General features: G+C 32.5%; 5 protein-coding genes, 1 non-coding gene and 2 pseudogenes across 11 annotated transcripts; 5 read left to right on the forward strand and 3 right to left on the reverse strand.

Moving 5' to 3' along the window:
• Positions 1-16,338: 16,338 nt before the first annotated feature.
• On the forward strand, positions 16,339-18,370 carry LOC124830721 (dof zinc finger protein DOF2.5 pseudogene; annotated as a pseudogene). 3 transcript variants are annotated; one of them, XR_015786504.1, is made up of 2 exons: positions 16,339-16,481; positions 17,112-18,370. The product of XR_015786504.1 is annotated as a dof zinc finger protein DOF2.5 pseudogene, transcript variant X1 (transcript). The 3 variants fall into 3 exon arrangements; XR_015786506.1 differs by lacking the exon at positions 16,339-16,481 and adding an exon at positions 16,482-16,575; XR_015786505.1 differs by lacking the exon at positions 16,339-16,481 and adding an exon at positions 16,488-16,802.
• A 6,637-nt stretch (positions 18,371-25,007) lies between these two features.
• Positions 25,008-28,424, reverse strand: LOC124830720 (NC domain-containing protein-like protein). Its single transcript, XM_047304516.2, has 2 exons — positions 27,908-28,424; positions 25,008-25,976 (listed from the first exon to the last, which is right to left on the reverse strand). Exons 1-2 carry the CDS (start codon positions 27,999-28,001, stop codon positions 25,294-25,296), a joined length of 777 nt encoding a protein of 258 aa, XP_047160472.1. The 5' UTR covers positions 28,002-28,424; the 3' UTR covers positions 25,008-25,293.
• A 2,318-nt stretch (positions 28,425-30,742) lies between these two features.
• Positions 30,743-36,810, reverse strand: FKGP (L-fucokinase/GDP-L-fucose pyrophosphorylase). Its single transcript, XM_047304514.2, has 6 exons — positions 36,144-36,810; positions 35,529-35,893; positions 34,302-34,428; positions 33,219-34,232; positions 31,682-32,415; positions 30,743-31,318 (listed from the first exon to the last, which is right to left on the reverse strand). Exons 1-6 carry the CDS (start codon positions 36,703-36,705, stop codon positions 30,926-30,928), a joined length of 3,195 nt encoding a protein of 1,064 aa, XP_047160470.1. The 5' UTR covers positions 36,706-36,810; the 3' UTR covers positions 30,743-30,925.
• Positions 36,811-41,865: 5,055 nt separating this feature from the next.
• On the forward strand, positions 41,866-42,553 carry LOC124830719 (calcium-binding protein KIC pseudogene; annotated as a pseudogene).
• Positions 42,554-44,635: 2,082 nt separating this feature from the next.
• On the forward strand, positions 44,636-44,708 carry TRNAE-CUC (transfer RNA glutamic acid (anticodon CUC)). Its single transcript has one exon. It is a non-coding gene; the product is annotated as a tRNA-Glu (tRNA).
• A 234-nt stretch (positions 44,709-44,942) lies between these two features.
• On the reverse strand, positions 44,943-45,765 carry LOC124830717 (ATPase, F1 complex, OSCP/delta subunit protein). The gene has a single exon (XM_047304513.2). It carries the CDS (start codon positions 45,713-45,715, stop codon positions 45,062-45,064), a length of 654 nt encoding a protein of 217 aa, XP_047160469.1. The 5' UTR covers positions 45,716-45,765; the 3' UTR covers positions 44,943-45,061.
• A 3,563-nt stretch (positions 45,766-49,328) lies between these two features.
• On the forward strand, positions 49,329-58,304 carry LOC148198780 (uncharacterized). Its single transcript, XM_088115913.1, has 8 exons — positions 49,329-50,724; positions 50,821-51,359; positions 51,732-52,301; positions 52,419-52,868; positions 53,151-53,297; positions 53,715-54,293; positions 54,453-54,752; positions 58,122-58,304. Exons 1-8 carry the CDS (start codon positions 49,329-49,331, stop codon positions 58,302-58,304), a joined length of 4,164 nt encoding a protein of 1,387 aa, XP_087972039.1.
• Positions 58,305-66,081: 7,777 nt separating this feature from the next.
• On the forward strand, positions 66,082-70,832 carry LOC124826271 (Ubiquitin carboxyl-terminal hydrolase family protein). Of its 3 annotated transcripts, none has more exons than XR_015786526.1 (3): positions 66,082-66,846; positions 68,029-69,215; positions 70,527-70,832. XR_015786526.1 is itself a non-coding variant. In XM_047299057.2 (2 exons), exons 1-2 carry the CDS (start codon positions 66,239-66,241, stop codon positions 68,573-68,575), a joined length of 1,155 nt encoding a protein of 384 aa, XP_047155013.1. In that variant the 5' UTR covers positions 66,082-66,238; the 3' UTR covers positions 68,576-69,372. The 3 variants fall into 3 exon arrangements, 1 of the variants encoding a protein (XP_047155013.1); XR_015786527.1 differs by having other exon boundaries at positions 70,532-70,832; XM_047299057.2 differs by lacking the exon at positions 70,527-70,832 and having other exon boundaries at positions 68,029-69,372.
• Positions 70,833-72,089: the final 1,257 nt, after the last annotated feature.

Below are 72,089 nucleotides of genomic sequence, written 5' to 3' on the forward strand. Positions count from 1 at the left end.
TTATCATTTATTTCTATATAGACTTTAGTTCATGGAAAACAATTTCAATCCTAGCCTTAGTCCAACATTTAAACTAGAGTGAAGATAACTTTCTAAACAACATAGAAATAAATACCATAAAATGTGTGCATAAATACAAAATCAAGTTATATTAGATAACTAATAAAAACTATCAGAGTTTTCATTTTTAATGGAGAGAATTAAAAAAAAAACGTAACCAAGTTACTTATATATATTCAGAGGGTTATAATTAGCCTATGAAAATTTAATAAAAGATAAGAAAAGAGTATGAATGAAGTTATGCAAATGCTTGCGTTCACACTCTTTAAGTATTTCAAAAGCAAATACTTCTCGGTCATATATATTAAAAGTAAAAGTACGAATTCATTTACTCTACACAAAAATATATAATAAATTTTCATCATTTGTAGACTTATCAAATATCTTGAAAGTATGAGAATCCGATATTCTTCTTCCTATTATTACTAATTTTAATAACATAGGTGCCATTTATTATTGTTGTGGTTATAATTACTAAATTGTTGTTGTTATTAATGTAATAGCTAAATTGGTTAGAGAAATTTGAGTTGTATTGTTTTGTAATCTTGAATTTTTGTTTAAATGTACTATCATTATTATTTGAAAAAAATATATATATTTAAGTTGTTACAATTGGACCATTTCAAATTTAAGTACCCAAATTAAATACCTTGTTTTAAATCATACGATTCTGTTTTCTTCATTGAACAAGTAAAATAAGGACCACCTCATTGAGTTTAAAATAAATTTGTCAAAATTATTTTACTCGTCGGTTCTTAATATATAAGACACATTTCAGAAAAAATCATTGATTCTTTGCCAAGTATATTTTATTTTATAATTTTTGTCGTTAATGTTTTTTCCTTGTTGATATTTATTAAATATTATGAATATTTCTATTCAAATCAGTACAAATTGAGAAGAAAATTTTAGAAGCCACTATTATTAATACATATTATATAAACTTGATATAATAATAATTTTTTAATAAAAATAAATTAATTATTTCTATTAAATTACGTAGTTAAATTAGAAGTTGTCTAGATTAACCACTAAAGACTCTGCTTTGTATTAAATTTTAATTTGGTTTTGTTAACAAAAATTTAATTCGGTTATTGTTTTTCCTAAAACTGTTTGATGTGATATAATCTAAATATGAATAATTAAATTAAACAGAGCCCAGCCAAACAAAACAGCTGAACCATTTTAGATAAAATAAAACGATTCACTTTATAAGTTTGAATGATCACAGAATTTTTTTATAAAGTGTTCTGTTCGATTTGGCTAAATTTAAGAAAAAAAATTCAAATCGTGAATACTTCCAGGCAGTTCCATGTTATTTAAATTTTCTTTATCCTACTTTTTATTTATTTTATCTGCTATTTCAAAATGATTTTTCTTCGTCTTAAGTTAAGCTGCACTATTTAGACAGTAACTTACTTAATATCTTAATATTGAATATTCTCTTAAAGTGTCATTTCAAACAAAAGATTTATAAATATTTATTTATGTATCTTTGGCATTGTTTTATTTCTGTGTAGTGGGCTTTTTGATGAACCTGATGTATGTCAGTCTGGTTGCTCTATTTTTTGGACCACATGACAAAAAAAAGTTCAAATAATCAAAACGGGAGCCAAGGAAAGCCCAAGCTTTCTCGGGCCACGAATAATCAATCCACGCAAACTTTCTAAATCCTTACTTAATTAAGGGTATTGCTCCTCCACCACCACACCTTTCTCCCTTCACCTTCCATTTATTATTTTGTCTCTAAGTAAAATTTTATTTTTAGGGTTATTTTTTAATTTTACTCACAACCTATTCCACTAATAACCTATTCTAGTGTCTCGTACATGAGTAAAATACTTTTCTTTCATTTTAACATTTTATTTCTTTCTCTCTTTCGTCGCTGTGAGATACTACAAGTTGCAAAAGTTGGTGGTGGTGGAAAGAATTATCAAGCAGTCTCCCTCTCGTGGTGCAGTGTCGCTCTCCTGGTGCAGTGTGTGGAGTGGTGCAGTGCGTGTGTTGCTTCCTCAAGGTACGTATTCGAATAAACCTTCAAATAAAACTCTAAAATAAAAAACGTAACCTTTAAACGGATGTCAAAATTCTTCAACGGATGTCAACATCCTTCAACGGATGTTGACATCCGTTGAAGGATATCACCTCTGTTTAAAAGGTTATGGTTTTTATTTTAGGGTTTGTTTTATTAGTTTATTCTTTATTTTGGAAATATTTTAATAATTTAATTTAAATGTTTTGATTTATTATTTTTGAATATATTTTGAATGCATTTTAATAATGTAAGGAGAATGAAGAAGAAAGAAATGGAAGAGGAGAAGTGAAACGGAGAAGACAAATGAGGTTGCAAAGTAGAACGGAAGACAAATTATTAAACGAAAATGAGAGATGGAAAGATTGAGTGGAGAAAGTAAAGTAAGAGAACTAGGTTTGAAATAAATTAAAATAATAAAAGTAAAAAAATTTAATTTGAGGATATAATTGGAATTAAAAATAATTGGAGAGCTGGAGAGAGAAAGATGTGGTGATGGAAGGAGCAACACCCCTAATTAATCCATTAACATCAAAACTTTGCGATGGAATAAAATTTGGAATTAATAAATAAAATAATTAAAAACTTATGTGGCTCATTTAAATGAAATAAACACACAGCAAGCAACTAAGTACTAAAGATAACGGTTTACGGTCAAAGGGGTACTATGAACCGTTCAATGTCCACAACAAAATTATCAAAATATAGAAAATTATAAATATATATATTAAACTACTTTCATTTTAAATCATTTAGTTTTTAAAAATGTTTTATTTAGATAAGACATTTCAAATTTAACTTTCTTGTTTTGATAAATTATTCCAATTACTAGGAACTATAATTATACAAACTTCAATTAAAATAACGTGGTTAATATTTATCAAAATAATAGTCTAATAAAAAATTATTTTAACCATCACAACAATGTTAGTTAAAAGATTATCTATCAACACCAACTAAACAATCTATACCTACGGTTAAACAAAAACTAGTATCATCGTCAATGATAAAACAATGAGTATAAAATCAATAAAAAAATAGTTCAGATGAGGTTAGTCGGGAAATTTTTAGTTAATGTTGATAAAAATAATAATCTTAAAATATGTTTTTTAAATTAGTGTCAGTAGACAATTTATTCTAATTAGCAAAATTTAAAACATATTTAGTTTTAGTTTATATTAATAAGAGAAAAATATTGTTTAACAGATATCCTTACCTTACAAAATCAATTGAATTAAATATATTTTTGTCTCTTAATTTTCACTAAAAATAAATATTAATTTCATTTAAAAAATTTAATCTAATTTAATTTTCTAATTTTATAAATGAGTAAATTTAGTTCAAGAAATATAAATTTATTGTCTAAATGTGTTCCACAAATGTTTAATCACATCATTATAACACAGGTATCAATTAAATTTACTTTTTAATGAATTAGATTGATTTTTTTTTTCAAAATTATTCTTCTATCCTCTATGCCTTAACACCACAATTTCCCTCCTCTATTGCCATTGATCATACTTTTATCATCATCTAGGTACAACCATCACAACTCCACATATTTACACAATATTATATGATCTTGTTCCATTATTCACTACACCGTCCACACCTTCCATTTCAACAACTTTTATAGAGGAAATTCATTTTTCAATAAAAAAAGAAATAGAAAGAAGAAAATTATTTTTACCGACCAAATAATTATACTAAAGAACAAACTCCAACCAGACTCATTAAGTCTCTTATTAAAGAGTAGCCTAAAGTTACGCCTATTGAGATATTATCCACATATCATAACTAATCTAGACAATTTGGTATTATGATTATTATTTATGAAGAGATATTATTATGTTATTATTAACTACTATGTTAAGTAAATATTATTCCAATAGAAACATAGGTCAACAATTTGTATGTTGATTTTATAAATACAACTAGTATTTGTCAATGAATATTTACTGAGTAATTACTCATAGTTACTACTGTTAAGTACAAACAAAGTTCCATATCAAATAAAACAAGGGATAGACATGAGTTTATATACAGATAAAATATCCCTCCATTAGTAAGAGATCGTTTGGAGTGGTACCAAAAGTAAATCCGTGAGGGCAATCATCAAGAACACTCGAGCTACTACTAGAATTTTGCCATGCATTTGTATGTTCACACTAAAGATTTCGGTAAAATCAGAAAAGATGATTTAGAGACGATAAGAAAAACTTTAAAAAAGAGGGACTAATTCCACCACTGTCACCTTAGCTCAGTCACATTCTCATATCTTTGCCTCCATGTACCTTGATTCACCTAATCAAACAACATTACAACAAAACCCAATTGGAAATATTATAGTTATAAGTAAAGAGAAAGTGTTAAAAGTATATCACGTGAATGAAAATAGAAATATTTATTATTTACGAACATTTATTTTCTTTTTATCATGCTATATATTTTAAATTTTATTTTATGTCATTTTAGATTATTTGTAATGGAGATTTGTAGAAAGATATATTAAAATTAAAGAAAAAACATTACTTAATAAATTTTATTATTGAAATAAATAGCATGGCATTTGGTTGCATAAATTAATAAAACAATATTTCAAAAAATATTAATATTAAATCAGTTATAAAGAAAAATTCATTAATATTTATTTGAAACTATCATTTTATATAAAATATTTATATATTTACGATAACATAATATATATATATATATATATATATATATATATATATATATATATATATATATATATATAATTTTATGTGAAGGTTGAAATCGATTTTGTCTCACTTGAATCGATTATTTTCACACAAAACAAACATCGTTTATCTCACAATTCTGTTCTTCCTAATACACATGAATATTCACGCAAAAGAATACAGTATTAATCAACATGAATTATTAATGGTATTAAGTATTACAAATTTCTTAGATATCGTAAACTTTTTCCCTTTAAAAAAAATAATAATCACTTCATTCTCTTTCTTCTTCTTTTTTTTCTTTTCTTTCACGTTTGTCTCTGAATCACACAGAACTAAAGCAGCTTTATTATATTGTCAACATCTATAATTTTTCTTTCTTTTTTTGTCGTTTACTGTCTCAAATTACCAACAGAAACTTATAAACTATATTTAAAGATCAAGTTTGTTTAGAAAAACCTTTTCGCAAGTTCGTTTTCAGAGCAAAATAAATTAAAACAAAAGAAATGAAAGTTTTATAAATTAAAAATATAAATAAATAATTTTATAAAAAAATTCTCATTTACCTTGCATAAATGATTATTTTCTAAGGACTTATAAAGAAGGTGTGTATAATATTTTGAAAGTGAAGGTGAAGCGCACCGAGAAATGGAAATGCGAAGAGTGAGATTCGGTGATTGTTAGGGAAATTTGAAAGCAATTGGTGTTGCTATCACAACAAAAAGTAGTGGAAGAAAGTGACACACACCTTCCACCCATCCTAACTTTACACTAATAATACATATTTTATCACCGTTTTATTACATAAACTTATTATTATCTATTAAATATTAAATACTAAATATTAAATAAATCCATCGGAGGACCCACTCTTTCTTCTTTTTGTCGCCTCTTGTCGGCTGTTGGAAACTTCTCTCATCTTTCTTTCTTTTCTTTTGGAATTACAGTGTTGCAATCATGCCTCGTAAACCAACCTTGTAGCTCATTTTAGGATGCATAATTGTAATTATTACTTTTCTTCACCAACATCCACTAACACGTCACAAAGATTAGTATCTATCTTAACTTTTAATCACTTTTAATATACATTTTATTCTTTATTTCTTAACTAATTAGCTTTCAATAATTATTAATTAACTTGCAAAATTGATATATGAAAACATAAGGACTACTCAGAAGATTAAATCTACATTTCTTCCGTCATTATTTCAATATTTGAATGTTAAAGATCAAATTTTTATTAAAAATTTAAACATCGTTTAAGAACTATTGATAAAAAATAATTTTTTTAGGTTTTTTTTCTATAAGATAATTTGAGAAAAAGTGAATTCATGAATTTAAGTTAACAGAGAACGAAAATTAAAAAAAATGAAACGTAAGAACATAGAAGAAAATAAATAATTAGAAGTGATATTGCATTTTATATAATAAAATTTGTTTATTTTAATATTAAAAATTTAGGTGTATAAATAAAATTTTAAATAACAAGTTTCATTATCTAAAAAATACTATTTCTAAAATCTTTCTTCTAAAACCTCTTTATCTTTTCTTTATCCTTTCTAAAATATTTCTTCTAAAAGCTCTTATCTTTTCTTTATCCTTTCTAAATTTGTAGTTCATCTATTTAAAGATCAGAAAATGTTTAAGTGATCACTGTGGTGAGATTTTGAAGTTTATTTTATTAGTTCTTGCAGAAGAATATGTTAATTTATGTTATTTTCTCTAGTTGTGCTTTTTTCCATGCATGTGAACATTTCTTTATCGTATGTGTCATTTGAGTCTTTTATAATATTTTTTGTTGATTAGTGATCACAATGACGTAACTTGATCATGTTTTTGTGGTTTGTAAGAGCAGATATAATTCCTTGAGTTGAGGAAGTCGTTCTAGGTTTCTTAGATTTGAGCTTCTAAAAGATAAGGGAAGCTAACTACCACCTTTTGATGTTGTTATACTTTGATACACTATGATGCATGTTTGATCAAGTCTAAAATTGATGTTTTGGTATGTGAAGTTGTTGTTTTGATTGTTGATTGAATGTATTTGTGTTTTAATTATTTTGATGTTAAGTTAATGGATTGAGAATCTAACCATTTGAGTAAATTGTTTGACATCTAAACTTGTTTTTGACCCATGTACTGAGTCAAAAATATCAAATTAATCATTTGAATAGGTCCCTAGTTTCTAAAATCACAAAATTGAAAAGTGTAGTTTTCTGGTATGGCGTTGAGTGGCCTAAATGCGAATGGTTTGACATTAAGTGGTCAGAGAACATCGTTGAGCACCAGGTAACACTACAAGTCTGGAAATTAATTCATGTTAAATTCACTAAGTGAGAGGTTGGTTGCATTGAGCGAGAGAAAATGCGAGAGCTTTGGTGTTGAGTGTCAGACCTCACATTAAGCGTTCCCTGTTGCGAAGCCAGTGCATTTTTTTATGATTTTCTTATTCTTGCTCTTTTGAAGTTGTTTATATGAATTCAATGCATGATTATTTGGAGTTGTTGATGCTTCATAGATTGTAAACATAATTGTGAGTATGTATGGTATGTAGGAATGACAACAGGTCGGGTCGGGCACGGATAGTGCTGATCCGCAACCCGACCTGACAAGAAAAAATCTACCCGTTACTCGCTTAAAAAATATCCGCAGGTATTTTAAAACTCCCGAATACTCGTAGATACTCGCAGATACCCGCAGATATTTAAAAAAATATATTTTTATAAATTATTAAAATAAATTTAAATAAAATTACAAAAAATATATAAAATATAATATAAATTAAATTAAATATAAATTAAATTTTAATTTTAATTAAATTTAACCTTATAAAATATAAATTAATGTTAATTTTAATTAAATTTAACTTAATAAAATATAAATTAAATTTTTATTTTCATTTTTTTCAGGTAACGGATATCCGCGGGTAGAGATAGTATAATACCCGCACCCGACCCGTTTATAAGCGGGTATTAAAATACTCTCTACCCGCAACCCACGGATAGTAAATATCCGCGAATAGTAACTATCCATTGCGGGTTTTATCCTCGGATATCCATGGGCAGAAATTTTTTTGTCATCCCTAATGGTATGTGATGTGTACAGAATTTCAAGAAGTTCTTGTAATGGTTCTATTTATTGTATGTATTGATGTAGGGATTTTCTTTTGGGCGTTATCTTGACACTCTAATAATCATTTAATCTCAAGTAGAGAAGAGTGAGATATGTCACGAGGAGTAGTAGGAAATCTTAGTCTATAGGTTTTTCCTTGGTCATAGATGATTAATGAACTAACCTTTTGTGTGGTAACTTGGGTAGGCATGTTGTTCCACCACCACCACAAGTGTAGAGCCTTTAGAGTTTGACATCAATACATGTGTCTAGATGGTGACGTCTACAATGAATGATTGTATAAATTAGGATTTGTTGATATAAATTATATATGTGTTAATATCATTGTTTCTGTTGTACGACCATTCTTGTTGAGCGAGACAATATACTTGTTGAACGAGTTTATTTTTCTTTGTTGAGCAAATGGATTATGGTTGAGAGAGAGGGTCCCGATAGCAAACTCCAAAACTCTTCAAATCTTCATTTTCCTACACAATACAAAGGATAAAATAACATTTAACTTAGACTATGAGAAAAATATTACATCTTCTCTTAAGAAAAACATCAATTACATGAATAAATACAAACTTAAGAATAAGAAATAAGTATGAATAATAAATATTAATCACATTCATTGTTTACTTAACCATTGAAGAGTCTTTACAAATAAATTTTTCTCTCATGATGATTCAAAATTTTGTCACACATCAAAAATCAAATTAATCCACTTGTTCGACCAAATTAGATAAAAACATATATAAATTTAACTTCAAAATATTAACTTGACGATAAAATAACTTTGCAAATACAAGTCTCAAAATCAAGACGGAAGAATCAAAGAAACAACACCAAAGACAAATAATTCAAAAACCAGAAATGCATATCAATGATATGGTAGAATCAACTTCTATCACCAATTGTCACTTATAAAACATGATGCTTATATTTTTTTTAATGCTCAAATTTTGTAAACACATACATAAATTACAAAGATGTTTTTGGAATCATTTTATGTCTGAAACTAAAATTTCATTTAACATAATAATATTCACTACCAATTTGTTAGAATCAATTAAAAACGGGCATAATTGTTTTGTACTCTACAAAGAAGAATAGTAAAATTATTGTATTCATTATTTGTTTAGTAATTTATGTTTACATTTAACTTTTCTTGCAAACTTGTAATTACCGCACTATTTAAACAACATACTAAGTATGTATAGGCCTGTTTTATACACCAACATATATATATATATATATATATATATATATATATATATATATATATATATATATATATATATATATATATATATATATATATATATGAGTTTTGTTAACTATTTAGTTCGTATATTTTAGTAATATGTATCGGGTTTTAGTAGACAAAAATACATTCATATATTATAAATTTTAAGTTCTAAGGTTAAAGATATTCGAATAATTTTCATCCTCAAAACTAAAAAAACAAACAAGAAACTCTCAAACTTTTACTCACCTCCCTCATTCCTCTCAACCTTTCATTTTTCATCTCTCTCACTCCAATTTTTTATCTGACAGTCCTACTGTAATCTCATCTGAAAAAAATCAGAAACACTCGTCTAACCTTAATCTACCTTACTCACTTATCCAATTTGTTTCTCTCTCATCTTCATACTCTCTCACCTATACACACAATAATTCGCGACACCACAATTTATTGCTTTTGCTCTGTTCGCTTATTTGTTTTCCACTTTAATAACAAAATAATTAATGATGTTGATGTTGATTTTTTATTGAAGAACTGTGTTATATCTTTTTCGTTCTTTTTCGTTCTCATTTTATTAAATTTTATTTTAAAACTTTAGAATCAGTAGTTTATCTTCTTTCTTATACATTTAAACACCTTACTTAGTGTTTGAATATTTTCCATTTTAAAATTTGCAAAAGCCAAAAACGATAATCACAAAAGCAAAACAAAACAAAAAAAATTGACAATGACCCTTTAGCAAGGAGCCTGGCAAAGAATAAATGCACTTGCGATGGAAAGAGATGATGGAAAAACTGGTTTGAGATGTCGCCGGTGGTGGTGGCAGATTAATAAAAGAATGAGTTGCAACAATGGCGGCAACACGCTCAAATCTCAAGTAAGAACATAGTGACTTTTTCACGAAACTTTACTTAACTTTGCTCAACTTTATATGGTTTCATTTATAATTTATTTTAAATTGAAGTTGGTTATTCAACACAGTAAATAACTGAATCTGTCGCCACTAAATTAATCACAAAACATTCTTGTATCATTCAATTGAGTTTCCAAAAACAAGAAAAAAAAATATACATTATATTTCAGTGCCTAAATGTCTGATCATCTATCATTCCATTCCTTATTTTAATGATTTCAGAACACCAAGAACTTGAAATTATACAATCTCAAAGAAAAAGTCGATATGGCACGCTAAATATTTTCACCAAGCAAAGACAGTGACCAATTCTTTCATAGTGTATCTCTCAATTAAGGTTTTTTTTCTCAGCATGAAAAACCTGATGGTGAGAAGAACGAGAGAGATGAATAAAAATTTGAAAATTTCTTATTTTTTTTTAGTTTTAAAAATAAAAATTATTCAAATATTTTTTATTTTAAAATTTAAAATTCATAATATATAAAATAATTTTGTCTATTACAACCTAATATACACGTACCAACTGAAAAAAAAAAAATACTCAAATTAACAATGACGATGAATCTTACTCTATTTAGGGAAACTTCCTCTCGAAATTCAAGAATATTTTTAGGTGTTTTGATGTGTAATAAATGAGGATGTTTTGACGGTATTTTTCCTTTCCGCTAATTGACAATGTGCATTTCTTTTGATATAATAAAAAAGAAGCAGAATCTCGTGATATGTACAATGATCTAACAAAAGCAAAAAGGAGTCACGTCAGTAAAAGGGAATATGTCCTTCTTTTGATCCGGGAAGAGTAATTAAGAGAATAAAGGTGAAAAAAATTAAATAAAACGAGAAAAAGAAGTAAGAAATTAATTAAATATTAATCGTTTAGTACAGGATAAATGGGAAAATATAAAGAAAATACTTTTAAATTATGTAATTTATTTGATTTAAAAAAGTTACGCATAAGATATAGTACAACAGTGTTAATCCTTGTTTTTAGTTCTTCAAGAAAAAAAAATAGTTATATTGATTTTCTCTTCTACTCCTCTTTCATCCTACCGATTAATGGTAGTAGAAGAAATATGATGAAAAAAAAAATATTATAAAAGTTTATCATTATAATAGAAAGGTGAAAAATAGAAATAACAAAAAATATAAATAAAATAGAAAATTAATCATTTACGTCATAAGTAGTTTTTTATTATATTTTTAAACAAATAAAAGGAGAACAATTTACCGGAAACATTTTAGATTATTTTTAAAAGTTGAAAAACACACAAAAAGGACGATTTTCCCATATAGTTGAAAAATATCATTTTTTAACCATCAAAACTTGCTAGAAAATGTTAAAACTAGTTATATCAAGAAGTTTTCAACGATTTAAATTATCACATCAAAAAGTTTGTTTTCACTCCTCTCAACATTGAAATAAAAATGGTTTCTCGTTTTTCTTTTCTTTTAAAGTACTTTTTGTCCTTTCTCAAGCTTCCAAATTCTTATCTTACCTTCATTTTTCTTACATCTCTTTTTCTAGAATTATCATTGTTTAGATTGAATAATTATGTGATGTTCAAGAATGAGTTAATTTAACTTAAATAAATTTTCGAAGATTAAAAAAATTAATCGGATTCAGCTCATAATTGTTAGAGTTGATTACATGGGTTATTTCACTTAAATTTTAAACAAAATATTTTTTTTAATATTATAAAAACGAAACATTTACATTTACACAACGTTATGTTTTTATAATATTTTGCATATAGTTATCAAATTATTAAAGGATAATAATAAAGTAATTTTTAAAAAATAGACTTGTAAAGATTTGTGCTAGGTGTATAATATAACAAACAAATTATAAGTTGATTTATTTTTATTTAAATATAAATTATATAATGATGTATTTATATGAGTAGTGAAGTAAGTAAAAACTCTTTGGGTTGGTTCTGGAGTTTTAGTTGGTCCAAAACATAAAATATCTCAAATATATAGGAATTAAAACACTTGAATAAAAATGACTAATTTCGTCACGTTTTAAGTTCCCTACACAGTGTGGTTATTTGGTATGCACACAAAAGTTCACACGGTTTTGGTGATAAGGTGCATACCGTTAGAACGCTACCTACTTAAAACGGTGCGCACTACCTAATTTCATCTTATCGTTGTAAATCGTCAAACCTAATTTTAAGAGATCAGATAGCATAGTGATAACCTTTTTGTGTTCATGAATTAAAATATTGACATTGGTAAGTGAAATTTATTTCAGTAAATGGTTTCAAAATAGTAACAAATATATAGAATTATTTATTACTCAAAGAATTGTATTACTTTTCATTTTTTAACCTTTAATATACCACATTATGATCGGTAATAAGGTTTTAATTTAATCTTAATTAATGAGCATTGTTAATGTGCTAAATTAAATTGGTTGGTGTAAGTGACGGTATGCTTAATCGTGTTGTGGTGGTTAGGTACCGGAGAGTGTATAAAAGATGGTGGTAGGAAGTAAGTGATCACATGCATAAATATATATTCAACTATGGATGCAAAAATACCAACAACAACTAGTCCACTTATGCTAAAGTTAGGTATTTCTTTTTCGATAACTAAAATAATTGTAATTTGTCTATACAATAGGAAAATTTTATTTATTTTTAAATATTTCTAAAAACCAAAAAATAGATTATAATGATGAAGAAAAAAATTACTTAATTTTTTAATTTTTATTTATAGATGAGGTACCTCATCTAATTACTTAAAACTTTAATTCAATTTCAAGCACTTAATCAATTTGAATATTTCCAATTGACTTTCAATTAAATTTGTTTTGACTTAAGATTTTTATATTTTTTAACTGAGTTATTTTTGTTTAAGTTATTTATTAGGTGGGTAATATAGTTGTTATTTTACTTCCTCATTTTGCTTACTTGGTTTTATACATTAAAAAAAATATGAGGTTCTGATATTAATTTAAAGTGGTATTACATTTAATGTATAACTATAATTAAGTTACTTAATTATTTATTAAAAATATATTGGATATCAAAAAAATGATCATTGATGTTTTTTAACGGTGAAGACTACTGTTTTTTAACTATTTTAAAATTTTCAACTCTAAATCTTAAATTCTAAATAATATTGAGAAAGTTACCATGCCTATTTCCTTATTCAATGTATCTCAAAATTAAACAATAAAAAGTAACTTATTGCTTTACTTTAAAGGAAATACCAATACGACTTCACTTTTTTTAATACATTGAAACAAGTAGGCAAATAACAGTGTGAATGAAGAAATTAAAAAATTAAAAATTTAACTAAAAAATATTAAAAAAAAATTGAGTACTCAATATAATAAAATTTAACAATCTATTAAAAATACCCAAATTTAAGACAGATTTAAAACTTAATTATACTTTATATTTATATCTCCCTTATGATGGGATAAACTAGAAATTTATATTTATTGATATATTTGTAAAAGCTTAGTCACTAAACTATATATTTTCTAAAATGAAAAATACAAAAATTCAAATTAATTTCTACATTATTTTCATAAATTATGGCAATTTTATTAATTAACATCCTTTTACAATAATATCTTTAGTATATTCTTTACACATTTTTTAAGTAATGATAATCCATTCATATTAGTAGGGATGACAATTTTACCCGCGGACACGGGTATCCGCGGGTAAAATCTGCAGCGGGTAGTAACTATCCGCAGGTAACGGGTAGCGGGTATTTTAATACCCACTTCTAAGCGGGTCGGGTACGGGTAGTATACTATCCGCCCTGCGAGTACCCGCTACCCGCGAAAAATTAAAAAAAAAATAATTTATATATTTTTTAATTAAATTAATTAAAAATAAAATAAAATTATATTTTATTAGGTTAAATTTAATTAAAATTAAAATTTAATTTATATTATATTATATATATATATATATATATATATATTTTTTTTTTTTTTTGTAATTTTATTTTAAATATGTATTTTTTAAACGGATACCCGACGGGTAGCGGGTACAATTTTATCCAGCGGGTTGGGTTGCGGGTAAACACTACTCGTGCCCGACCCGACCCATTGTCATCCCTATATATTAGGTAAAGAACCTAACCCTTCACTCTTGTGATTTATTATTTTGATTAATAGTGAAATACAAATAAAACAAAAGGTTGCAAACTTAGATTAGACATTAAAGGTGTGTTGTTTAGAGATGTAAGAGATATAGAAATGGCAACAATTATAATATAAAAATATTTTATATAAATTAGAAAATAAATTTAACACAAAAATTAAACTTTTATTAATTGCATTTATTAAGAATTTATGATAAGTTGAAAGGCTTATTAGAAATGAAAATGATAAATAATATATAAGTGTAAACTCATTTTATGTCAATTAAAAAATAAGTTTTTATATGAATCCCGTAAAAGAGAATATTCTACTATTTTCTTATGTCCTCTCTCTATTATAAATACTAAAACGTGGTATTTTTCTTTTGTTTGTGTAATTGGTGTGTCTATTTGCAATGTAAATAACTTTTACTTCTCCCATCACACATTATAAATACCAAATTTATTGATTAAATAAGTTTTCAAAAGTCATGCTTTAATATTAATTGATGTATAATGTATTAAACCGAATGGTTATCATGTGATGAATTGAACAGTCAATTAACACCAAATAATAATTAACTTAGAGTAAAGTAGGATTATTAGCAATTGAGTCGTGATTAGGCCATTATTAATTTAAGATTCACTCTAGAACTATAAATCCAGGTTTAAAATAAGGAGATAAATGATTGTATTTAATTGTGCACTAATTGGTATAACAACCAAACGGACTTTGATATATAATTAGACCCAATAGAGTAAAAGATGAAAGAACACAGAGACAAGAAATTGGACACACACAACTTATAAGACTTATAACCTCAATTCCAAACAAATAATAGTGTAATTTTTATATCAGAATAACATGTAAATTAAATATATTTTTTAATCTTGTAGTAGTTATTATTCATAGTTCCAGTATTTTACTTTGAAATAAATAAAGGGGTAAGTTTCCTAAAAATACTTTTTCCCTTTTCTTCAAGGGGAGGGAGGGTTGTTACAAAGGTATCTAAGAGACTAAAGACACTTCATGTGGGGAACCTGGACTTGATAAATTACAGAATGTAGACAAAAAGAACTAGTTTCCTCCAAAAGACTTCGAACCACTTTCGGTATGTTCGGCTTTATTTATTTATGGAAATATGTGTACTTTTTTAAATGACCAAGTACCAAAATAAGATGAGTGAAATACGTATTTTGAGTCAACATTCTCAGAATTACTAAAATTGTTTTATTAATAAGACCATCATGTTATGACTTAGGACTTCACCAACGCCCCCAAATGATATATAGCTTTAATTTATGCATAGTAATATATATTACATTAAATGCTGATAATTTCTTACTTTAAAAAATGTATTCCGTTCTCAGAACAAGATATAAATTAATATTATGTAGTGAGTAGAAAAATAAAATATTTATGTATGCTTATATTAAACCGACATTATGTCAAAATAGTTCATTCATTGTTTAATTCTTTTCCTGGAAAAAGATTAAAGTAGACCTATAATTATAAACTATAAAACATATCAGTTTTCTGGTTATGTTGTTATGGACTTATGAGCATCCTATGTTGCTTAGTGGTTGATTAAGCTTGCAATTTTTGTTTCATCACATATTTTAGCTGTTAATTGGCCAGGTTTTCGAGTTAATCTGTACTAAAAATTTTGAAAGCTCTCTCTGGCACAGAAGTTCACAGTAGATGAAAGAAAAACGAAGCCGACGAATGAATACATAGGAGAATTGAATGTGTTTGATCGCATCGTAAGCAAACCCTAGTGTGTACTGCTGAAAACATGTAGAAAGTTTATTAATTGCAGCAAAAGCATCTTTGATAATTAAAGAAAGACATGAATGAAAACATTCACATACATTATAATCTCTTTGATGAACCTAAAAATCACATCTATTCAAAGGTGGTCCTTGATTAGAGAAAAAGAAGGTTTGACAATTGAAGCATTAGTGAAGAGTCTATATCGTTAAAAAAAAGGAAAAATCCATTCATGACCACACCACATACTCATTATTCCACCACATAAAATTAATCAAAAGCAGACAAAAAGAAATCAACTTGGAATTAATAGGAAAGGAAAAGGAATTTGTAGACATTAAAAAATTAGAGGGAGTCCTAAAGGTTAAAACATCATTAAAGAAGAGAAATTGCAAGTATAGTCAAATTTGACACATTTTCTTCTAAAACTTTTTTTTTTCCTTTTTCATCGTTGATAAAGTAAGAAGCTAGCAGATAAAGCCACCCCACAACAGAACTAAAACATTCTTTCTTGCACTAAAGCGCAGCTGCAGACAAACAAGGTGAACTCTTTCTCTCTCTCATAATCTTCGTTGCTTTTCTTTGTCTTTTCTCTCTGAAGTATTCATGGCTACCGTTCACTCTGCAAACACGGTGGTTGGTTTTTTCTCTTGTCTTTTCCTTAATGCACGACTTTGAGCTGTTCATTTCGAGGTTTAGTTTGCTAAAAAGCTGACACGAACATGAGGTCTACTAGACCTAATATTTGTTTGAATCTTTGTTTTAAATTTGTTGCTATATCTGGGAGATGGTATTCATGACATAAGATGCAAAATCCACCGTGTACTATTGATCTCCTACGTTCTCCTTTTCTACCAAAAAAGGTTACGATCCGATCCTAAACATGAAAAGCGCTGCCACTGCTTTAACTTTTGCCCTTCTTTACCTTCTTCCTCGTGTGATAATTATTGTCAAATACATAGCAGGGCTTAAAAAGGATTACTAATTTGTTATTATTATTGATTCGTTAAGTTTACTCATTCCTCTCTTGTTTTGACTGCCTTAATAATTATCTCTCCAATATGTTTTTCTGTAATGAAATTACGATGTCGTGCTCTTGAAATTCTTTTTGTCTGTATGAATTATTGTCGGATAAGAACATGCGTACTCATAACCTCTTTTGAGTTTGTTAGGAGGTTGAGCCAGTGAGGAGACATGGAAGAAATAGGTCCCAATTCATGCGCAAGGCCATCGTCAGAGAAGAAAGCAAAACCACAAGAGCAATTGAATTGTCCAAGGTGCAGTTCAACGAACACAAAGTTCTGCTATTACAACAATTACAGCCTCACACAGCCAAGATATTTCTGCAAGACTTGTAGAAGGTATTGGACAGAAGGTGGTTCTCTCAGAAACGTCCCCGTTGGAGGTGGCTCCAGGAAGAACAAGAAGGCCACCTTATCAAAGGTTCCTGACTTGAATCCACCAGTCTCGGCTATTTCTTCCCAAAACCCTAAAATGCAAGGAGTCCATGATCTTAATTTGGCTTTTCCTGCAGCTATTGACAAGTATCATGGCATGTCCCCATATGCTGAGATGCCGAAACTTGAAATCGGTGGTGACAATACCAGTCACCACCATAGCCCTTCTTCTGCTCCAACTTCTCTTTCACCGACATATGGCATGTTGCCCAGGGGTTTGAATCCTTATGCTCCTAATTCCTTCATGCCAAACTCAGATTCACTTTACACACCGATCTATCCCATGCAAGAAATTAAACCAAACCTTAGCTTTTCAGTTGATGGGTTTGGAAATAGAGCACACGGGGTTCAAGAGAACGGTGGCGGCGGAAGGCTTTTGTTCCCTTTCGGAGACATCAAGCACCTTTCTGCAGGTGTTGAAGTTGAACACAATAAAGAACAAGGAAATAATCCAACTGGATACTGGACCGGAATCATCGGTGATGGGTCATCATGGTAATTAAGTAACGAAAGAACTATTGGGAGAACATGGATCAAACCTGCATTGTTTTCTTTATCTTCACTCTTTCCTTTTATCCTTTCTCACGTGAATCATTATGATCTATTTGTTTGAAGTTGTTCAGATCACTAACAATAGGATACATCTGGTTACTCTGTTCTGTATACATTACTACTACTACTACCACGTTTCTATGTGAGCAATGTGAGGATTTGTCTGCTCATCTTGGTTGTTTTTCCATTTAGAGAGAGGTAGATAGAAGAAGAGGTGAATATAGGGTCTAATTTTGTCCAGGTCATGCACTAGCCTGTATTCAGTATTCTTCTGTCAAGAGTAGATATATATCACCTTTATTGATGTATGCATGTTTCTTTCAAAGATTTGGTCGAAATGACTTTGGATGATTAAGGAAAGACTCAAATACTCAAGTTTGTAACCATAATTATACATGTATTTGATTGGTTGTGTTGTGATATATAGTTGTTTGTGTGATCTTTCCTATTTCTATATGTGTCTGCAAAAACTAGTGGGTTGTCAGCTTTGATATCTATATTATCACATCCGAGATTCTTCCAACTGTGAAAGCACTGGGTGGAATTATTTGGGAAGAATAATATCAAAGGAAAGCTGAAAAAGAAAGGAGTATTAATTTTAGGTGATTTGTAATGCAAGCTTGATCTGTAATTATGTATTTATTAGTTAAGCGCATGCATTTGAACAGCACGGGTCAACATATATTTAATAAACTAAGTTGTTGAAATGAACCTTGAAAACTTGACTACCTGCCCCAACCAAACACTAATTAATCAACGGAGAACCATTTGCTGGGTATTTTACATATTATATGGTTCATTCCATGAGTGACGGGTGATGATGTCCCGTGTAATCCATTACCTGAATTTAATTATATCGTGTATGTGAAATAGTGAAGAAAAGTAGAGTGTAGATTTTCTGTTGGGTGTTTTGGTGTAGAAGAGAATTCAAATTCAGAAAATTGTTTTGTTATTTCGTAGGTAGGACCCTCAAACATTCCCTTGCTTGGTTCGAGTGGAAATCATTTCATTCCGCTTGGTCAATGCCTTCACATGTCGACGACTAATTAACTATTATTTTTTGCCATCATCGCTCATGATTTTCACTTCCAGTAACTTCTATTGGCAGACAAACCAACTTTTCTAAACGTCTATGTCTCTCTCTTCTTCTCCTTTTGGGGTGTACCAATATATTTCAAAATCAAAATGTTCTTTCCTCACCGTTCAGTTTCTTCCCCTAAGTTCAACAACTCATAATACACCTTACAAGACAGAAGAAGAAAAAAAGTAGAACAAAGATTATTTTAATGATTTTCCCTATACACATGCTCACCAGAGTCCAAATGTTTAGAGAAATTCTTGAGTCATATCCCTATGAATCTCTTAACACATCATGATTAATTATTGTGTCAACTCAGAGTATTTACAAATAAAAAAAATGTATATTAAGTGTTGAAAATATTCAATGTATGTTGATTTCTAAAAGCTCTTTTTATGTTCATTTCTTACATGTGGTCATTATAATATCTGTTAAAACTCCGACTAAAATTAAACATTTTTGTAATATAAGAGGTTTCTAAAACCTCTGTTATGTTCATTTCTTACACGATGTTATTATAACTTTTGTTAATAAACTCATATTAAAATTAAATATTTTTGTAGTGTGCTTATCAATCTATTTGAAAATTAAAAATCGTATGATTTATTTTTAATACTTTTTAAGTGCAGTATATCTTTTTTAATATTTTGAAACGGAAAATATAAAATTAGATCCAAAAATAGAAAATACTTGCTAACAATATTTACTATTTGAAGAATAATTAATTGCTAAAGCATGCAACTACAAATCAATAGTTATAGTTAGTTTTACACAATTTCATAAAATTGAGCAAAAGGTCTTTATAAAAGTCAGAAAACGGTGTTGGTGTGAAGAACAGTAAACGTAAATAGCATAAAAGAAAGTAAAGTGATGAAGAACAGTGAAAGGTGGCAATCATGGATTAAGCTTATAATAGAAATAGTTTTAGCCGCAGGGAGTCATGCAAGTACAGGGAAAGGTAGACAGAAAACAAGGAACCTAACCTAACCTAACCGTCAAGAAAGTCACTTAATAGACAAAACTGTTTCTTATTTATTTTATAGCTGGCCAAATTTAGTTAAAACTAAAAGGCTGTTTTTTAATGCCCAAAATACAAATATGATTTTATAATCCTCATTAAACTCTAAAATAAAATGAAATAGAAAATGGAAATGTTATAATTAATCTCTTGACTCCCATTAAATATTACACAATGTTCTGAGCTACTTTAATAAATGATCTTTTCCTTTAATATATAATTACAAGTGAGATTTCCCTTCTTCAAAAAATAAAAATAAAAATAATAATAAATAATTATGGGGGATAAGATATATATACTAAAAAAAACATTTATGTATGTCAAAAATATATGATGTACAAGTAGTCAAGATGGAATGGGCTAGTTTTCATATTAACATTCAACTTTACAAGTCCTGGTTTTAATTTTTGAAAATGGTAAGCAGGTACGGGAAAGAATGGTAAAGTGGTGAAATTTGATGTCCAAGGTAATGAATAAATAATATTAAGGAATTTAAATAGTAGTTGAAAGTTGCATTAAATAAAAATAAAAAAGTTAAACAATATATTAAAAAAAATTCCATAAATATTAAATCTTTAAGGCCTTGTTCACTTCAATAGATTTGGAGAAAAGTGATTGAGGAAATTTGAGAGAATTTGAAAGTAAATTTTGTTGTTGTTTATTTGAGTGTATTTGGAGATAAGTGAGAGTGAATTTGAAAGTAAAGTTTGTGAGAATTAGTGTAGGATTTGATTGACGTGACAGATTAAAAAAATTTACTTCCAAATTCACTCTCATTTACCTCTCATTTACCTCTAAATTCACTCAAATAAACAACAAAAAAATTTACCTTCAAATCCTCTCAAATACCCTCAATCACTCTCCCCCAAATCCATTCAAGTGAACAAAGCCTAAGTGTCGAAGATTCTGGCAAGTTTAGTGAAAATTTTCTAAAGTGATTAATCTTTCTAGTATATCTTAGAAAAATTTTAACAACAATTACTTTATATTAACTCAGATGGTGATCGATCAAATTATAGCTCTTGAAGAAAATCCATTAAGTCAGTTTGAAACAAAGATTGGTCAAGTAAATTTCAATTAAATCCAAATGTCATTCGAATTAGTTTTATATAATATTTTCTTTCTTTCTTTCCTACTGTTATTATGCTATATGTAAAGAGAATTGATTTTTCTAATAATGACCTCTTTAGTATATATATATATATATTATATATATATATATTTCATTTTCACTTTTTTTCCTTATCTATATCTATATATAAAGAAAAGCCATAACTTTTGTGTACACATTTATTATTCTTATTTTACTTTTTATAATATAATTGTTTATTAATTTTTTTAACGTGTTTTTTTCATAAGACTATCTTAGAAGATTCTTTCTCTTTTTTTCCCAGTTCATTTCATAAATTTTTGTTCTTCATTAAATTTGTGCTCAAATTTAAGTAGTTCTTCCTATTTCATTATCTTTCTCTTATTTTATTGTGGATATATTCAGAAATACTGGAACAAACACACTATTAAGAGGAGTCAAGTCAATAACAAACTTGCAATAACATAATTCCCAATAATCATAAGCCAAAAACCAACTATTACACAATACCAAATGAACAGTGTGATATATATAATTCACCAGTTAGAATCATTCATCAATCTAAATCTCTCTCTCTCTCTCTCTCTCTCTCTCTCTCTCTCTCTATATATATATATATATATATATATATATATATATATATATAATAGTAAAATATCCCACAAATCAAATAAAAAACAAAAATTATGAATTTATTGAAAAATCTGAAATCATGATTTCTTAGAGGAAAAAAAATTAACATTCCAAAAACAAAAACAAAAATCAACTATAAATACCCTTGCTCAAGTCTCCTTCTTTCCTGACTGTATCTATTAACTTTATCGTACTAATGTCAATTTATCATAATTACTTTTTGTTAATTAAATTATAATATTTTTATTTCGTGACATTTTAAATGTGCTATTTTTAATGTTTATTTTCAATTGAAAAAATTTACCTTAACGTGTTAAGAGTTTTCAAAATATTAATGTATGGAGATTTTAGTTCACAATTAGAATTGAAAAAAAAAAGACTAAAATTTTGTACTTGGTTGATGGATGCAATAAACACATTATATGAATAAAATCATAAGAAAAAAAATATAATTAATTTAATTTGACAATTATGACTAGTTTTGGTGATTTTGTATAATCATTTATAATATAAAAACATAAATATAATTTTTTTTATATATTAAATTTATATTTTATAAAGTTGCAAACAACAAAGACAGAAAAAAAAATATTTAGAAGAAGTTATAAAGAAAGGAAAATCAACTTCATTCCAAGAAAGAGGTTGCATACATAACATTTTATCATTAGTAATAATATTTTGACACAGTGATTTTAGTTTAACACTGTCTTTCACTACCCTTTACTCTCTCTTTTTTTCTTTGAAAATATAAAAAAAATATTTTTTATGACTCCTTTATCCTTATCATATATGTTAAATAAATATAATGTGTGTCAAAATACTATTACTTCTTCATCACATACTTAAAAAATAATGCAATATCATATATCATAATAAATATTATATTTATATACATATGTCTTATCACTTAAAAAATAATATGTTTAACACTAACATAAGCATCAATGCACATGTAATATTTAATCCTACTTCATTATTATTAAATTCTTAATATTTATATTATTTTAAAAAATTATTTTTACTTCTTTAAATTTTGTATGAAGTGAATATTATTATAAAATTATAAATATTTTCCATCCAAAATATAATATATTATAGATATTTAAAAAAAATATAAATACATAGACATTGTTCGTGATAATATATATTATAAATATCTAAAAAAATGTGGATGCACATATTCGATAGGAATTATGTTTCTGCCAATATATATATATATATATATATATATATATATATATATATATATATAAGAAGATAATTTTTTTTGTGTACACTTTCATTTTTTATGTTTTATCCTTAATGATATAATTATGAATTTATTTGTTGAAAATTGTATAAAATTGAAACCTGCTTAAGTTTTACTCTTTATATATTTTTAATTTAGATTAAATTTTTTACTAAAAAATATTTATATTTTATTTGGTAATACTTTACTATTTGTTGTACTTCCACATTTGAATTTAATTTATTACAACAAATTATCTATATTTTATTTGTTAATATTTTGCTGTTTGTTATATTTTCAAATATGGATTCAAATTTTTATTGAAATTTATTTATATTTTATTTGATAATATTTCTCTAAGATTTTTTTTACCTTCATAATTTAGTTATTTTACCAATTTAAAATTCTTAACCTACCTTCTCTATCTTATGTGTTCATAATTTTGTAACTCCAAAAATTTGAATTTTTTATTATATTTTCATTATTTTATTATTATTTTTAGCATCTAATTATAACGTTTATGAATAAATTAACTGATTTTCATAAATTACAATAACAAAATATTTAAAAATACATACACAATGTTTAAACTAGTATATATAAAGTAAATATACATCACTATTTCAAAAAGAAATATTTATAGTTGCAAAACACAAACTCTCTTAAAAATTAATTTTTGAAATCTAGATGGTTTTGGAGGCACTCCTCTATTAAAATCTGAAAAAAAAAATTGGAAAAAGTAAAATAGTTTATTCTTAGATCTTAATCGGATCCTAAAAAGAATATAAGAACAGAGTCAATTTTTAATTATTTTATCCGAAAATTGTTAAAAAAAAAAACAGAAAATAATTAATGTATACAATTGAATTTTTCACCAATGAGTAATATAAGAATGTTTTTCTCTACCATATTTTTCTTTATATATCTAGTCTTTTTAAAATTCCAAAACTATCTTTGCATCTCAAAAAAATCCTACACTCCATTTCTTTTTCTCAACGAATTTTGAAATTCGTTGAAGAATTTTCTAGCTTCAACGGATTTCGAGATCTGTTAAAAAAAATATTTTTGAAATATGGAGATGCAGGAAGAAAAGTAAAGAGATACAAAAAGAAACACTCGTAATATAATTATTCTGTTCAAACCCTATAAATGAATTCGAGATCCAGATTAGGTCGCTTTTTCGTGTTCTTCCTGCATTTTACTCTCTACACTCCATTTTCATCTTCTTTTCTAATATTCTTCTCACAACTAGATATGTCAAATAAACCCATATAATGTGATTTGATCCTATCCCATGTAAGTTGAAAACCAAAAAGTCCACAAAATCAAAAACAAATTATTAAAAAAGTCTACTTAATCAAATATTCTCAAAACTCTATGAGTTGAGACCACTTTGATAGAATTGTCAAATATAACTATATTAATATCATTAATATTAATTTAACAAAAAAAATATAAAAATCACATAAAACAATAAATAATTAAAAAATTATTGAATCAATTGTCATAAATAAATAATTAAAAAAAATGTTCTTCTTAATCTTCTTATTCACGTGCACCTCTATCTTAATCTTCTTCTTCACCTGTTCCATTTTGAAAAAGTGGTTTTTTAAATAATACGGATTACATATCTTAGTAACCACTTTCTATTAATTTCGAATGTTACATATACTGCTAATATAAAAATCACATCGTTTTTAGCAAACAGAGACAAAGTCTTGTGAGAGGTGTCGGTGATGCCATATACTAAGTGGAAACTGAGATATTCTGGAAATATTTTAATTTAAAGTTTTTAGATATCACCAACTATAACTGTTACACATATTCCTACCAACACCTTTTTTTTACTGTTAATTATGTATATGGAGCAATTTGGAATTGTGCTGCGGTGGTATATTAAAAGCCGCCTTCTATCTGGATAAATTAAACATGATCAACTTTCAACCCAAAAGCACGATTAACAACATAGCGTAAATATAGTCAAATGTGATGTTCTATGTTGCAGACGATGGTTCAATCACTATTGTAGGTAAATGTTGCATTATGGGCAATCAAGAGAAAAATTATCCAAAGGAACACATCAGATTATAGTTACTACTGTAATTAATATTATTGCAATTTCATCCCATGCACAACTTGAATAACTAGACAGACACCAATGACGGCAAGGAATGAGAAAGAAACCATTGAGTCTTGTCTTACAGAAGATGTAACATGCATGAAGACACATCTGCTATGAACTGGTGTATCAAGTAACAGTGAGACACGAAGCAGTTTCGTTTGAAGTGCAATGCTAAATCATCTGGTAATGATCTGTCCGTCTGAAGTTTCATTTTCAGCGACCTCCTCCTCAGGACAATTCCATCCAAGGTTCACAGCCAAATCTTCGACCGGAACCTTAATCACATCACTTCTGACACCAATGTCAGTCGCATATCTGCTCATGCAGTACATTCCTGCTGTTACAGTAGCAAAACCAACAGGACTTGGCATTAGTAACTTGAGGGGAGAAGAAATCATTGCAGCCAATGGGGCACCGATGATAGAAGAAGCTTGGCCACTTCTTCCAACCCCTTGCCTATCTTGTATCAAAAGACCTGTTTTGCAGTACAGGGCAAAATCCTCACAGTTGTTCTTAAAAACATCATAATTACCAAAGCCGTTTTGAAGAAGATACATTGCTCGATGGATAACAGTCTCTGATGGGTCAGATGATGCAGTAGTGCATGTGCCACCCCTTATTTTGGTGAGGAAAACAGATGGTGAAACTTCATACTCAAAACAGTAAAGAGATCCATTTCGAAGGAAGCAGTCCAAGCAAGAAAGAACTACGCCACTGTTTGGCTGTCTGAATCCACAGTCAGGAAAGGTTGGACATGGGTTGGATGTTGGATCATCCAAGTTTGATGATGTCTCAGCAATTGACTTTAAGTTTCTTTCAGGTCTGAAATGTACAACCTTGCTTCCCCCAACAAAAATGCCTGCATGGTATTTCATGGTATTTATATTTAATCTAAGTTAAATTTAAGCTTGATTCAATATACATCTGAATTTAGTTAGATGTCATATATTTTGATCAAATCAATTTGAATAAGGGGTAAGCTGCAGGAAAAGGTTGATACTACAAAGCAGCAGCATCTCCCATCGGATTCTGACAAACTGGAGAGAAAACAGTAGAAAAATTTGCCTTCAAACTAACAAAATCAATCAATAACAGATATTCTCATCATGGATGTCGTAAGGATTAAATAAGCAAGGAGGTCTTAGCAACTAAAGCTAAAAAGCTAAAGTATAATTGACCCGCAGCATGCAGCATACACCGAGACAGTGTAAAAGAAATGTGTTATAAATTTGAGAAGGGAAAACAGATAGTACTAACATTAAAAAATTAGATGGCTAATATAATTCGCATCGCTCATAATATAGAAATTGATCCTTGAGTAGTAAGAAAAAAAATGTATTCATCTTCATGGCAAGATAAATCCCCTAGCCATTTGCCTGCGTCATCTACCTTGAAAACTTACAATGGGTGATATAACTCCATAAAAAGAGCATCACAAATAAACACTTGATATTTCACAAAATAATCCAAACATAATGATACCCATAACTCTATATGATAAACACAGCTACTGACATTAGTAAGAATAGAAAAAGAGCACACTGATGGCAGAGTTAACCCACCTATAATGTTATGGAAATAAGTAAATAAAGACAACTAAGTGACTTAAAATTCTAATTCCGTGCTGCCACAATCAACAGTCTACTATGCAGAGATTCATGACCCCGGAAACAGAACTCCCATTGTCCAAAACCACTAGATGGCTTTCATTGAAATATAAACTTATTTCCAGAAATTGTAAAGATGATTTCTACAGTAGCAGTGTTACTATCATGACAGAGGCACAGTATTTGTTCCATGACAAAAATTCACTTCCAAAGGTACTAAGTTAGATTACTTTAAGTGAAATCTGAATGATACTCGCTCCATACTCGTCAATCAGTCCATATGAACATCTGCAACTGATCATTTCACTCAAAGTCACAAGTAATTATGTTGAATTTCAAACAAATAAAGTCTGATTTACATCTAGTGGAAAGAAAGTTCAGTTTAATTGAGGGCTTTGCTTCCTCGCTTTAACAAGTACATGCCTCTGCTTACAACTGTGTGCAGAGAATACTTAATGTTTATCAATTGAACCTTAGACAACTCCTAATCCAGCAAAAAATAAATTCATAATTAATTTGCTCACATTTCATATTACCATCCCATACACATTCTGCTTTACAATGCCACTTTGACACCATGTTGAATGTTACCAAATTATTGCATTGCCTCCTAAACATAAAGCTAAACAAAACATACTCATTATGGCAATGATAGCAGCACATGCACAAATAAAAGGAGTCCAGTTCCAGCCACCAGCGGGTAAAGGAACCAAAATCAACGTCATGGACACCAAGAAGAGTCGGGGAAACAAAAGGGTCACGGGACCCAGCGAACATCACACAAAAACTTACACATTGAAAGAAGAGAGAAAAAAAAAATCCTCTTCAACACCCATCAATCGAAAGTCAAAAAAGAACAATTTTTTCTTACAAATCACGAAACCCAAATTGAATTGACAAAGCAAAAACAAACGTTTTCCCCGTGGCGGGAGACGGGGGTCGGGGGTCCTTCAACAACAACATCACTATCGACCCACTTGCAATTCTGCAAACACATCACACATTTTTTTTCTCAAACAGAAAAAGGGCAAACAAAAAAAAATACAAAATGCAGGAGGCGATGCAGAAAACCCAATTGCTGAAAGCTAGATCAAAGAAATCACATTGCAAATAAATAGAATAAAATCGACAAATAAAAAAATGAAATTTAATTTTGAGAGGAAAAAGAGAGATTGAGAAAGACCATGATGAGAATAAGTGAAAACAGCTCTGTAGGTGTAGATATGGTCGCCAGGCTTGATCTCGTGTCTCTCCACTCTGTTAGAAATCAGACCCATTTCTCACTCTCACTCTAAAACTCGCCACTGTCACCGTAACACCGCTCCAAGCTTCAGTGGTTGTAGCATAGCAGAGCAGAAAGAAAGAGTGCCAATTTTCTTATTATATTAGACTTGGCCCCACACAAATCCTAATTATTGAACAGCAAGAATATTATTTTATTGTCGTTCTGAAAATTAACTGAAAACCAAACGTAATTGCGTGTGGAATTGGAATGTGTGTGGCAATCGATGGTAACCTTCTCATCAACTACTCTCACCCAATCCAAATGCCAACCTTTGTTAAAGGGTTGTTTCTGTGGCACATACCGATAGCGACGACGACGATGATCGCCATCATCATCATGGATTACGAATGGACGGATGGTGATTAATAATGATGAATCTTTGGCTAGTTTTTTTTGGTTTTGGACTCTTCTCCTAACAGTTGACCCGGCGTGGACAATGGTGTCTAGGTATTAAACTATTAACGTAATACACAAGGGTAGATAGACAACGTAAACATTTATGGTTTGTTATAATTTCTTAGAATTTTTTTATTTGCTAGTAGTTTGAAATATATTTAAAAATATTATTTTTTATTTGGTTATATATTTTAAAGATTTGTTTTTAAATAGTTTTCTTCAATTAAAAAAAATATATTGGTTACAATGCATGTACACTATAAAGAATTCATGAATATTTTGAAAAGATTAAAATTTAGGAACATATAGAATCAGCGTACATCAAAGGTGTTATGTCAAAAATGGATTTCATGTGCATTTAGTCTGCGAATTTCTCTGTCTAGATCAATGAAAAAGGAATGCGTCTCGTGATTCCAATAGAGGCCTGTTCCCTTATCTTTTCATCCTTGCTTGAGAAGTTCTAACCACTCTCATAAAGAAAGCTAAAGCATGTAGGGATCTTAATGGTATAAAAGTGTGTAAAGGATAACTTGATGTTTATGAAGGAAAACGAGATGAAGAGTAACAGGGTTAACAATATCCTGTCTTAATATGAAAAGGTTTCATAAGCTATTAACATGGCAAAAACGAAGATTTTTTGTGATGCTAAAATGAGCTTGTAAACTTAACATTATCTTGTTTAAAAATGTTTGGGCACGAAATTGGGAGGAAGAAGAAGGTTGTATAGAACTTGCTTAAAGACAAGGTGTGGAAAAATGTTAAGTCGGATAAATATTTATCAAAAGTAGGAAGGGAGATTCTTGTGAAATTTGTGGTCCAGACAATCCTAGTTTACTGTATAACATTTTGGTACGAAAGATTTGTATCTAATATAAGTTGAATTTGTTTTTAATTTCATTTCAAAATATTTTTATTAAGAAAGTATTTTACGTAATTTATGTTCATTTTTTATTTTATTTTACGTGTATATAAACTTATATTTATCTTTTATTTTATTTTATGTATATATAAACATTCTTTTATTTTATTTTACGTGGAATTTGTTTATATTCTAACACAATTTACTAAAGTTATCTAAAAAGAAATAACACGAAGCTTCTTAAAAAATACATTCTAATGTATTCTTAAAAATAAATTGAGAAGTATTATGGGAATTTCATAACAATTATAAGAAGTTTCAATATAGCTTTTACGCGAGATAAGAATATTACTATTTTATTATGTATATATGTATTGAAATAGATAATAAGTACTATGTTAATACTTAATAAATGTTTAAGTTTATATTTTAATCAGATTTATAATCCTTTTATATAAATTTTATCCATAACTAATTTAAATCAATAATTAAAATTATGTCTATGTAATTAGCATTTTAAAATGTATTACTGATTATATTTTATGCAGTTTGATTGATGTATCCGTATTGCAATAAAGTATCGAATTTTAGATGTTGGGTCACATGGCAGAGAAGAAAAAGCGAAGAAGTTTCTGCAGAAAAGCAATCCATGCGACTTTGGATTCTTTGCCATATGAACAAGTGATACCCTTGCCTCCCTTTTCACCGTTTCTTATCAGCCTTCTTTTTCACGCCACTGCTTTTTGTAAAGAAATGATGAATAAATGGCAAAGATGAAAATGATTATCACGTTCTCTCTCACTCTTTAGTATTCGGCAGAATCATTGAGGAGGCTCAATTGGTATGTCTATTAGTGGTTATTTATGTCAAGTATGATTTTCCATGGATTTTCAAACTGTTATAATCTGAAATCACAGCTCTTTTACAATTTCTTAATGATTGAAGAGAAGGTTGCAGAGACTGATGAGAGAGAGAAAGAGGAGAGAGAGACCATATCCATTGGCACCTCACCTTTCATTGACCATTCATCTCAATAGACCAAGCAAGAAAAAAAATATTCTCAATTTTGTGTTAAGTAGACAAATATGTAAAAATTAATGGATATTGGATATCTGTTTTGCTACGTATTTGATTACAGGCAATTAAACAATCACAGATACATTTCAATTTTTTATTATGAGAAAATTCAGTACAGAACATGTCCATGGAACTATCAGTCACTCCGTACTTGTTCCTTAATTGTAAATTTGTAGATCCATTTCTATAGGCATCTGCTCACTTTAGAACAAAGAACAAATTCCCATTTCTGTTTTATTATTCCATTTCTCGTTCAGTTGCTTCGCCATAAATTCATAAATCTGATTTTTTGTTTAACATGAACCCTACATTAATGATATTCTAAGAATTTCTATAAATTTAAGTACCAAATATCTAGTCTGTTTGCAGATTTTTTTAATTAAGGTAAAATACAAAAAATATACTAATTAATTCCTTAAAAATCTTATTCAGTAAGCTGGAATAAATTAAGAGATATAATCATCCTCAAGATAATGGACACTGATTCAATATCTAGGGCAGAATATACAAAGAATGGAAAAATAAATTTGATAGAAAACAATACAACTGTAAAACTAACAAAGTATCGGTAGTCATACCATGTATTATAGGAATATCTGCCAATCATATATTTTCACGTCAAACTGTTTTTCATGTTCTAGCCTGTGTCTCAGTTCCTTGGCACACTCTACATCCTTGGCAAGCAACAGAGCAAAGCCCCCACCACCAGCTCCAACCAGCTTGTAGCCACAGCAGTACGGAGAGGAAAAAGAAAACAGACTATCAACATACTCGTTGCTGCAGTAAGGGTCGAGTTCCTGATGCAATCTCCAAGCTTCTAGCATGATATCACCAAGTTCATCTAAGTCACAGTTCATCAAAGCTTCTCTCCCAATCTTTGCCAGTTCAACAAGGCGTTTGATACTTGATACAAGAAGATTATCACGGCGAAGATATCTAATAACCACCTTCTGCAATACCTTACGTGCAAGTCGAACCTACAAAAAGCAGTTCAACGTGCAATAGAAATCAAAGTTAATTATGGAAGTTATTGAATTAAATGAAGTGCAGCGCTAGCTACAAAGTTACAAAACTCAAAAATTTGAACATTTTATGACAAGACTTTGCTGTTGTTTTTAAGAGAAAGGAAACAAAGCAAAAAAATAACATATCCCACGTACAAACGATTTCCTGTATGCTATCAACAGAAACACGGTTACCCAAAGATCGTTAGATCAACTTACTACAAGCTTATAGGTAATATCAGATGACAAATAACACTGAAAAGAGTCTCTTTGATGCAGAGATCTCTGTGTAGGAATACCAAATGTATATTTACATAAACAAAACTGTTTACTTACTTGACCAGTAAATACCACAAGAAGTCGTTGCTGCAGCTCTGAAATTAACTGAGGGGAAGCCAACAGGGGAACAACTTGAAGCCTCAAAGGAATTCCCGGAAAGCTTGAAGTACATTTAATCCCAGGGTACAGACCTCCGATCTGATCCTGCCAACCACCTCCTGTACCCATAAGTTGCTCCAACACCAAAACAAGTCTAGCAACATTCTCAGTGCTGTCATCCCCATCAATTATCTGCAGAAGGCCTTTCACCACTGTAGCAGCCAAGATACTAGAGGTACCCAATCCGCTGCCACGGGGGACATTGGCCCATGTTTTGATGTGCAAGCCCATATCTACAAGAATGTTATCATGAATAATTCCAGTCACAAGTAATGCAGATTTGACCAACCGAAATGGATCGTCGCCATGAAATGGTGCACAAATAGTCGTATAATCTTCAACAAACAACTGATTATCTGCATCATCGGTAATTAATATTCCTTCTGTTTCAGTTGTCTCTATGATGGTGCCAATTGGTGAAGAACCGTCCAAGCTTATTGCCATATTCAAAACACATCCAGCACGTTCAATGCTCCATGGAGGAGTATCACTCCAACCCCCAACAAAATCTACACGAACTGGTAATTCTACTTTTACCTTTCTAGGATGGAAAGGCTGGTGAATGCAGCCATTGTGATTGTTATTCTGGAATTCCTGACCTGAACAGCTACCAGGAGACTCTGATAAATGTTCTGCAGAAAAGACGGATTTTAGCTTCAGAAACTTCATATTTCTGATTTTGTTGCATGAATTAAGAAGTAACTGTCTTGTTATTCATAATTTCATACACATAAAGTCACGGAGAGTATGATATTATAAATAGTGAAAAGACTCACTTAAAAGTTGTTACCAATCTTTTGGCATCAAATGATCCTGAATAGAATTAATCCCTCTTATAGATACTCTATTCCAGTATTTTGAGGTAACAATAATATACAGAGAGAAAACACTCTGAGAAATTAATATTACTCACCATGAATTGCGCATAGAAGCTAAATTCCTAACACTACATTAATTGATCTTCGTATAAAAACTGAGCATTAAGTAGCCTTAGCCTTTCTATATTAATTTCATAAAAATAATCACGATACTTTACATTTCCATTGATTATTTTGAAACCAACAGGTAGTTTACAGTTTTATAGTTATACTAAGTGTGCCAATAAACAATATCGTGGAAAAGAAATTTTGCAGTATATTGTGCCTTAAAAGTTAAAACTAGCCTGTGGAAAGCAGCAAATGATCCGTACTTTTTTTAATATAATCTAATATTGCATTCTCATAATCATTTATCTAGACAGCTTATCTATGTTTAAAAAGCATTAGATGAATCGTGTGTACTTTCTCTGTTAAATTGAACAAAATTTAAGTCATCAAATTGTTCAAAGACTCCTCCCTATTCTCCCTCCAAAAAAATTGAATGCAAGATATATGCACTAAACTGTTTGCAAACTTGTTTTGTGTATTGCATCTTGGGGCATGATTAAAACATGTACCTTTGAACCCATATCTTACTGCTGAAGCAGTTTCGTCAGCAACAGCAGCCCAAACTTTGGGCTCCAACTCACGAGCTGTCTCTTCTTCATTGCAAGCACGAAGAAGATCAACTTGCACCTGATATGCCCGACTTTTGGGAAGTATATTAGAGTTTTGCTCCCGAACTATGGGGCACATAGCTAGGAAATCCTTACATGTTTCAATTCCAGAACCCTCTTTTTGAAGAATTTCTTCGCATAATTGCGACAAATTGCGCCCCAGCATTCCATAGCTGATGCAAGCATTTGCAATTCCCGCTGCAAGATCAGCTTGATGATTACTAGAATCTTTGCATATAGTTGAAAAATCGATAGATCTATGCAATTCTTCCAAACTGATGCGCCGAGAATGCTTCCACAAAGGAAGCATGGATTCACTCTTTTCATTGGCTAATCCCATCAACCACATTGCAACCTTCATCATTTGAACATACGGAAGTATGGGAAATATTTTCGAATTCCATAAATATTTTTCATCAGGGCCTTCAGACCCCCATAAGTCACTTTCATCGATACCCAAATCATGTAAAATTTTCTTCCAAGGTTTCCCACAAAATGTACCATCTTTAGAGAGTGAACTTTTGGGGTTATCATGAAGGCCACAATATACTAGAACTCGCTCCCTATTTCCAATCAACGGAACCTCCCAAAGACAATGACGATCTGGAAGCATGAACTTCATTGAATTGTCAATACTTAAAAGGTTGTCGACAGGTATATTGACACCAACCACTATACACAAGGAGCCAATATGTATTTCACCAGAAATGGAAGAATCATATATGAGAGAATCTTCTCCGATTGACACACCGGGTGCAATTTTACTAGAAAGAATAATAGCAGATGCCGTAATGTCAGATGCAGTGGTTGCTGGAATAGAACACAGATGTCTTCTACCAACCAGTTCTGAACCAACACCACTGAGATGATCTAAAACTTCATTTGAGGTTCCAAAATGCAAGAACAACAAATCATCTGTAATGGAAAAATGAGTTTCAGTGCAGATAGATAAGAGGAGAAACACAGACAAAGACAAAGACATACAGGCACAGTAGCTGAACATCTTCCTGTTTCCCAATTTATTGACTAGTTCTTCACCCAAAGGACGCTTTCTTAGCCACTCATGCTTTGCAGGTACCCAGGCAGCAACCAGATCTTCATATAAACTCATCTATACAATAAATAATTTTCTTAGATAAAATACCTCCATTGTTCTTCAAATGAATTAGAGCACCAAGTGCTTCTTGCACAAATGTCAAAGATATTCAAACAACACTATAAATTAATTCTGTCAATTGTAATGTACCGCTCATATGAAGAAACATTAACAAAATGAATCCAGAAAGACAAAAACGTTTGATAACCAAACTATCCAAATGGGAAAAATATATAAATAATCGTTAAGTAAAATTTGTTAAATTTATAACTTAGCATTATAGCATAGTCTTGAACCAAAGTAACTGCAGTAGGACCTACCAACCTAGTCAGAATTTCCAAGAAAAAGCAATATTGTTACATAAAAGGATTAACAGAGATCTCTGGACAACGATGCATTTGTATAACTTACCTTCACATTTTACCAAACAAGTTTTAAGATCCTTGAGTCACAACTCTAGAATAAATTGTACCTAACCAAGACAATGACCCAAGGAATAGGTATCCCAGGTGAGCCTGTAGTTGTAGGAATATGCAGTCGAAGACTAAAAAAGCAAACTTCTAGGACCACTCAGACCAAACTAGACAAAGATATGATTGACACTGGAATGAATAGAAAGATCCCTGGTGTATTTATAACATTTACAAAATTATAATTTGTTTTGGAAAATAGAAATCAGTGTATGAAAAGAAGTAGCTAATAGGACAGCATAATGCTCAGTTATTGGCTCTTTTTGCATAATGTAAGAAAAAATCGTGAGGAGGTTACCACTTGCATGATCCTCCCAAATATTCCAATTAGTCCATACATATACAGATTTGTAAAGAATCCTTTGCAACAGATATTAAGTCCCGCGTAATTATATCTCTACTTAAATTGAATGGCATTCTCGACCTTAACAAATAAAACAAAATGGTTCAATTATAATGCAAAAAAAAAAATTATAAAGCACAAAAAAAAATCTCCAAGTATTTTTGCTAAGTAAATAAACTGATTTCTCAAATATCTTTGTATCATGCATCCCTGCGTATACATGCAAAACAAAGAATTCATTATCCACTACTTTCTACTGTTTTCTTTTCCATCTCTAAAACTAAACAAACAACTTCGTATACCTCTTTTTTGATCTTTAGGAGCTCTGAAATCATCAGCTGACAGGAAGATGCAAGTGTAACAAGCTCCAACCACGCCTTACCTCTAACTGTTATTATTCCAGTATCAAGAAGTGTTCTACCATCAGCAAGAATTGCCTTACTTTTAACTAACTCATCTACAGAAGGTTTCTGTAGAAGATTATCAACTAAACTAACTGCATAATTTTGAGTTGAATGCTCAGTTTCAGCCGCAACTATTACTCCATGGTTTGCAGCAACATCAAGGGTGATGGGAACAGTGATGATACAGGAAGTGTCCATAGGAAGAGTCACGAGGGATGCATCAAAACATGGGAGAACATCACCAGTCATGGTTAACATTCCACCTATGAGGATTGAAAGAACCCTGTAAGTTAACTGTTTGAACGTCTTAAAACACTTTTTGGTCATGTTTAATCACATCATATGCAAAAAACTTAACTTTTTCAATTACGATGAATAAAATTAAGACGAGGGCTGCCTTTGAAATAAAAGTACCTATGAGAACTGAAATTCAAGCATGTACATAAAGCTATTCCAAATAAGCCCCGACAAGAGCTGTTTCATATGTATACAGTATATGAAGTGATGAATAACCTTCATTTCCAAAAGCTTGTCTTGCACAAGAAGCAATCGCAAGAATATGGTCAAACAGGAGGGGAACGGGGCCATCAGGGTCGTCAGCAGCTAAATAAGGAAGAGGCAAGAACACTTTCCCCATAGGGTTTGCCCACGGCACCCGTTTTGAATCACCTCCAGCATGGAGCAACAATACGTGCTTCTTCGCCAAAACAGAAACTGCATCGTCACTTCCATTACCATTTGTCGGTGATTGAGAGTGACAGTAGTGGAGGGCGAGAGCGTGGATGGCATTAAGAGTGGCGGCGCCGGATCCGATCCGGCAGCCGAGAGGGTCGGGCACGGCGAGGGTGACGGTGGTCGCGGAGATCCGACCCATGCGCTTGGCCCGCTCCAGTTGCCAGTTGTACAATTGAGCTTGTTCGGGGCTAGCGGCAGTGAGGACAATGGCATCCCAGGTTGGAACCCGCGAGGGGTGTCGGATCGACAACCTCAAATGGTACCATGATTTCCGCAGAAGGGAAACCAAGTCCTCCTTCTGTTTCATCCTCCACCGTCTCTTTCCCCTTTCCCTCTCCATTCCCACTACCTTCAACACCTTCCACTCTGATTGACTGAGAACAAGAAGAAAACACTGGACCCATCTATGAATCCCATGCTTTTTTTTGGTTTTTTTCTTCTATCACTCCTAATAAAAGAAAAACCAGCCGGTGATAGAAAAAGATAATGATAAAGGTAATTCTTTTAGTAAAATAAATAAATATTTTTTCTAAAAAAAGTTATTATTAATGAAATTAATAAATATTTCATCTATATGTATAAATCCCATTCTTTTTTTTAGGTTTTTTTCTTCCATCATTCCTAAGAAAAGAAAAAAACAGCCAGTGATAGAAAAAAGATAATGATAAGGTAATTCTTTTAGTAAAATAAATAAATATTTTTTTTCTAAACAGAGTTATTATTAATGAAATTAGTAAATATATCATCCATGTGGATTCTTCATTTATTATACACAATTTCCTTTTTCATATATAATACATAGTTTTTTTATTAAACTTCTTTTTTAAATTACCCTCATATATAATTTGCTTTTAGATAAGAAGGATCACTCCTAATTCTCTCACAACTCCTCATTTTTTTTTCCAATATCTCATATAAATAGAAAGGAATATTTTTTAAAAGAACATTATTTTATTTCTATAATATTTTAATTATAATGTTTAATAATTATTTTATTTTATTTTCAAAATTATGAATATACATATACTACAACTTATATTTTTAATCTTAACTTGTATTTTTACTTGGTAATGTGAATTGGAAAATTTTAATTTAGTTGAATGATTTGTCACTTGTTAAAATTTTGGTTCTTTAAAAGTTGTTAAACAGTGGACCTCTTTGTAGATTAAAAAAAAAAGTAGTTTTGATGGTACATGTGTTATTTGTGTGGAAACAATATTGAATATTTATTTATTTCTTATATTGGTGTATGGTTGTAGGAATGATTAAACGAAGCTTTTCACGATTTGTGATTATCTTTTTTAGATTTGTTTGTTCAACGAAGTTTTCTAGTAGTTCTTTGTCTAAAATGATTAAAATGATCCTTATTATTTTGACTATCTGGATGATTTGAAGGATGAGAAATCATAGTACATTTTTTATCTAATTGTTTTTCCTTCTAATATTTTTAAAATTAAGAATTTAATGTGTATGGTTGAGGGATAAATCTAAGAAACACATAAACAATAATGTCTTTGATTTTTTGGTGCTATAGTTTTTCAACATTCAAACTATGAAAGGTATAACGGTTTCATCTATGGATGCAATATGGAAATTTTCCTGTGTTAATTGACATAAGATGAATATTGATGGTGTAACTAGATGTTGTCCTAATTTAACTTCATGTGTTGATAAGAGGAAGTCGGACGAACATGTTAGTGTTTTTCAATTTATTTTCGGACGTAGACTTCTATTTATACTAAATTTATGGAACCATTTATGTTTTGAAGCATGCTTGGAGAGAGGAGTTTTAGTAGCTTTGCTTGAAGAATGATTATTCTTCAGTTTGTCATGATTTTTTGAATCAATTAGTGGTTCATTGGAGTTTTAGAGGAAAATGGTATCGATACATCAATTTTGTAAACATATATAGTTCAAAGTTTTTCATGTTTTTTTATGAGAGAAATTATTAAATTAATAAGTTAGTTAATTTGATTTTATTTAAGAGAGAACCATGATAATAATTTAATATTTTATCTCCATATATTTATTTAGATTTTTTTATAATATATATAGTTTATTTATGTTTCATTGTAATTTTCATTAAGATAATAATACTTTGATAACATTTTAACATAATATACGTGTCATTCTGTGATTGGTCCAAAATTATTTCACAATCACTAATAATAATCATAAACAGTAACATGTACGTGTCATTCTGTGATTGGTCCAAAATTATTCCATAATCACTAATAATAATCATAAATACCAACATGTCACAGAATGACACGTAGATGGTGTTAAAATGTTGTAAAAAAATGTTGTCAATATCATTATCCTTTTTATTATAAACTTTGTATGATTTCATACTTTGTCTTATTTGTTTATTTAATTTAATAAATGTTTATGTAATAAATAATAATTAACTTTAGAATGTTAATCTACCTAATGTCCAAGTTCATAATAACATTTAACACGACCTTGTTTGAATTTATAATGAGTAAAAAACTTTTTTTTAGGATAGAAGGAAAATATCACTAAATATATCACCGGTTTTCAATTTTTCCATTACAAAATAAAAAAGAAAAGGTAAAATACACTCTGAAGATGATGTTAGGCATTTATTTTTACTTTTATCATGCATTATAATTTATATGGAAAGATTTTGAAAACATGTCAAGTCATTAATATATTAAATTTTTCGTAATTCTTTTTTTCTAACAAGACATTCTATCATGTATTGTAATTTATCATGCATAATAGAATATCTTATTTGAAAGATGTTAGACATTTATTTTTTCTTTTATCATGCATTGTAATTTATATAGAAGGATTTTAAAAATATGTTCAAGTCATTAATATATTTTTAATTTTTTTGTAATTCTTCCTTTTCAAACAAAACATTCTATCATGAAAAAAATATATAGTGAATTCAACCCGTTTTGATTGGATAAAGCCCACATTAATTCAAACTAATTCATTTTTATAAGAGTGGATTGATAGGTGATTAATTATTATGGACAGATTAATTTATGTTTTTTTATTATTATCATGAATTGATTTAGATAAATATGTTATGGCATAACTTATTAGTTTGCTTAAAAATCTTTAATTTATTTTTATAAATGTTGTGTTATTTTTAATTAAGTTATACTTAAAAATTATAATTTTTGTAAATCATATTTTTTTTGTTCAAAGTTTAGATCTAATTGACCTAATTCAATCCCACTGTTCAATAATGACTTTGGTTGGATGGAGTTTAATATAAAAAATACATAAGCAAAATCCAAACTATATATTTTTTTAAGCAAGTTAGATAGTAAGTCTTCACAAATCTTCGCCAATCACATAAAAAAATTCCTAATTTATAATCTAAACTTATGTGCATGCTATCAAGGCTACCACTTAATTGTTCTTTTATATTTTATTTAATATTTTAATTTTCCTGTTTAATATATATTTACGAGTCATGTTAAATTAAGTTCACTTTGTTTTAGGTCAACCTGTATTTTAAAAAATTAAATATACTTTTTATTTCTTAATTTTGAATGAAAATTAAAATTAGTTTAGTTTTAAAATGTTAACTTAATTTAATTTCTCAACTTTATAAATACCTGAATTTAATTACTTTAATCAAATTTTATTAAACTTATTTGATGCTTCAAACATAAAAACACATTTTAAACATAAAATAAACTTAACAACGTTTGATTAAATGATTAAATTCATTCATTTTTAAAAATGACAAACTAAATTGGGTCACAGTTTCACATAAATACTTATTTCAATTTTCACCAAAAATTAAAATAAAAAAAACATATTTAATCCAATTTTAAATTCTCATGTTTTAGATGAAATTTGAAATTATTTAAATTTAATAAGTTTTTGAAGTGAAATAACTAAAAATAATCAACATCAATTATACTTTCTTCAAATTTACATATAGAAATTAACACTATTCTCAACAAAAAAATTTAAAACAATGAGTTTGGATATTAACCTTTTTATGATATTCAATTTTTCTTTATTCAATATGAAATAACCTAAATTTTACCATAACATATTTTAAATTATTTTAAAAACATAAATTGTCATCCTAAAACGTTTTATCCGATCACAAAATTAGCCTCGTGTCATTTGGATTAAAAAAAGAAGAAGTTAAATTGAAAAAGAAAAGGAGAAATAATAAAGACAATATTTTAATCCGAAAATGAATTCTGGTATCCTATTTTTATTGTCAGTGAACAACGGATTTAAATAGGAAAATTTCCTAATGTCAAAAGAGTTATAGAGAAAGATCTCATGGGTCAATATTTGGTATGCTTATTTTGTTCAGTGTGCGATTATTTGTTTCTTGTTTTTAGAGTGTCTTGTAGTTTTAAAGTGACAAAATTGAGTTCTAAGGGTATAATCATTCTGAATCATTTTGCATTTCAACCACAATAGGAGACTGATATATTATTTGTTAGTTTGCTTGTTTTCTTTGGTATTAAATTAAACGCGTCATTCTTATTGATATATTGCATTGGTTTTAATTGATTAATGATTACGCAAAATATATATTATGTACGCAAATGCATCATATTTTTCATCAATCATTATAATAATTATAAATAAACAATCATAAAGTTTCCACTCCATGTCCAGAATCATTCATTTCGGCTATGGGAAGGTGCAAATAGTTAAAATGAAATATTTGACAACAGTACTTTCAGGTTAGAAATAAGCAAATGCAATACATTAGAAAAAGTTAACAACCAACGTAGTATTTCCCATAATAAACCAACTTAGTAATTTTTTTTTACTTAAATGTCACTTTTTTATTTAAACAAAAAAGAACATATTAAAACCGTATAAAAATATTAAAAAATTATATATTAAAAAAAAGACTTTTTTATTTTATCATGAATTCTATGCTGTCATGTCTATAAACAATGGTGAAGACTGATTCTGGATCTGAAGTGGCGAGTTTATAAGAAAACATTAAAAGTCTTATGTGATTTAACATGTGATAAAAGAAATATATGGTGATATAGGAGGCATCGTGGCAAAAGGACAAAAGGAAGGCAGCAAATAAATCACGATGATGACCCATTGCCAGATAATCCAGATACACTATACAAGCCAACAAAAATTGTGCAAATTGACTCAGAACCACAAAGACTAGGGGAAGCTTCGTGGAATGTCACTCAAAGACATGTTATCTAAGCGAATGGGTTAATTAGTTTCTAGTTACTTTATTTTAATTAGTAATTCTAAAGTATTTGTTAATTTAAAATAAAAAGTACTTTTGCTTTTTTTAAAAAAGAAATTTTATTTAATATTTTAAAATTTCATCCACGTGCCTCAAAATATCTTTTAACAAAATCAGAATGAGATTAAACTCCAAAAAACATAGCTAACTCGTGATGTTTTTTCATAATATTTTTTTCCTATTTTTATCTTTTTTTTGCAAGACAATTAATTTACATTTGACGTCATACTTACAGTGTTCTCTCACCTTGGTGCACAATATTCTTCAAATACAATTTTTCTTGGCTGAAGACGTCAGGTCTTGAAACTCATGGAGAAAATATTAACATCACCGTAAAGAACGAGTCTTCCAAACTCATTTTCTTCCTCCATCCTCGTTTCCACGTTTCACGGTTAAAAGAAACAAAGATTCCATTCTCCTTCAAAGATAATGGAAAGCAACGAATCCGCGAGAGAGAAAGAGAGCATGGTGGAAGAAGTGTTCGAGGACATGTTGCCAGTGATGGCAGAGAAGCTGGGTGTGGAGACCTTTGTGTCTGAGTTGTGTGGAGGTTTCAAGCTTCTGGCCGACCCAGAAACGGGTTTGATCAGTGGTGAGAGTCTGATGAGGAATTCGGCTCTATTGGGTATGGATGGGATGAGCAAAGAGGAAGCAGAGGCCATGGTTGGACAGGGCGATCTTGATGGGGATGGGAAGCTCAATGAGACTGAGTTTTGCATCCTTATGCTCAGGCTCAGCCCTGGGATCATGGAAGAAGCCGAAACTTGGCTTCACAAGGCACTTCAACAAGACCTCACCAAATCCTCAACTTAAACTCCATCCTTCTGTAATCAAATGTAAGTTATTTGTGTGTGATGGATGTATCGTGCAAGTTATTTAACACTCTATGAATGATTTCTAAAGGGAATTTAACTATAATGAAATGAATGAGCACTTGGGTTGTTCAACCAAATATTATTTTGTTACAAGAGATAAGTAAAATTCGATACTCTTCTTGCAGTTCTAGATCACTGGTAACACTGTTAAAAGCATTCGATAGTTTCATCTTTTATCAGAAACAATTGAGTCAATCAAATGTATGATATATTCACATCTCAAATATAAACCACGGAGTTTTAATTTATAATCGATCAGATATTGTTTGAGTGATGTTGTAAACTCCTAAATGAGATCTCAATAGATATCTACACAATGTGAATGTGAGTGTCATTGCCAAGCATATTTCTCCATTCAGAAAGCTGGATCGATGAATTCAGTAGTAACAAAAGGCAAGTGAAACGGTGATAGCGTATAATTGGTGTTAAGTGAACAAATCAAGTATCAGATTTGCACGTGTAGGAAGGACAGAATCACTCTGTAACTGAATCGTTACAGCAAGGCATGACATGATTTGATTGATCCCCTGTCTTATGTGGAGCTAGGCGAGGCTTATTAGTTTTATTGATTATTAGTCCCATGATGATCGTTCCGGTTGAAAGGTTGAACGATGAGATTTCATGTTGACGACAGACTTGGCGAACAAGCAGCATTCGAGGTAAACAACGAAAACCGGCTTCGTCTTCGAAGGAAATTTTTTTTGCAGAAACGATGAAACAATGCCCTAACCCTAACAACTTATGGTTCTTGCGCTTAAAAGCGAACAATAACAAAACCTAACTTGCTTCAGAATAAAAGCTTGGATTTGAAGTCAATGTTCTCTGTATTGTGTCACTCCATCAGGAGAAGAAATGAAAGAAAAAGACTTTTAACGAAAAAGTGTATAAGATAATTTGCAAAATATAGACAGAATTTCTTTTATTAATTACAGAAATAATGTGTAAAAAGTATATTTAAAAAAATATATAACTAAGAGAGTGAAGTTTGAATGAATTTGTTAGTGTCGAAAGAATGTAATTGAAGAATACTCAAAGAAATTTGACATATTATTAGTGCTTCACAAAACAATTTATAGTTTTAGAAATTACTTTTCATTCTTTCTATTTTAAAATTTGATAAGGAACAAATTCTAGAACTATTTTATAATTTAATTTAATTTAATTTGTTTATACAATTTCAAAAACTAAATAATAGATTATTCTTATTATATATGAAATAATGAATAAATTCTTTGTAAATAGTATTCTTAATAATCCGTTGTAGTCTAGTTGGTCAGGATACTCGGCTCTCACCCGAGAAATTTCCTTCTGACATTACATTCATGTAGAAGAGATCAAAATTGAAGAAAGAAAAAAGCTTATAGGAAAAAGACCAACTTCTTTTATTTTTTTAATAATAACATATTAAACTAAGATGTTTAATTAAAATATAAAGAAAATTATTTAAAAGAATTACTTGTATAAGAAAACGGGATTATCAAAGTATAGCGACTCGTAAACTAATTTTGAAATGTCTATAAGAAAATACGTTCCATTGTTTAAATTCAAACTCATGTAAATTAACTATTTATCTGTGCATAATTGTGACTTTTAAATTACCTTATATTAAAATCGACAGTAAATAAACATGTTTTTAAATATATAAATTATGTTTTACATTTATAATAAATTGTTTATGTTATGGTAGGAGGGTATTTCTAAATTAAAACTGGTCCGTATTTAAGAAAGTAATTATTAAGTATATAAAGTAGGAAAGATAATTTGACACGATATAGACAGAATTTCTTTTATTAATTATAGAAATAATGAGTAAAAAGTATATTTAAAAAATATATATTACTAAGAAAATGAGTTTTAAATGAATTTGTTGGTGTGAAGTATAACATTGAAGAATGTTCTAAGAAATTCAACCTATATTTCTAGTGTTTTCGAAAATAATTTATAACTTCATTCTTTCTATTTTTAAAGGTGATTTAACAATTCATCATATTTTTAAAACTGGATAATGAACCATTTGTAGAACTATTTTATAATTTCATTTCATTTGTAATTCAAAAACTAAATAGATTATTTTTATTATTAATAATCAAGTAAGTTAGGAAGTGTTTCATATAGAATACATGGAATATTTTAATACTTATCAGTAACACTTTCAACAATCCGTTGTAGTCTAGTTGGTTAGGATACTCGGCTCTCACCCGAGAGACCCGGGTTCAAGTCCCGGCAACGGAAATTCTTTTTCATTTTTTGTTATGATTTTTATTCAATTCATAGCTCTCGGCTCCAAATTTACATTTTGTAAACAATCCTAGAGAAAAATTGCAAATAAATTTATTCCTCATTTGATTGTTCCTCCAAATATTGCAAGAGCTACGATGAGTCGTATCTTAGATCGATTTTGTAAATCATGGAAGTGGCATTTAGAGTATATTTTTCGATGGCAGTGTTGTTGCTTTAGGCAAGTAATGAGGAAAAAGAAATTCAAATTTCTGGGGAAGATAAGGTGTTCTTATTCGATTGATGCATGCTTACATGAAACCAACTGTAAATTTGATTGATGAAATGAAGAATTTGAGATTTTCACTTCAGGCAGCAAAAGAGGGCACACTCTCCTGAACCAAGTTTCTGACCTTCACTCTCACCGCCCCACTCAACCGGTGCACGCTTTCAGCAATCCCAAAAAGCTCATCTTTCCCCATCTTATTCTTCGACGAAACCAGCACCATTTGAGTTCCACAAAGCTCGTCGTAGATCCTCTCGAACTCTTGCAGCACCTCCTTCACAATCCCCACCCTGTTCCTCTTCAGCAGCATCTTCAGCAACGCGACCACGTGCCTGTGAAAGTTTCCCTCCTCAACCGCGGCTGACTCAAACTTCACACTTTGCAGCAGTTTCAATAGCCTCTCAACATCCCTGTGTACAGAGTGAAGGGAATGGCTATTTTGGGCGACGTCCACGAGAGCTGCTGCATACCCAGTAGCGGGATTTGAGTTGCATATGGAAGACGACGGTCTGGGCTTGAGGGGTGAGAGAGAGAAAGGAAGGGAAGGGGAAGATTTGTGGGAGAAAGATTTGGTTTTGGGGAGAAAAGTGGGTGTGGAAGTGGAGAAAACATGATGGGGTTGCTGTGGTCGTGAAGGGGTTGCTTTGAAAGGAAAAAAATCGCGATTTGTTAGGGTTGGCGAAGATGGGAAAGGAGGAACTTTAAGGGTTGAAACAGATGATGAGAGAGTATCCATGGAAAGAGGGTTTCAGACAGACAAGTTTTTAGGTTTTATTGTTTAGGAAAAGAGAATAAGGTAAGCAGAGGATAAGTTTTGGCCACTTGGTCTCACAAAGGAACACATACTAATGGTATCGACGTTGACCTAACTCACAATTTCAATGTTCCATAATTCTATTTAGTAAAAGGTGTCATCTTTTTTGGAATTAATGGATATAACGCGATGCAATACAATGGATGTTGCAGCAGATTCATGGATGGTATATTTCTTCTTTTTGAAAATTAATTTCTACCCAAAAAAACTCACTTTTCACTGATACATTAATTGGTACATTACATAGAAGCTATATCAATTTAACATACAGAAAAATTTAATACATTTTTATAATAGAAGTTTTGACTTTTTCAAATATGGATCATGACTTTCTTATTTGATAATAAATATTGCTATGATTTAATTGTATATTTCATTTTCTTGAAATTTTAATATAATTACTTTTTATTTTTAACTACTTAATTTTTTTCTTCAATGTTATCGTAAAGAGTTTTTTTTACTGTTGACTGTTCAGCATGTATTTTATATAACACATTTTCTCATATATACTTAAAATTTATCAAAATTATAAAATCGAAACAAAATAAATTTTTAAATTTTACAACTTTTATTAAACTTGAATAAACTAGGAATACCATCTTTTGTTTTGATATAAAGAGATTATGATGAATCAAATTTTGACTACTTTAATTATTACTTGATGATTATATTTATGCATAGTCTAATTTTAATTGAATTAGTGGTTAAATTTCAATTATGTAGTTGAAGTTAAATAATGTAAAAAATTAACAACTATAAATATTTACAGTTTTTTGTAACTTTTTTGAGTGAAAAGAAACACATGTTTGACTAAGTTTAATGTGTGTAAGTAAAGTATTAATTCATTTTAAACTAATATTATATTTTTTTTTCAGATATGATCTATATAAAAAATGCAATTTAATAGACAATTTTAACATAGAACTATTAAATAAAAATTAAATAATGCAATCAATGAAAATTTTATTTAGTGTTGAAGGAAGCCATGCCCAAAATATAGGAAGTTAAACTTTCAATTTACCAAGAAGCTAAGCATTTGCAATCAACTACGGAAATTGTTTAACTATATTAATTATATGATTTTTGGTGGTTAAAATTAAAGATACTTGCTTATAGAAATAATTATTCTCGGGTTTTCTCAAGCTTTGTACTACTCCTAGGAGGGAAGACATGTAATTTTGAAAAAAAAAAGTGTGAATAATCAAAGAAATTAACTTTTTATATTTTTTTTTCAGAACAAACAAAGATTTTTCTTTTAAATTTAGTTAAATTTAGGACTTGTGCTAGTAGGTGTTTTACCCGTCCAATTCCCTTTGTATAAATCTATCACATTCATATTCTTAGGATTCTCTGCAATATGAAATTTTCATTAATATCTTTCCTATAATCAAGGCAGTGAAGGTTCCCTAATAAATACTCATAAAGACAATTAAATAAATACAATAACTAAAGAAATCACAAAATTAAGAAAATAGAAGAAAAACCCACCATTATAAGGTGTCAATACCAAATTTCGTCCGAAGTGGTTCTTTTGGCCTTACCGTAGACTGTTCTCCTTTGTTTTACTATTTACCCTTTTTATCATTATTTTTATTTTTATTATTTTCGTTTTTATTATTTATTTATTTATTTATTTTCTTATTAGTTTATTTGTGTCTTTAGTTTTTGTTTTTTTTAGTTTTTACCTTTTTATTTTATTAAAAAAAAAAAAAAAAAAAAAAGGGAATTAGGAAAAGGGGGCATTTTGTCTTTAGTAAAAGTTATGCGAGAAAAGAAAAGTGTTTTGGTCGGGGGTACGACGTGTACGTGTGTTGGAGGGAGAGGGTGCAAGAAACGGTTTCTGCAGAGTGTGCGGGTGTGGCAGAGACGTTTTGGAGCCTGCATGGCATATGCACGATTTGGTATACGGAAGGAGAGGGTGGCACAGAAGGCACAGAAAGCACAGGAAAGCATAGAGAAAGGGGGATTTTGGGGGGAGCTAGAGGGGCCCTTCGTAAAAGGAGAGAAATCCATTTTTGCTGGGGGGACTGAACAGAAAAGAGAGTAGAGTTTGGAGGAAGAAAGAAAAAAAGAGGATTGGGCACTGCTTCTGAGGTCCACCATTGTTGGCACCTGAAAAGACGAAGGTTAGTTTGAACGAAGGAGGAGGAGGCATTGGGTTAGCGGAGCTAACGACAACCAGCGGATCTCCGAGAGGTAAGTATTGCCTTGCACTCCATCTTGCACATAGCTCTGTTGAATCTGCCATGTTTGCATATGATCGTCGTTGAGTACATGTTCACTGTTGCATCGCCCTCCCCGCGTCCACTTCTATGATCCTATTTTCCTCTTCCAAACAAGCTCAAAGCAAATCCATCTATTATGCCCCTCACGCCTCTGTCCATCCCCAATCATTAGCATTGAAGTTGAAATTGAAACAACTGATGGAATTCGGGTGACCCCAGTACCGCATATGGGTACTGGAGAGGGCTCTTCAGCCAAAGTCATACCACACACCATGTTGCAGGGGGTAGTCAGTAGTGCTGATGGGGCCAAGAGTAGGTTGGAAATTCTGGAGGAGAGATTGAGGGCCATTGAAGGGGTCGAAAGCTATGGCTTTGGGGATGTTGCGAGGTTGAGCTTGGTTCCCGGGGTGATGATACCACACAAATTTAAAGCGCCGGAGTTCGAGAAATACAAAGGTAATACCTGCCCGAAAAGCCATCTGACCATGTACTGTAGAAAGATGGCTGCGTACGCTTACGATGATAAGCTACTCATCCATTTTTTCCAAGACAGTTTGGCTGGGGTAGCGTTGAACTGGTACACCCATCTTGAGCCGTCTCGAATCCGTTGCTGGGCAGACCTGGCAGACGCCTTTGTAAAGCAGTATATATACAACACGCACATCGCACCGGACCGACTGCAACTGCAAAATATGTCAAAGAGGGACAACGAAACTTTCAAGGAATATGCCCAACGGTGGAGAGAGTTAGCTGCACAAGTTGAACCACCTTTGTATGACAGGGAGGTGGTGGCAATGTTTGTGAACACTCTCCAGCCGCCATTTTATGAGCACATGGTCGGGAACGTGTCTGCCAATTTCGCTGATATCATTATAATAGGTGAAAGGATAGAAATTGGGGTTAAAAGTGGGAAGATTGCATACAGTTCGCCCACAACTGCAAATTACAAAAAACCCAATTTCAATGCGGGAAAGAAGAAGGAAGGGGATGTGCATGCGGCATCGGCAATGCCTGTATGGAGAGGTCAAGCTCCCACTCATAGCTTCCGACCATACTTGGGGCAACCCCCTCTTGCAGCTAATGCGGCGTTTGCTCATCAAGCCAGGCCTCAACAACAACAAGGGTATTATCAACCGCCATTGCCCCCAACTGATACTTGGAGAGCTGGGGCAATTGCAGGTCCAAATCAGAATGCGGGTCAAAATACTTACCCAAGAAGGAACCAATTTGTTAATTTCACCCCTATCCCTACAACCTACACATAATTGTTACCCCATCTTGTCAAAAGGGGTTTGGTTGCTATTTGCCCAATGAAGCCCATGCAACCTCCGTACCCCAGGGGTTATGATGCAGAGGCCAAATGTAGTTACCATGGGGGAGGTGCTGGTCACTCAACTGAGAGGTGTCTAGCTTTTAAACACAAAGTACAGGCTCTAATTGACTCGGGGTGGTTAAAGTTTCAAGAGGATAAACCTAGCATCGAGACTAATCCGCTTTCTGGGCATGGGAGTGCCTCGACGAATGCCGTCGAGGATGAAAAACATGAGTTGATAAGAGACGCGGGTGAAATCCGAAGTTCCAGAGAGTTTATCTTCAAGGCGCTGGTAAAAGTGGGCCTTTTAAAAGGCGATTATGACGAGGACGTAACATGTGCACTTCATCCGGATGATGGGCACTCTATTGAGGAATGTGGTGAATTTGAAGATATTCTACAAGACTTGCTGGATAGAAGTTTAATCCAAGTATGCTACAAGGATAAGGAGGGGGAAGTGTTCACACAAATTGGCGGGGAATCTGACGTAACTCTGCCTGAGCCGTTGGTGATCCATTTCACTAGAACCACCCCTGTGCCAGTGGCTGAAGAAAAGCCGTCTGTCGTCATTCGGACGCCGTCTCCCTTCCCTTACAAAAGCGAGAAGGCTGTCCCTTGGAGGTATGGAGCACATGCGTTAGATGAGGGAGAAGGCGCAGATTCGGCCGTTGAGAACATAACAGGCATAGGTGGGATGACGAGAAGCGGTCGAATCTTCGCATCACCAATGGTGACAAAAGAGGGGACCAATAATAATGAAACGACAATGGCCGCAAAGGCCAGGGAGGTTTTAAAAGGAAAGGGCGCGCAGGTAGAGGAGACCCCTAACAAGGAGGAAAAGAAAGAGATATCCGAAGAAGAGGCCAGCGAATTTTTAAAATTCATTCAACAGAGTGAGTATAAGGTGGTGGAGCAGCTGAACCGCATGCCTGCTCGGATTTCCTTGTTAGAATTGCTTATGCATTCTACCTCTCACAGAAAGTTGTTGATGAAGGTACTCAGTGAGGCTCATGTTGAGCAAGGTCTTTCGTTGAACAAGTTTGAGGGCATTGTTGGCAACATCATCGCTAATAATTACCTCACCTTTACTGATGAGGAGATACCCACTGAGGGGAGAGGGCATAACAAGGCCCTTCATGTCTCTGTGAAATGTTTAGATCACGTTATAGCACGTGTCTTGGTGGACAATGGCTCCTCTCTGAACGTCATGCCAAAATTGACATTGGAGAAGCTACCCTGTGATGGATTGCATATGAAGCCAAGCTCTATGATTGTGAGAGCTTTTGACGGCAGTAAGAGGGTAGTGATGGGAGAAATTGAATTGCCAGTCCAAGTCGGTCCTTGTGTCTTTCAAGTGACATTCCAGGTTATGGACATCCTCCCAGCTTATAGCTGTTTGTTGGGTCGCCCGTGGATCCATTCTGCAGGAGTTGTGCCTTCCACACTACACCAGAAGCTGAAATATGTTATGGGAGATAAGCTGGTGATAGTATCAGGAGAGGAGGACCTCCTTGTGAGCGGACCATCGTCCACGCGATATATTGAGGTGGCTGAGGAAGCTCTTGAAACAGCCTTCCAGTCATTGGAGATTGTAGGAAATGCCTATGTGGAGTCATTCCTAGTAAGCCCGCATTTGTCACGTGCTTCTATCATGATGGCCAAGGTCTTGCTGAAAGAGGGGTATATACCTGGTAGAGGTTTAGGCAAGCATGGGCAGGGGCGAACTTTCCCCCTAAAAGTCGTTGAGAATAGAAACCGATATGGCCTAGGGTACAAGCCCACCAAAGAGGACAAGAGAAGGCTGATGGAAGAAAGGAGAGAGCGCGGTCTGGCTCGTGTAGAAGGGCGTGAACCCAGGGTGGAAAAGATTGGTATTCGTGACATCAAGGAAAGCTTCCGTAGTGCTGGATGGATCAACGCGGGCCATATAGCCGCCGTGGAGGATGAAGATAGCTCTGAATGCTCAAGTTTCGTGCGAGCCTACTCCCCAGCTGCACCACTCAACAATTGGGAAATTCTGAGTTTACCCGTGATGCTTAATTTGAACAAAATGTAATAGTTTTAATTAATCCTATAGCTTCACCCGGGGCTTTAGGATTCATGACTTACGGGTTGACGTTTAGTTTTTGTGCTCAGCGTGATAATCAAATCGTGTTTGTTTGTGTTTTATCATCATTTTGCATTCGTCATCGATTTTTCCTTTTTATTTATTCTCTTTTTTTTTTATAAATTTAAATAATGCAGATATGACAATGAAAGTTTTGAAAATAACAATGTCGATATTCCTAATTTTGAGCACCCTGTCGATAATACGGAAGATGATTATGAAGATGATCCGGAACCCTCTCCGGAGCTCTTGAGATTAGTGGAACAGGAGTCTAAAGAGATAAAACCCCATCAGGAGGATGTTGAAGTACTCAACTTAGGAGAGGAAGGGGAGATAAAGGAAGTAAAAATCGGTACTGGCATGAAAAAGGAAGTGAGGGAAGGGTTGCGAGCCCTATTGAAGGAGTTTAAGGATGTGTTCGCTTGGTCGTACAATGACATGCCAGGATTGGATACCGATATCGTGCAACACAAGCTCCCACTTAAACCGGAATGCCTTCCAGTCAAGCAAAGACTAAGAAGAATGAAACCAGAAATGTCATTGAAAATTAAGGAGGAGGTACAGAAACAATTCGACGCAGGATTCCTGGCTGTGGCGAAATACCCACAATGGGTAGCAAATATTGTACCAGTGCCTAAGAAAGATGGGAAAGTTCAAATGTGCGTTGACTATCGTGATTTGAATCGTGCAAGTCCAAAGGATAACTTCCCGTTACCACACATCGACACTTTGGTTGACAATACAGCCAAGTACTCGCTATTTTCGTTCATGGATGGTTTCTCGGGGTATAATCAGATTAAGATGGCGCCTGAGGACATGGAAAAGACGACCTTCATCACGTTGTGGGGGACCTTTTGTTATAAGGTGATGTCTTTCGGGCTCAAGAATGCCGGGGCAACATATCAAAGGGCGATGGTGACACTTTTTCATGATATGATGCACAAGGAGATCGAAGTTTATGTGGATGACATGATTGCAAAGTCTGAATCGGAAGAAGAACACATCCTCAACTTGAAGAAATTATTTGAGAGGTTGAGAAAATATAAACTCAGGTTAAACCCCACCAAATGCACATTTGGAGTGAAATCCGGGAAGTTGTTGGGTTTCGTGGTTAGCCAAAAGGGGATAGAAGTGGATCCTGACAAGGTGCGAGCGATATCAGAAATGCCTACGCCTAGCACGGAGAAGGAGGTTCGCGGTTTTCTGGGTAGATTGAACTACATTGCTAGATTCATCTCCCAATTAACCGCTACCTGTGAACCAATGTTCAAGTTGCTACGAAAGAATCAGGTTATGGTTTGGAACGAGGATTGTCAAGCCGCTTTTGAAAAAATCAAACAATACCTGCAAGACCCACCTGTATTGCGTCCACCCGAGCCAGGAAGACCACTCATTTTGTACTTAACTGTATTGGAAAGGTCAATGGGTTGCGTATTGGGTCAACATGATGAAGCTGGAAAAAGAGAGCATGCAATATATTACTTGAGCAAGAAATTCACAGACTGCGAACAACGATATTCATCGTTAGAGCGAACTTGTTGTGCATTAGCATGGGCTGCTCATCGCCTAAGGCAATACATGTTGAGTCACTCTACATGGTTGATATCCAAGATGGATCCTATCAAGTTTATTTTTGAAAAGCCTGCTCTCACTGGAAGGATAGCTCGGTGGCAGATGCTATTGTCGGAGTATGACATCGTATATGTTACTCAGAAATCCGTCAAGGGTAGTGCTCTAGCAGAATATCTGGCTCATCAACCCATTAGCGATTATCAACCAATGCAACCTGAATTTCCCGATGAAGACATCATGGCTCTACTAGAAGAGAACGGAGAAGACCGAGATGAAAAAGCATGGACGGTATTATTCGACGGAGCCTCGAATGTGATGGGACATGGAATAGGGGCAGTGCTTGTTTCTCCAGGGAAGCAGTACATACCAATGACAGCAAGGCTGTGTTTTAATTGTACGAATAACATCGCAGAATATGAGGCTTGTGCTATGGGTATTCGGGCGGCAATCGAATCTAAGGCAAGAGTTCTAGATGTATACGGAGATTCAGCTTTGGTCATCCACCAGTTGAAGGGAGAATGGGAGACTAGGGATACAAAATTAATTCCCTACCAGGCTTACATCAAGGGATTGATAGAGTATTTCGACTCCATCACATTTAACCACATACCGCGAGAAGATAATCAATTGGCAGACGCGTTGGCTACCTTGTCATCAATGTTCGAAATTGACCGAGATGCAGAATTACCAATGATTAAAATGAAGAGCCATGCAGAGCCAGCATATTGTCATTTCATCGAGGAGGAATTAGACGGTAAACCTTGGTATTTTGATATCAAGCATTATCTTAAGACCCGAGAATACCCTGAGAAAGCATCTGAAAACGATAAAAGGTCGTTAAGGAGATTGGCGGGCAATTTTATCTTGAGTGGGGATATTTTATACAAGAGAAATCACGACATGGTCCTCCTCAGATGTGTGGATGCAAAGGAAGCTGAGCTGATATTAAAAGAAGTGCATGAGGGTACCTTTGGCACGCACATGAACGGGCACTCGATGGCCAGGAAGATATTGAGAGCTGGTTATTTTTGGCTGACCATGGAAAGTGATTGTTGCACACATGTGAGAAAGTGTGAGAAATGTCAGAAGTATGCGGATAATATCAATATGCCACCTACGACTCTAAGCGTGTTGTCTGCACCGTGGCCATTTTCGATGTGGGGGATAGATGTCATTGGAGCTATAGAGCCGAAGGCGTCAAATGGACATCGTTTCATACTAGTCGCAATCGATTACTTCACCAAATGGGTGGAGGCTGCTTCTTACGCCAACGTGACTAGAAAGGTGGTGACCAGATTCATAAAAAGGGAGTTGATCTGTAGATACGGGCTCCCTAACAGAATCATCACTGATAATGCCACTAACCTAAACAACCAGATGATGGCAGAGTTATGTGAGGAATTCAAGATTCATCATCATAATTCTTCTCCTTACCGTCCAAAGATGAATGGGGCGGTAGAGGCTGCCAATAAGAATATCAAGAAAATCGTGCAAAAGATGGTGGTCACCTATAAAGACTGGCACGAAATGCTTCCTTTTGCTCTCCATGGATATCGCACATCGGTACGAACATCAACCGGAGCAACACCTTTCTCGCTTGTGTATGGGATGGAAGCAGTACTTCCATTTGAGGTGGAAATTCCATCCTTACGAGTGTTAATGGAAACCCAACTAGAAGAAGCTGAATGGGTTCAAGCTCGATTTGATCAGCTCAATTTCATTGAAGAAAAAAGGTTAACAGCAGTGTGTCATGGGCAATTGTACCAAAGAAGAATGAAAAATGCATTTGACAAAAGGGTGCATCCAAGAGAATTCCACGAAGGCGAGCTAGTGTTGAAGAAGATCTTACCTGTACAAAAGGATCATAGAGGCAAGTGGACCCCGAATTATGAAGGGCCATTCGTAGTGAAGAAAGCATTCTCTGGTGGGGCACTAATTCTCACAAGGATGGATGGAGAGGAGTTACCCTTACCGGTTAATTCGGATGCGGTCAAAAAGTTTTACGCATGATGATTCCGCGATGGGGGAATGCTGTTAAGGGATATTGACATGATCTTTACAGTTTGTTGTACTCTGTGTTATTTCATTCAATAAATACTGCACGGTTTCATTCATATTTTTTTTTTTTGTTTGCACGCTTCTTGAAATATTGCATGTCTCGCTGAGCTTTTAGGTAAATAAGGGAAAATAAAGGCAATGATAATTAAGCACACATGAGTAAAAGCATCACGGGTATATTCGGTTGGCACAAGCTCGTTCCTGAGGGATGTCGTGAAAGACTAAAAAAGGAGAGAATAAAAATGCACATGTTGAATTCATTGTCAATTAAGTTGTCTAGGGCATAGTACGTTCAAAAAAAAAAAAAAAAAAAAAAAAAAAAAAAAAACACGATAACCTGAAATGGCAAAGATGTGGAGTCTTCTCCTGATTCAGGGTTTCGGGGGTAACTTGTATTCACTTCTCGTTAAAGCATCTGCCTTCACATCGCGTGAACCCATAACCTTTTTCTTTTCCCTTCAAAACAAAGGAGTGTCGTGGATATAACACTGAGGCAGGTTGGCCTGGCCAGAATTTTCCTCACTTGCGCTAGTAGGGTGATCCCCAAATCCCTTGAGACAAACAAGGGAACTTTCAAAAATGAATGACTCATGTTGAGGTCATCCAATCGTAGAATTAATCTTTTGAAAATAAAGCCATCAGAGTTCGAAATGATGTGTGGCCTCCTTTCTTCGTCAAACAAAAAAAAAACAACACAAAAATATATCCATTGTTACCCTGTTTTGAGCCAAAAACAAATCCTTTTTCAAAATTATTCCCAAGCAAGGGTTATCATCAGTATGAGTCAACCCAAGAAGCAGATGAAGAGCACTCAGTGATCAAACGGGAGAATCCTTCAAAATAGTAAAAAAGAAAAAAAAAAAGAAAAAAAGACAAAACAAAGTGGTGATAAGTAAAAAGAATGAAAAAACGCAGTTCAAGGAAAAGAAAAAGCAAAGTGCTCAAAAAGTCAAATAGTTGATGCGATCCCAAGATGATAACCCTTGTTTCAAAAATAACTGACAAGCATTCATTTGAGCCTTTATCCCTTTCTTTCGATACCTTCTAGCCCTAGCCACATTACAAGCCTAATAAAGTCCGCACAGATTGAATAATGTTTGCTCAAATTTTCATAAAGCTTAATTTTGCGATAATACGAGATGACTTGCAATTTGTCAACAAAAAAAAAAAAAAAAAAAAAAAAATTGAAAATGAAAAAAAAGTAATGTCTCAGGGAGAAGGGATCTCTTTGCCAGCCGGCCAGCAGCATACAAAAGAAAATCAAACCAATTGGGGCAATCCTTCCTACCCAAACCTTTCCACCTACACAGCAAAACTGGGGCAGTCTTGTGGGCCCTACTTGTTTATATGTTAACCATACCTCCCCAGATGAGGAGAACACAAATGTTAGTTCCACATACAATCATTCAGCCATCTACGGCTCGTCCTTGTTTTTCCTCACCTTCTCGGGTTCAAGCCAAATTGGATTGCAGGAAGCGATAAAGAGAATTTGAACTCATGGTTACACCCTTCTCTTTCTCATTGGAGGGTTCACTATCTCTTGGCATTTTTGTTATGGTTACGTTTTGAACGTACATCAAGTTGGACGACGATGTTGACAACGAGTTCCAAACATGGGCAGTCTAATTAGGAGAGGGATGTTAAAAAAAAAAAAAAAAAAAAAAAAAAAAAAAAAAAAAGGGAGAAAGAGAAGATTTCATGCATTCATGCACCCTCATGACATTACATCATACATTTCATGATAAGTAAGGTATTTTGTTCCAAAATCCTTAAGGCACAAGAGAAGTTGTGGAAAGGATAGTACGACTTTTCTTTCAAGTCTATTCATTGTTTTGCTCAGCGTTTACCAACATTTCAGGAAGTTTCAAATATGAGTTTTCTTCTATGTTTGGACCCTCTGCTAGGCAATGGTCAAACCCAGTTTTTCTATGTTTCGACCCTCTGCTAGGCAATGGTCAAATCCAGTTTTCGTTTTATGTTGTTGACCCTCTGCTCGGCAATGGACGAATTCAGTTTGTTATTCTATGTGTTGACCCTCTGCTAGGCCATGGTCAAATCCAAATTGTCGTTTTATGATGTTGACCCTCTGCTCGGCAACGGTCGAACTCAGTTTGTTATCCTACGTGTCGGCCCTCTGCGTGGCAATGGTCGGTTTTAAATTTTCCGTTCTTTGAGTTTGACCCTCTGCTAGGCAATGGTCAAATCCAGTTTTCGTTTTATGTTGTTGACCCTCTGCTCGGCAATGGTCGAATTCAGTTGTTATTCCTTTGAGTTTGACCCTCTGCTAGGCAATGGTCAAATCCAGTTTTCGTTTTATGTTGTCGGCCCTCTGCTCGGCAATGGTCGAATTCAGTTGTTATTTCTCTGATGTTGACCCTCTGCTCGGCAATGGTCGAATCCAAGTTTTCGTTTTTTATGTTGTTGACCATCTGCTCGGCAATGGTCAAATTCAGCTTTTCGTTTTGTACTACTGACACTCTACTTGGCAGTGGTCGTCTTCTTTCATCGCAATCTTCTTTTGTGGACTTGGTTAATCTTATGTCTTGTATTCATCCTCTTCATTTCGTTTCCTAAGAAGATCCAGACGAAATTAGTATTTCTATCTTTACCTATCTTTTACTATATAATATGAAAACATCACTTTGTCATATTATCTAGTAAAATATAAGTAAAGAGGGGCAGCTGTCAATACCAAATTTCGTCCGAAGTGGTTCTTTTGGCCTTACCGTAGACTGTTCTCCTTTGTTTTACTATTTACCCTTTTTATCATTATTTTTATTTTTATTATTTTCGTTTTTATTATTTATTTATTTATTTATTTATTTATTTTCTTATTAGTTTATTTGTGTCTTTAGTTTTTGTTTTTTTTAGTTTTTACCTTTTTATTTTATTAAAAAAAAAAAAAAAAAAAGGGAATTAGGAAAAGGGGGCATTTTGTCTTTAGTAAAAGTTATGCGAGAAAAGAAAAGTGTTTTGGTCGGGGGTACGACGTGTACGTGTGTTGGAGGGAGAGGGTGCAAGAAACGGTTTCTGCAGAGTGTGCGGGTGTGGCAGAGACGTTTTGGAGCCTGCATGGCATATGCACGATTTGGTATACGGAAGGAGAGGGTGGCACAGAAGGCACAGAAAGCACAGGAAAGCATAGAGAAAGGGGGATTTTGGGGGGAGCTAGAGGGGCCCTTCGTAAAAGGAGAGAAATCCATTTTTGCTGGGGGGACTGAACAGAAAAGAGAGTAGAGTTTGGAGGAAGAAAGAAAAAAAGAGGATTGGGCACTGCTTCTGAGGTCCACCATTGTTGGCACCTGAAAAGACGAAGGTTAGTTTGAACGAAGGAGGAGGAGGCATTGGGTTAGCGGAGCTAACGACAACCAGCGGATCTCCGAGAGGTAAGTATTGCCTTGCACTCCATCTTGCACATAGCTCTGTTGAATCTGCCATGTTTGCATATGATCGTCGTTGAGTACATGTTCACTGTTGCATCGCCCTCCCCGCGTCCACTTCTATGATCCTATTTTCCTCTTCCAAACAAGCTCAAAGCAAATCCATCTATTATGCCCCTCACGCCTCTGTCCATCCCCAATCATTAGCATTGAAGTTGAAATTGAAACAATAAACAGGATCCTCACAAAATCATATAACTGAAATATTAGAACAGTGTCTTCACCCTCTTAAACGAATCTCCACTTCCACTCATTCTCTGTTTCACCACGCTCTCTCTCTCCTCCCTAACTCTCACACTCACGGCTATTCCCAACAATCAAACCCCGTTCCCCCAATTCAAACACAACACCATCTTCAACCTGCAATCAATCAAAACTCAGAAACAGAAATCAAAACAAAACCCACAACCTTCACGCTCCCACTTCAAACTTCCACCATCTTCATATTCATCTCCATCATCTTCATCTCCGAATCAACCTTCACCTTCGTCATCACCGAACAACATCCACACACATAGCCCATTGTACAGTCAAGAAAACAACAATGGGAAAGAGAGGAAGGGTTGGGACGAGAGGTGGTGGCGTGGTGACTGGGTCGCGGTGGTGAGCGGCGGCCAGTTAGGCAGGCGCGGCGCAGAGACGCCAGAGAGGAACCCCTCCCTGGGTGGCTGGATCGAGGCGCGGCGTGCCGCGGTGGCTGGTCCAGAGGGGGCAGTGACGCGGTGCCCATCTTCGTCGCGGTGGCCGGTTCGTCGCGGTGGCCGGTTCCAGCCGAGGTGGCGGCGGCATGCCTCCCAGCCCTAGGTTTTCCTGGTCAGAGAGAGAAAGAAACCTTGGGTCTCTGGAAAGTGTTGGATTTGAGTGAATGAGAATGGGAAGGCAGAACCCCTAGGGGAATTCTAGGTTAGAAACAACCCGGGTGGCCCAAGCCCAAAAATAACGCACGTTAAGCCTTTTTAGAACGTTCGTCCCGTACCTCCTCAACGAACGTCTGTCCGTCCACTTCTTGGACGGACCGTCTGGTGACCATCTCCCCGAACGCTCGTCCACAACGAGCGCTCGTCATTCAGCCTCGTCCCGCACGAGCGCTCGTCATATCATCCAACGAGCGCTCGTTCGTCCTCCTCATTCTCAACAAACGCTCGTTAATCCAGCAAACGAACGTTCGTTCTTTCTCCTCATCCTCAACGAGCGTCCGTTAACGCTCGTTCGTCCTCCTCCCTCTCAACGAACGTTCGTTAATCCACTCAACGAACGCTCGTTCTTTCGCCTCACTCTCAACGAGCGTCCGTCAATCCCACTAACGCTCGTTCATTAATTCCCCCCCAACGCTCGTCATTCACCCCTTTCCCGGCAACCGTTCGTCATCCACAACCATCTTCCCAAAGAACGCTCGTCCATAACGAGCGTTCGTCATCCATTTCCCACATCTTCCCAACGAACGCTCGTCCAAAACGAGCGCTCGTCATCCAGCCTCCTCTTCTCAACGTCCGTTCGTCATATCATCCAACGAGCGCTCGTTCGTCCTCCTCATTCTCAACAAACGTTCGTTAATCCAGCAAACGAACGTTCGTTCTTTCTCCTCATCCTCAACGAGCGTCCGTTAACGCTCGTTCGTCCTCCTCCCTCTCAACGAACGTTCGTTAATCCACTCAACGAACGCTCGTTCTTTCGCCTCACTCTCAACGAGCGTCCGTCAATCCCCCTAACGCTCGTTCATAATTCCCCCCCAACGCTCGTTATTCTTGTTTGTTTGTTTTTTTTTTCTTATTTTATTCTATTTCATTTATTTTTTTTTTCCATCTTATTTCATTCGTTTTATTTATTTCTTTTATTTTTATTTATTATTTTATTATTTTATTTTGTTCTATCTACTTATTCTATATATCTACTTATCCTAAAATATATATTTAATAATGCAATATTTACAATTTAAATAAAGGAATTTACAAAAAATACGTTTTAAAGGTTTAGGCACATGTGTGATCGCACGCATCGTCCTTGTGCTGAAGACCTTTTCTCTTTCTTAATTAAAATTACAAAAAATACGTTTTAAAGGTTTAGGCACATGTGTGATCGCACGCATCGTCCTTGTGCTGAAAACCTTTTCTCTTTCTTAATTAAAATTACAAAAAATACGTTTTAAAGGTTTAGGCACATGTGTGATCGCACGCATCGTCCTTGTGCTGAAAACCTTTTCTCTTTCTTAATTAAAATTACAAAAAATACGTTTTAAAGGTTTAGGCACATGTGTGATCGCACGCATCGTCCTTGTGCTGAAAACCTTTTCTCTTTCTTAATTAAAATTACAAAAAATACGTTTTAAAGGTTTAGGCACATGTGTGATCGCACGCATCGTCCTTGTGCTGAAGACCTTTTCTCTTTCTTAATTAAAATTAACAAAAAATATGTTTTAAAGGTTTAGGCACATGTGTGATCGCACGCATCGTCCTTGTGCTGAAAACCTTTTCTCTTTCTTAATTAAAATTACAAAAAATACGTTTAAAGGTTTAGGCACATGTGTGATCGCACGCATCGTCCTTGTGTTAAAAACCTTTTCTTTTCCTTAAGTAAAATTAACAAAAAATATGTTTTAAAGGTTTATGCACATGTGTGATCGCACGCATCGTCCTTGTGCTAACAACCTTTTCTCTTTCTTGCACAAAATACAAAAAAAGTATAAAATCTTCAAAAAAAAACCCAAAAACATCAGCAATTTTAAACAACAAACAATCTTCCTAGCCAGAACTACGTGACCCTTGATTCTCCATCAAAAGTGGAGATACGTAGGAGCAAGGTTAGTCCTTGTCAGGTTCACTTCCCAAAAATTCCAAAATCATTTCAAAACAAATTTTTAATCAATTTCCAAACGAAATTTTCAAGCAGTTTGCTAGAACTACGTAACCCTGATTTCTCATTTTGAATGAGAATACGTAGGAGCAAGGTCAATCCTTGTCGGGCCCAAAAAATTAAAAGAATATATTTTGTTTATTTATAATTTTATTTTAAGGGATAGTTAAACATTTTGAAACCACATCATATTCGCGCATTTAGTTAAAGGTACTGCCTTAGGGCAGGCGTTGTAGGGTGCTAACACCTTCCCTACACGTAACCGACTCCCGAACCCAGAATATGGTTTTCGTGGACCGTGCTTTATCATTTTGAGGTTTTTCCATAGTTTTCCATAATAAACTATGGTGGCGACTCCAAATCTCTTTTTAAAACCCGTTTCCTTTTTTGGATCGTCGTCCCGTCGCGATTCCGGTTGCGACATAAGGCTTTATTATAACCCGGAAAAGAAAAAATTCAATATAAAAATAAATAAGAAATAAATAGAAAGTCAAGACATTAATATTAGATTTTTAACTTAAAAGGTTTCAATAACTTTCCGTTAGAATATGACTAAATTATTAAATTTTGATTTTGAATTTTGTAACTTTTTTATTTCAATAACATTTGAACTCATATAGTGTTTAGTCCTTATAAATATTTTAATTTAATCTAATGTAAAACAAAATTTTTTTTGCTTTCACTTCTCTAATGTTTAATTGAGAGATATCACGTGTTATTAACATTATAATATCATAACATTAATATGAATCACTTAAAATTATCACTTATTTTTTTCAATATATGTAGTAATTATAATCAACTTTAATTTACTGTTTCCTATTTTGTTTATTCTCTCATTGAGTTTTGTAGGATAGAATCAAAGTTATAATTTTCTTAAAGCAATAATCTCTTGTACCTGAAAAATTGTTTACCTCAAATTTACCTAGTGACAAAATAATAAAAGTAGTTTAAAGACCATTTTTGTAATTTTTTAATCCACAAATTATAATGATATTTGCCATGTTTAATTGTTCAAAGAGTACACAATATTTGTCATGTTTGTAATTTTTTATAAACATATATGGATACTCATTGACATTTCTAAATATACAAAAATTACAATAACTTTTAAATAGATGCTTGTGTGCATTATATGAATGATTTAATCTTAAAAATATTATTTTATAGTACATAATGTGAGATCTCGGAAAATTGAACCATAATTATCTTGTCTAAATCTCAATTAATACACTGCTGAGTCACCTGTCAGCTTCCATAAATACAACCAAGCCACACGCCCAGTGCATTAAAAACGCACTTTGCACTGCATGCACGAGCGCCACGTGTCACGTTAGAAGTTTCTGAAATCAGAAGTGGGAGTGCAGGTGTCAGCAGAGGAAACGCTCGTTCGTTTGGGCGTGGAAATTAACAAAACTGAGTTTTTGAAAAACTCTCTCTCACCTACACGCACTCTTCTTCTTCCTCAGAACTCAACTCTTCATTTTCTCTACCTTCTCGCTAGAAACCTTCACCTTCTCTCTACTGTAACTCATCACCTTCTTCTCTGATCACGTTTCAGAACCGTAGAAACGTTCCTGGAGACGTGAACGTCATTCTGGACCGAACAGAATTGGGATCGGAACTGGTAAGTTCTAGTCGCTAACCGTTCGTCCATTTGGTTTCATGCGAACCCTAGTTTGGTTGGATGCATGGGTTATGGGTCTGAGTTGTTTCTGATTTCTGGTGTTTTAGATTAAGTGAAAGTTGTTGAGCTAAACCTGAGGGTAGAACGCTGTTAAAGGACGAACTAAACCTTGCTTTTTGGGAGTACACTGCTATCCAGGTAAGGGAAGCTTAGTAATTTAATTTATACGTGCATGTTGTATGATATGAATTGGATGCATGAAAAGTATGCTGATTGAACTGTTATGAACGATCAATGATATTAAATATGTTTTCTGTTGGTTGAAATGCATGTTGATTTTGATACGTATGAAAGGTGTATGACTATAGTATAGTTTGATTTATTAATATGATGAAATCTGTATAGTATGAGAATTAATAATGGATATGAATTTACAAAGTATGAATCACAAGAGAAAGGTTGAGTTAAGATAGTTGAAAAATCTGGATATGATAATTCTCCCCATGATAAATTACATTCGTCATCGTATGGTCTTACACCGTACGGTTTTCCTGAAATTGACTTAGAATGAAATCCTTTCATTCGGAAAGAATTCTGATCGAGAACGAGCGTCCTCATTTGAATTACTGTCTGAGCGTTCGGTTCAGCTCAGTTGTATATAAATACTTTAAACTTTAAAATCAGTAACGCTCGGTCTTATACCAAGCGTTCGTCCTAAATAACGCCCAGTCTTATACCAAGCGTTCGTCATAATTGGTGCTCGGTCATCTACCTAGCGTTCGTCATAAGCGGTGCTCGGTCTCATACCAAGCGCTCGTAATGTTGAATAACCATTTGATAAAATAGCGTTCGTTCAAGTATTAAAATATTCATTTTCTTACGTTCGTTCAAATACCGGCATCGGTCTCCCATATACAAAATTTTTCAAAGAAAATTCTAAGTATTATTGACCATCCTTCTTACATTAAATCTGGTCCAAGATCTTTATTATGATATTTTTCTAAGTACCAGTATACCTTCAATCGAGTCAGTTCATTTAACTGACCAAACAGATAGTCATGTTCGTCCATCCAGTACCTTATTTGGACGTTCGTCCTAATTCTTTAAAGGACTGAACGTTCGTCTTTTTATGCTCTTAAATCTAAAGATGAGAATGATGATAAATTATAAGAAATTACAGTGTGAACACTATATTGAGTGATTCTATGATTATGGAAATTGAACGAGCGTTCCGGGGAGGAACGACTCTTATATATATTGAATATTGAATTTGGTAAAGTATGACTGTGGATAAGTTAAGACTCGCTGTCCATCCTGATGTTCCGTGAGTACTATCTTCATGTAGAGGAAGTACGTCATGTGTGGGAACGGCAGGAGGTCCTTAGTCCATAAGTTAACATGGGCGACGTAAGAACGGACTAACCTCGAGTGGCAGCTGTTTGGTGTATCCCAGTTACTACATTACTCGGGTGCAAGGACGCTGTAACTACACAGATTCATACAGTCCGGACGGTCGTCTTATATATATATATATATATATATACATATAGAATTTGGATGATGTTATATGTTAAATTATGTGCTTGTGTGAAATGAAATGTTTATTGTATGTTTGATGTATAAATTAAAGTACTTAAGCTTACCCTTTCGTTTTTCCTTGTGTTGTCGTTTTGTCTATGTACGTTAGTCTTGTCTTTGCAATGATCATCCATGTGGATGTGAGCAGATGGAGGTGCGTCACTTGAAGAGATGCTAGAAGAAGAAAATTTGGAAGACGCAAATCTGGTGGAAGTGGAAGTTAAAGCCGAGCCTTAGAGCGCTCGCGTGTTTTTCATTTTATCGTCTTTAGTTTTGAGTTGTAACGTTCGGTCAATGTTTTGTAAGACCGTTCGCCCCTGAAAATCTATTTATGTTGCGTTCGTTTATGTTTGTAATTTAAGCCGTTCGACTTTTTGACCCTAGTTAGTAATGTAAAGACTGCACTGTTTTACTGTTAATTGTAATTAATTCTTGTATTTTGGGATGTTACATTAGGTTATGAGTACACTATGTTTTTGCTGTGTGCTTGATATATGTTTAAATGAGTTATTTTATTTGACTCTTTGAAACATAACTAACGCTCGTTTTCTCTGTGTCCAGAGAACAAATGGCACCTAGGCTTCCTCCTCCTCTTACGTCCAACAACACTAGGTTGTTGGAAACAATGGTTGAAAGAATAAGTGGATAAATTTAATGATAAAATGTTTATTGTTTTTTTAAAGAATTTAAAGATAAAAACGAATAGATTTAAAGGTTAAATTTGTGAATAACTTCACTCACGTAATAGATTAAAATAATAATAGATAAAAAAAGTGAAATTATTTAATTGCTCTTGATTGTTAAAAGTAATATAAAATGTTATTTAAATGAATTATATTTATTTTATGACATATTTTAATAAATGAAAATTTTTAAAAAAAATATTATAATAAATAAAGAATACAATATATACTTAGTAGCATACTAAAAAAATTAAATGTTTAGATATTGAACATTTTTGTGGTAAATATAGAATAACTTATGAATTATATATATGAAAATTATATTTCGTTAATCTCTTCAATTTTTTAAGTCATTTTTTGACTTGTAGAACCCATCTTATATTTTTTAAATTAATATATAAATTTTATTTATATGAAAGCGAGGGAGAGAGTTACGAACCTCCTACAAGAAACTTCCTCCAGCCCATCAAGATCCAGTTTTGTGGGTAGTACAGCAAGTTCAAGTTTCCATTTCATGCTGATTCCTATTAAATAAATTATATATTTAAGTCTCATCTAATAAAAATTAATTTGAATTTTAAGATGAATATTAACAGATTCACAGTTTCACAATTTTGAAATAAATAATTATTTAATTTCATTAATCGAAATCAAATTTATTCAACAAAATTATTTTTGGTAATTCAACAAAGATGTGCAAGAGTGGCTAGGTGTTCCCAGGTAAAGACAAACAAATTTTAGAGACTAAAAATATATTTACTTATTTTATCATTTCTAAATTAAACCTTTCCATTCATAACAATTTAAAATAAAGAAATATTTCTAACTTCAAATGAAATTTTAATATAAACTCAATTACAAATAACCTAAGTTCGTGTAGAGTAAAATAAGTAAAGTAAGTAGAAAAAGACCTTAAAACCACTTTCTCCCTACCACCCTTGCATTGCTAGGAAGCTCTTAACTTCTCTTTTAAAATTCTTCTTCGCCTTCGCGATGCTCCGCCGCACCATTCCTTTCTGCGCATCAAGGAAGGTGCGTTTCGGCGTTAGGCACAAATCCGGTGGCGGAAGAAGGCCGAAGAAGAAAACGTACCACAGAGTGGCTGAACTAGACCGAGTGATGGAACTGCGAAAGAAGCCATTGATGATTCTCCAACTCACCTCCCTCATCCAATTTCAGCCCCACCACTCCCCCCTCTTCCTCCGCGATCTCGAGAAGAACGTCGGCTTCGTTCGAAAATGGGCCTTCATGGCCCTCATCGACAAACACCCCTCCGTCTTCCGCGTCTCAGGGGCGCCCCCTTCGGTCTCCCTCACGGCCCGGGCCCGAACCCTAGCCCAGGAAGAGCCCAACGCCCGAGCCTCCATGGAACCCCTCTTGGTCACCAACCTGCGGAAGCTGCTCATGCTCTGCGTCGATTGCAAACTGCCTCTTCAAACTGTGGAGCTCGTTGGACCTCAGTTGGGCCTTCCCTCCGATTTTAAAGACTGTTTGATTCCGAAGTACCCCCAGTTTTTCACGGTTAGGAGCTTCCGTGGAAGGGATTGTCTTCTGTTGGAGGATTGGGATTCCAACTTGGCTGTCACTTCTAGAGAGACTAGGTACGTTTTTGGATGATAATCATCACATACATTGTGGACATTTTTTCATATGGACTCTTTAAAGAGTTTATTTTCTTTTTTCTTCCAAATTGATTTTACTGAAAACTCGGCCAAACAAACCAATGTGATTGTTACATGTCTTGGAATTTGTTAAATTATAGGATTTTTTTTTTTAAACATTGTACATGTTTTGATCTCAAATTGTCTCAGCTAATGAATTTGTTATTAGAAAAAGAGAGCTGTAATTTGTTACTAAGAGAGAAAAAGAGAGACAAGAAATAATATTGAGGAAAATAATAGACACAAAAAGTATGGGTTTATAAAGAACTCAACTCTTAAGAAGAAAGTTAATTTGGTTGTTGACTTTGGTGTTTGTTGTGTCCATTCATCCTTCACAAAAAAATATCGTAGTATGTTAGAATTTGGGTTTAGACTTAACTTAAAACTAACTCGTTAGATGAGATTTGTATCTCCTTATAGATGCTATTTATTCTATCACTAGGAAAAACAGATTTATAAGATAGACTTTATGTTGTGTTTATATACGTTATATTAATCATATCATTGGTCAATAAGGGATCTCAAGGTATCCTTTTACTCCGAGGGCCAGCTATGTCAAGTAAGTTGGACTAGATATTTGCAAATGTTCTTCTCATAACAACCCGACAATAAGAAACATAACAGGTCAACAATTATTACCGAGACGGACTCTCTTAGTCATATTGAAGTTTGATTTGCATTCTACTTATATACTTTATTTAAAGATATAATTACTGATGAATGGGAGATCTCAAACATAGTTCATGATTCTTAATTTTAGTACCCTTCCACGAATATGATCTTCCATAACATTATGAAAATTAAAGTCTCTAATGATTACTTATCGTAATATTACGGATCGTAGTTTTATTTATAATGTATTGATTTTTAGTATAACAATTGTTTTTTTTTCGTTTAAGTTTCTATTTCTAGATACATGTTTAGATTTGTTAAACTCTTAAGAAATTGTCTTCTTAGTTTTGGGTTAGAATTAGCTTATTTTGAATGATAATTTAATTTTTTTGCAGCTTTAAAAAGCCTTTATAATTTAAAAAGGTGATTATTTCTCAGATGACATAAATAGTGAGACTTTGAACATAAATTCTTTTGGGTACAAAATGAGTTAATCTATACTCGAATTAGGTTGGCTCAGGAAGGAGTTGTGAACATGAAGGCAAACGGAGATAGGAGGAAGGTGAAGATTTCAAGAGATGGGAACTACCTTGGTCCATTTGCTTTCAAAATGAATTTTCCTGCTGGATTTAGGCCAAATGTTGGTTACCTTGAGCAGCTTGAGAGGTGGCAGAAGTTGGAGTTCCCTTCTCCTTATTTGAATGCAAGGAGATTTGATGCTGCTGATCCAAAAACTCGAAAACGATCTGTGGCAGTGATTCATGAGCTCCTGAGCTTGACCATGGAGAAGAGGATGACATCTGCACAGCTTGAAGCATTTCATGCAGAGTGTCTTTTGCCATCTCAATTACTGCTTTGCTTGATAAAGCATCAGGGGATATTTTACCTCACTAATAAAGGTGAACGGAGTACCGTGTTCCTCAAAGATGCATACATTGGTTCCAACTTGATAGATAAGTGTCCTCTGTTGCAATTTTATGATAAATTTATGGCACTCTGTGGAAGAGGAAATATTGATCTGTGTGACAACGCGAATTCCTTACCAACCGTAATTTAGAAGTTGAATTCGATTGATTCTTTAGTGATAAGGTAATTCTGCATCTCTTCCTAGTTGGTAGAGGCTAAGGATATATAACTGGAAAAGTATGCAGCATAAGGATATCATTCCTCACGTAATTACAATCTCCTGATACTTCTACATCAAAATTGTTGATAGATTAGGAATATTAGCTACGGCTAGAAAGGCTGTGATCAAAAGTGAAAGTTGACTTTATCAAATTAGAATATTTTCATCGTCCCTTGCGGTCAGAGGTTGAAGTTGTTCAGAAAAGTCTTATCGTTTAAACTTCTGATGCTCATAGTTCGGCAAATATGTATGTCCACAGACAATTTGATCATTGCTCTTAAGGCCTTTTCAGCGTGGTGATAAAGATGATATTTAGGAGTTCATCAAAAGAAGAGGCTAGGCATGAAAGTATATACAACATCATTATGCATCTGATGCTTTAGTGTAAATATGCTGCCTTAATCTGAAGATTCTTTTATGGAGATTTTGGTACTCCTTTGATGCATTTGTGACTGACCAGTTAAAGAGCTATAACCGCTTGAAGACACCAGAGATTGTTCTAAATACTGTCTCACATGTGTATCATACTCAGGCGTTAGTGCTGCTGTGAGAGTTGTTAGTTGTTCTCGAGGTAATATTCCCTCACTCCATATGTTCATATATTATTATCCTCAAGATATAAATTGAAGCTCCTGTTTGCATCAAATGATTAAATCTTTGTAGAATGGATTTATGATGGCATTTTTCTCTATTGATTAGGAATTCAGTATGATCTCAAATTTTATTCACTTCCAGAACAAGGGTCTGAATGGACAAACTTTTCTATAAATACTTTTAGAAAAGAAACATCTGAAAAAATTGAAACTAATATAGTAAGTTAATGTTAGTTTTTGCATAAGTTATAGTAAGCTAACTGTATAAATGTGTGAGCAACCGTTTTGCATTACTACGATGAACTTGGTAGAAAATCTTGGATTGTAATAAGTTAGCTGTGATCTTGCTCTCAACTTGAAAGCCTTGTGGTAAGGCAAACCAAACAGGTTTCATAAAGCAGTGAGTTGGATACGCAAAATCAAAATTCCATATCACTTTCTTTATTATTTAAATTTTCTTATTCTTAATTAACATTTGAGATTTCACTGAACAGAAATGTCACACGATAGGATCCAAACTCTTGTTTTGTGTGCGTTTGTTTTAAGTTTGTTAAAAGTATTTTTCGAAGTAGTTTATTAGAAACCTCTTTTCTTCCTTTAATCATGTTTTTCTACACTGACTTATATATTTAATGATTGATTGCATGCTTAATGGACATAATTATCTGTCTAATATAGCACTATGTTGATAAACACACCTTTTTGTGAAAATAAAGTGACTTCGGTTAAGATAAAACAAGATAAAGTTTTCTGCAAGCACTTTTATAGGAAAACGAGAGTTCATAAAAACCTATTTGCTTAACCTTAGTTTTAATACACAAATTTGTTGATTAAACTTTTGATCACATTCTTAATGGACATTATTGTCTATTAAACATATTATTACATCGTGGCGATAAGAAACCTCCTCCTGCCAAAACAGTTTGGTTCTTGCGAAATAAAATGGTTTAAGTTAAGATACAGTGTGGATGTATTTTTTTTTTTTTTTAACAATCACTTGTAGGAAAATCAAATAAGAAAAAAAACTTCTCTCAAAAACTGAAATTAATTTATATATTAATTATCATTACCTTTTGAAGAAATTAATATAATATTATTTTGCATAAACTAATACATAAACTAGTTGTAATGTAACAAAAACATTTATTTAAATTTCTCTATAGTTTTATTTAAATTTCATATCTAATGTCACTCAATGGTCAAATTTAATTTAACGCAATGGTTATCATTTAACTCAATGGTCAAACTTAATTTAATTTAAATCTGTACTGACAAACTGTATGTATCAGAGAAGGTGATAGAATCATTGGAGAGAACTCAAGAGTTGATGATAGACATCCATTGAAGCTTCAAACTCTGGGGAAGTTGATGATGACCGAAGCTTACAATGAAAAAGGACGGGGAAAATTAGAAAATTTTAATTCAAATTTAAAAATCCTATATCTAGATAAAAGGCCAAGATTAACATATGTTTTTCATGCTTGTGTCATGATTTTCAATTGAAATGCTTAAAGTGAAATTCCAAGTTTCTAGATAAATTTTGTAATATAAAGTATAACTCGGGTTCATTCTCTCTCAAATGATACATATTTCTCAAATGATATTTTTCAAATGATACATATTGAATTGTATTTTTAGTATTTTTGTTTCAATACATAAAATTGAGGGTTTAGGGGTTGAAGAAAAATAAAATGTGATTTGAAAGACAAGATTACAAATCAAAAGCAAAAATTTCACAAAATCAAATCATATCAATTCACATATTCAAACAACCAACCAATTCAAAACTTATAATTTTCTGGACATTGAATCTAAACTTATGCATTAATCAATTTAATTAATAAACTAAACCGGTTTTATAGGAATGAAATTTCAATATCATTCAATTCGTATTCAATTATCACATCAAGATTTAATTTTTTTCTTACTTTAAATTCTAATTTTAGAAACTTGATATCATAAAGAGCAAAATGGAATTTAGAAAAGAACAACAAACTTAAAGTAAAAAATAATTGATACAAAGCTTAATTTGGCTTGTTTGATCTTGGTTTCATGAATTATCCTTAGAGATTTAATTCTCCATTAGTGAAGAAAATAAAAACAGAGAAGAGGAGGAAAAGAACAATGAAAAAATAAAATGAGATAAAAAGAATACCAAGAGACTTTTTTTTTTAATTTTTGAAACTAAATAAATGATTTTATGTTTACCTTTTTTTAATACAATTTGGCTTATATAGGTTTTGAAAACTAAAGCAAATGTGGATTTAATCATGGACTTTCATCAAGTCCATAAATTCAATTGTAAAGGTTTAAGCTAATACACAAAAAAACATAATACAAATTTTCAGGAAATTGGTCTCAACTTCTAAAAAATCATGTGTTCATTTTGAAACTTAGAAAATGTAGAATCTAATGTATCTATAATCAGTCAAAAGTAATATTTACATAAAATAAAATAACATACAAAATTTAAATAAATATATACAATGAATTTACTTTATTACACTAATGAAATAAAATGGCTTAAAAATTGAAAATAAAACATATGAAAAGTGAAGTCACTATACAATAAATATGTAAATGTGTAAACAAAATATTTTGTTATTATGTGTCACCCTTCGTACTTATGTGACACTCATGACACGTGTATCACATTAGTTTTGCCTTTCCATGATTTGGTTGAACTTTACTATCTACAATTGGAATTGAATTGTTGGCATATGCTTCTTGATTATCTTGCACTCGTTGATCAAAGTCAGTAGTCTCAAACAACCTAGACTATAAACACCTTTTGCAACTAAATAAGAATCACTTAAAATTATCACTTATTTTTTTCAATATATGAACACTTA

This window comes from Vigna umbellata, chromosome 5 (genome assembly GCF_029865625.1).
Source record: "Vigna umbellata cultivar VRB3 chromosome 5, Vumbellata_1.0, whole genome shotgun sequence".
Taxonomy (NCBI): Eukaryota; Viridiplantae; Streptophyta; class Magnoliopsida; order Fabales; family Fabaceae; genus Vigna; species Vigna umbellata.

Bases quoted from the DNA above. Each gene is read 5' to 3' on its own strand.
- LOC124830720 (XM_047304516.2), bottom strand. From the start codon at position 28,001: ATGGGTCTGATTTCTAACAGAGTGGAGAGACACGAGATCAAGCCTGGC. The intron at 25,977-27,907 runs GTCTTTCTCAAT...AATACCATGCAG, and splicing joins TTTCACTTATTCTCATCATG to GCATTTTTGTTGGGGGAAGC.
- FKGP (XM_047304514.2), bottom strand. From the start codon at position 36,705: ATGGAGAGGGAAAGGGGAAAGAGACGGTGGAGGATGAAACAGAAGGAG. The intron at 35,894-36,143 runs GTTATTCATCAC...CAATCCTCATAG, and splicing joins ACAAGCTTTTGGAAATGAAG to GTGGAATGTTAACCATGACT. The intron at 34,233-34,301 runs GTATGTCTTTGT...TTTCCATTACAG, and splicing joins GATGTTCAGCTACTGTGCCT to ATGATTTGTTGTTCTTGCAT.
- LOC124830717 (XM_047304513.2), bottom strand. From the start codon at position 45,715: ATGGATACTCTCTCATCATCTGTTTCAACCCTTAAAGTTCCTCCTTTC.
- LOC148198780 (XM_088115913.1), top strand. From the start codon at position 49,329: ATGAAGCCCATGCAACCTCCGTACCCCAGGGGTTATGATGCAGAGGCC. The intron at 52,302-52,418 runs GTGATGTCTTTC...ATGATTGCAAAG, and splicing joins GGGGGACCTTTTGTTATAAG to TCTGAATCGGAAGAAGAACA. The intron at 53,298-53,714 runs GTATTATTCGAC...ATTAAAATGAAG, and splicing joins GAGATGAAAAAGCATGGACG to AGCCATGCAGAGCCAGCATA.
- LOC124826271 (XM_047299057.2), top strand. From the start codon at position 66,239: ATGCTCCGCCGCACCATTCCTTTCTGCGCATCAAGGAAGGTGCGTTTC. The intron at 66,847-68,028 runs GTACGTTTTTGG...TACTCGAATTAG, and splicing joins GTCACTTCTAGAGAGACTAG to GTTGGCTCAGGAAGGAGTTG.